The 72,089-nt window shown below is 33.5% G+C and overlaps 1 pseudogene; it reads left to right on the top strand.

The window, feature by feature from the left end:
• Positions 1 to 21,147: 21,147 nt before the first annotated feature.
• On the top strand, positions 21,148 to 69,314 carry LOC149560534 (pyruvate decarboxylase 1-like; annotated as a pseudogene).
• The last annotated feature ends 2,775 nt before the right edge of the window (positions 69,315 to 72,089 follow it).

The following is a 72,089-nucleotide window of genomic DNA, read 5'->3' as shown; positions in this document are numbered from 1 at the left end:
TTAACACAAAATTTAAGCACATACATTTCATTTTTTAATTCTTCTAACATTAAATATTTTGATATATCTCATTAATAAAATATATGAATATTCTATGTTAACTCAACAGCCAAGTTCTTATAGGTTCACAAACATCACTACTAGAAACACATACATAAGTTCCCATAAGTAAAAACCATCATAAACAAATGAACAAGATTTCATTATAAATAATTGAATCCATTATTACAATTAGATAGTGTAAAAATCACATAAGCATACCAAGGACAATCATCTTGATATACCCATTCTTCTTTATTGCAACTAAGCATGTGTACATATACATATTGCAAGGAGAAAGTAATCATTATATATCATGTTTTCATATACTTCTAAAAAATTTCTCCTCCAACATAATCTCTATACAAAATGGATACATAAGTATTATAGCATAGTCATGATACAAAAAGATGATGTTGCAACATCTAGTCACACACAAAAAAAGATGCAAAATTGGAATGTGTGAAGAAAGATCATCCAAGGCTCTTGAAAAACTCTAGAAAAATACTCAATGGATAAAAGACTTTCCACCCAACCATGGAACCTTACTGTGTCGTTCCCCTAAGCTAGGAGATAACACAAGGCCCCACACCAAGTTCAAACATAAGAAAGGGGATAAAATAGCTATTTTAACACTGATAAAGTTTATTGCTAATCAATATTGTATCAAAAATTCAAACTCATTAGGTATTGAATTAAACTTGATAAAAAAATGACAGAGAAGGAAAAATTTAAACATGAACAAGATCATAAATCATATGAAAATGACATATTGGAAATGATAAACTTATGCTTAAATAGTGATAAAGTTTATTGTTAATCAATATTCTATCAAAGTTTCGAACTGATTAGGTATTGAACTTATTGTCATACATGAAAAAACATATCATATATTAACCAATAATTTCATAAGTCTAATAATTTCATGCATCAAATAAATGTCATACATCAAATATAAAATATCATATATACATCAAATGTATATCGAATATGTCCATTGACATAAAATCCAACATATATGTGCGCTAATTCCTATACATGTACATGTCTATCAACTATATCTTCTCCTTCCCATGAGGGGAAGGAAATAAATCTCTAGAGGCCTTCGATCTTCATGTGAAGGGAGACGGTGATGATGATGGGGTCCTCCTCACATGCTCACTTGTCCTCTTTTTGAGGCTCTTCTCTAACTCCAGCTGATACAAACAAAGTAGAAATGAATGAATAATTATTATACATTGAAATAAAATATATGTACACACAAAATTAATTATTTTCTTACCACCATCATATAGTTTCTCTACAAGTCCACCTCGAATGCTCGAGGATGATCAGGTGTGACAAGACCCTACAAAAATTGAATCAATATAATCACTTATAAATAACATTAGAAATTTTGATATTAACTATTATAAACAACAACTAAAACCAAGAAAATTATTTCATACCTCAGTCAATGGATGTGAACTAGCCATAGCTGCAGCCACTCCATGATCAATGGACTATCGGAGATGAGGAGGAGTGTCTGATGTCATGAGCTGCATGTCATACAATACATGTTACATGTAACATGAAACATGAAACAAATATAATCAAATGAATTAAATTAACATGAAACAAATGTACCTCTATGAAGCTCGTATGATGTCTATGTTCCAAGTCTGTAGTAAATGTCGACGGTCCTATAGAGAACTGATGCATGTGCATAATTTTTTTTGTCAATCCTTAATATGATTACTTATAAATATATGTATTAATTTAAATGATTAAATCAATACATACCTCTGGACTCGTGGACGGGGCAAAAAATTGGGCTGAGGGATCGCTACTAGGCTTGCCAACACTTTGACCCTAAATTTTGAACAATGTCAATAGATGCTAATTAATCAATCATTCACTATACATATGATATGTGATCAAATTAGTAAATAATAATTGTAATTTACCTATGTCAATGCCAAATGTGTCACTTAGGAACTTATTAGTGATGAGCCCATCATCCGCACCATCTCCAGCATGAGTGCCAAATGTGTAAATGTGACCTTGGCACATTGAAGGCTCCCCCTCAACTAATGGATGAGCATCAGTGTTGAAGCACTAATGGTCCCTAGAGTGTTGGCCTCTACATGTTCCTTCACAACTGAAGGAATAGTCACATGCTCACACTGTGGCTTGACCACAGGTGCCCTAACCCCGACCTCTCAAATGATGACCCCCCACCTCTACCCTGGGAGTCTAATATATCAAAATAATTGAGGATCTCCCCAAGGACAAACTCACAATACAATTTCTTTAGAAAATACATCGAAACCTCATGATTGTTGCAAGGAGGGGCATCAAAAACCATCCACTATCTATCCCAAAAATTATTTCTAATAGCATCGTGTATGCACCAATGGATGGGAACCGTTTAGTACCCTATCTAATAGTATTTTGTTCACCAAGTTTTCTAAATAATGCACATATTCTACCTTTTGGTATATCTTTTTTTTAACATCTTGATATGACAATTTATTTGAACAAAATCTTTTTTGTTCATCCCTCTTAACCCGCCAAACATCTAATTGACCACTAATTGAAGCTATTTGGGTCTTAATGAATTTGAGGGACAATGCTAATTGAGCCCTCATTGGATTGGTTTGTCCAAATTCTTTCAACTGACCAATGAGTCCTTCCAATTCAATTTTTCCTCTTTCTATTTCATTTATTATATTTTCTTGTGTGCCAGGCGGAGGTCTTGCAATTAGTTCAGGCTATGGAATTTGTTGTTCTTCTTGGGGAGGGTTTTAGTTTTGATTTTCTTGAGGGTTTTGAGTTTCTTGGGGATTTTCCAATTGATTATTGACACTTCCTGATAAAAAATCAATTAATATCTAAATAAATAAATAAATCTAAAGAAAATTTGTAAAAACCCTACAAAACAATATATAAAATCTACAAAACAATATAAAAACCATATCAACAATGCAAAATGAAATTTATATCACATACAGCATGGGTGTGCTTATGATCTCAAATTTCATTGGTGATGAGGCATATTGGCAAGGCGGGTGGTCAAAAGCTTTGTTTTCTCCAATTCGCATATGTGCTGCTATTGGAGGAGGGTTAAAAATAGAGATAAAATAAATGGGTTGTGGGTATGCAGCCCATTTATAAAATTTTTCTTTTTTTAAAGTGTGTACATGCTATAGCTTGTACGCGCTATTCAAAAATGGAAAAAAAAAAAGGTTGTCACCTTTTTGGCACCACAACTCAGTGCATATCTAAGTGTATCATCTATCACTCTATCTCTAACTATAGCTAACTCCAAACATTTTGGCACCACCAAAAGGTTTGGACCAATCAATGCTCATTTATTAACATGTGCAAGAGCATCTGGGTCTCTAAATTTATCTAAGAACCTATCCTAACCCTACCCGACATGCCCAGGGATATTAGTGTAATCAACATCTCGATGTAGATAGAATTCTACAAACAATTATTTGCAGAAATATAAGGGGAACCCATCCTTTTGGGGCCACATGTGATGTGCAACCAACGAATGAGGATATATGAAAGGTACCACCAATGGATCAGTACACCTCATAGCAAGCTACCCTCTGACCTTTTTTAATGGTCAATAATATGGGAACATTCTCTTCACACTCTCCACTAACACCATCTCATCTAACTCCCTCCACCTCAAATCACCACTAAAATTGTGGGATAGAGCACTTTAAAATGTGTCAAAATTGACACTATCATAAGGGTTAAAACCCTCAACAATGTGCATCATATTGATCAACTCATCTCTAATCCTAGTCATCTTATCCCTATGTTGTAGGGTATGTGAAGCCTGTAAGCTCTAGTCAATAGCTTCAAGTGCGCTCTGTACACGTTGAATAGTCTCAGTGACAATGTCTGTCTATCCTAGGTACTAGTAGTGGATCTACATGATGAACCACTATAAGGATGACCATGTACAATGGCATCTCTAGATCACTACCCCTAGATGCTATAATCATGAAATATATAAACAAACAAAACAAGATAGCTAATAATAGATATATGCACATGCATATATACACATATATACAATCATTATTAAAAAACTAATTAAATCAAAACACACTAAACGAATGTTGTTAATCAAACCTACTATACAACATATAAAGAAATGTTAAATACATTACATTTGATTTTAATAATAGTTACAAATCAAATTTAGATAACAAGTTTAGGGATTATGGGGTTAGAGAGCGGTTTAGGGTTTAGAGAGATGGGGTTTAGGAGTTAGAGAGCAATTTATGGGTTTATAGAGATGGGGTTTAGGACTTGGAAGAGACATAGGGTTAAAATTTTATGGTTAAGGTCAATTTATCTAGATTTAAGTTTCAATATAGGAGTTAGAGTCTAATTTGGTTCAATGTGAGAGTTTTAGTTAGAGTTTCATTAGGCTTAGTGTTGTGGTTTAATTACATTCAATGCTAAGTTCTGCTCCTGCCAATAATTTACAAGGTTCAATGTTAAGGTTTCAATTAGAATTTAATTGGGTTCCCTGTAAGAGTCTGATTTAGTTCAATCTGATGGTTTTAGTTACCAGTTTCATTTGCTTCAATGATAGAGTTTTACTTATGCTAGAAAAACTTTTGTACTATTTTCTAATTTTTTTTTATTTTTATCAATTATTTCAAATAGTAGTTTCTAAACTTTGACAGAACAATTTCTAATGATTTCTAACAAAATAAAAATAAAAATATGTAAATTCTCTAATATCCTCTCTAAATAATTTTCTATATTTAATAAATTTATTCTATTGAATTCTCTAAACTTTCAAAAGTTTCTAACTATTCTAATATTTTCTAACTTTTTAACTTTTCTAATATTTTTCTATATAATTTTCTAGTATTTTCTTTAAATAATATTTTACAATTTATCTCATTTTTCTAATAATCTCTAGAATTTACTAAATCTCAATATTTTTTTCTAAGTTCTAACTTTTTTAACTTTTCTAATTATTTCTATATAATTTTCTAGTATTTTCTCTAAATAATATTTTACAATTTATCTCATTTTTCTAATAATGTCTAGAATTTACTAAATTTCAATATTTTTTCTAAGTTATCTAATATTACACTATTTTAAAATTAATATACTACTTAAAAATATAGATGTATAATAATAATAAATATTTGAAGTGTTTAAAAATGTTAACATTAAAAAAAACACATTAAAAACCATATTTTTACCTAAGGAAACATAAAATAAAACTTGAAACATATTAAAAATTTGGGAAAAGTTGTTGACATGCCTGATCCACCTGAATTACTCATGTAGCCCTTCTTGCTCTGCAATTCTAGGAAACCTATTTCATGCAAATGAGCGAAGGATTGGATTTTTTGTGCATTTTATAAAAATTTGGTTCTAGCTTGGTTGGAACCCTACAGAGGTGTACACACCATGTGGTGTCTACTCAATGCCACATGGATTTGGCCAGAAGGGTTCCCATCGAAAGGTGTCTAGTCAGATTCAGTCCCATCAGATCTATAAAGTTAGCCTGAAAGGTGAAATAGATCCATGCTTTCACCCATCATCTTTCAAAAAATTTATCAACAAATAAAATCCCCTTTAAATCAGAGAACAAACTAAACTATTGCAAGTATTTGTGTGTTTAACATTAACTGAAATTGTTATACCTGAAGATTGTTACTTGTTAGTAGTTTTTGTATATCTAGCACTTTATTCACTTCTCATTATTTATGAAATTCCATTCACAGTATCTTTTTTTTCTTATTCACCTCTATATTTTATGGAAGCTCTTTTATTCTCAAACATGCACACAAAGATGCACACTTTGATTTTATTTTTTTAAATTGCTTTTAGCAACATGTATAATTGCATGTCCATTTTTTTCACATGTCTTCATTTCAACAAAGCGAATACATAGACATTCACCTACAAACAAAGGAGTTTTAGTTGTAAATTGATCAAGAACTTTTCTAGTATTTCTTCCAACTACCAATTGTTCCAACTAACATAATTTTCCATAACAATTAATAACAAGAGATGCATTGTGTCAAAGTTCCTTGTTGAAGTTGACAATTGTAAAGTAGGATGAAGTAGAGAAAAAGGTAGAGGGGAGAGAGGAGAAGGAATTTTAAATCAAATGAATTGAACAATTTGTTTTTTAAAAACAAGTAACTGCTCTTTTGTAATTGGTGGATAGTCTTATTTTCAAAAGTTGATCGATACAATTTGTTTCATTATACACAAGTGAATGCACTCTACAATGATTATATTAATCTTAGACATATGATCAATTTACAAATTTTACATTATTCGATAAAGTTATAAGATTGGTTATTATTTTTAGACAAAATAAAGTAATGTGTAGTGATCTATCATTATAAAGGAAAATAAACAAAATACAACTCATTTGTCATATTACAAAAATATCAATCTATTGAATTACATCACTTTAAATTTATATAACATTTCATGCTACACTTTAATATGAATGACTTGACATCTATTAATGACATGAAAATATATTATTGCAATGAGACACTTAGAGAAAAAGAAAAGTAAGGATAATAAATAGTTAGGAAGGAAGGAAAGTAGAGATTATAGGAGCCAAAATAAAATAGAAAATAGGGGAAAATATTAAAAATCTAGCTTTCATGAATTTGAAAGAAAATAATGTTAGATTTATGTTATATAATTTGTTTATGTTTAAATAATTTTAAATTTATTTTGTTCAAGTCTGTTATAGATTATTATTATTATTTTATTTTTATTTATTTTTAATCAATTAACAGCCGAAGCCTTGTATTTATATTATATGAAATAAGAAATTAAAGATTGCTCCGTTCAAATGGACACTGGTAGGAAAGAATGGAGAAAGAAAACCTTCAGTCTAGCCTAGGACCATAGTTCTATAATATACATATTTAAAAGGGGAATTCCCCAATGAATATAAAACTTAACTCTTCAAATTATATGGTTTTTTATAGATTGTTATTCAAAAATATATAAAATGAATTAAATTAAAAAAAATTAATATAAAAATTAAAATGTATCTAAATTATTTTTAGTTAATTATTTATATTTTTATGTAATTTTTTATCATAATATTTTGAATTCGAAGATACACTAGATTTATTAATGATGTCATGGAAATTGAATATTAATTTATTTGTTACTATATTTTACAAACAGTTAAATATCAAGTTATCATTAATATATTTTACAAACAATTGGTCCTTGCCATTTATTGTCACAATAATGGAATATTTGAAGAGGTATATGCAAATCATAGATTCAACCTTTTTCCATTTCTTTTTAGCACTCATAACAATGAAATTTATTTATGATTATTCAATTTTGTGTGGGAGATTTTAAAAAGGTTAATGTTAAATCATTGTCTAAATTTAGAGATTGGTATCTCAATTTAATAGAGATTTTGAAGTTTTAAAACAATTTACAAATAATCAACTCATCAAATGCAATGTTGAATATAGTCTTTAATGAAGGCATTAATTTTGGTGAAGAATACACATATATTATGTGTCTTTTGATGCATATTTCCATTATGTTTTTGAATTAAAAAGAAACCAAAACAAGGGGTTTGGCCCTTAAAATAGACTAATTGGTCCACAACCAGCAAATTAACACTAAACAAAATTACTCCTACCACTTTTAACACAAAAAAATTGTTCAAAAGCACAAAGATAAAAGTATCAACAGGTAATAAACAACTATTGCCTGTACTAAAACTACTAAAACTAAGAAAGCATAAAAACAAAGGCACAACCGCCTTAAATCCAACAAAGTTTGACAACTAGCAAATTAAAAACATAAAGAGTTGGGAGGAAAAGGCCCTAAGGCTTCTTGGCATCCTTCCCCCTCAGGAGGATTTTCATCTAGTCTTTAGTAAGGAAGTCGAACAGTATTCTAGAGTTCTCATTGGTTAGATCAAAAACCTCCACTTTCTCCTCCTTCATATTCCCCCCACCAAAATTTGAAGTCTTCTATTTAATCCTTTGTTTAGGGTGGCCCATCTCCTTCGAATCTGAATCCTCCTCCTACAAGGCCCCAGATCTCAACTTCCTTTTTGCATTGAATTTTGCAATCCTCCCTGACCTCCTCCTACCACCTCTCCCCTTATCCTCAGAGTCCTCTAGTTCCTTCTCTTTGCCTTTTTTTGACTTCATCTTTTTACCATATTTCCATTATGTTAATGATGAAGAAGAATAAACTTTTGTATGAGAAAATTGATAAATATAGTTTATATTATATTTAATGTTCAAGCTTACACTTTCTATAAAAATTAACATTTTGACAATTCCACATGCCCACAATATAATATAAAAAATTGCAGCAATATGCCTGAAATGCATCTTTGAATATTCCACACATATCTTTGGATGTTTTTGCATGTTATTTGTTGAATTGGACAAGTGTTTGTCAAACAATATGCTATCTTGCATGCAAGAGACAGGTAGAATACAAGGAGAATATGTTGAGACAAATTCAGCTTTCCACTTCATTTGACTTTTAAGAATGCTATTTTGATCTTCTTTTTTATCATATAGGAAAATCTATCAAAACTTTCCAATTGCTTCACTCTATCTACATAAAATGATCTTCAGTCTAGATGCTTGGTTTTGTTTGGAAAATCTAAATTAACTATCATAGTCTATTTTTAAGATAAAAGTCTAAAATCATTAGGTTTTTATGATCAATATTACATAATAGATGCTCCTAAAAATTCCTTGATATGTGCTCCTGAGAAGTGCTTCCTTTTTATGTTGAAGATGGTTCAATCTTCTTGGATTCCTAGGAGTCTTTTGCAATTCTACATAAGCTTATTCAATATAGAAAATGTAGATGTTAATTGAAAATATTTATCTTTGACATAGTTGAAGATAAATGTTCCTCTCATAAAGATATTCTAATATGGAGAGATGGATTTTATTATCATAATGAGTATTTGATTAGAAAGAACTACATAGAGTTAAAGGGGCAATATAAAATCCAATTGGAAGATAACATTCTTCAGTCACATATTGCCATACTATCCAGGTTTATGCATAATGAAATAACATTAAAAATTACATAAATTGGAAAAAAAAATCTTACATATGATTGGTTAATGGATTTCCACTATTTGCATCTAACCAATTCCATAAGTTTCCTTACTACGTGAGGAACTAATAATAGTAATCCCAATGTTGATTTGAATAAAATTCTCCTAGTTGTCATTTATATAATTTTATCAAATTAATTCTTTGGCAGTTTTCAATGTAAACACATGATATTTCAAACCACCAACATATTCAAAACATCATTTTGAATGCTCTCCATAATAATGATGTTACTATTAATTATCCTATATCATGGATATATTTATCATAAGTAGTAAGTCATAGTTTGACTTCTAATAGGAGTCTCCAAAGAACTAGTGAGTGTTCACAATTCTAATTTGTTGTCAATTATTCACAGCCAGATGTAGAGTTTGTTTCTAGTTTTATAGGAGAGTAGTTGGTTGTATTTTGTGTATAAATATGCATTTCTTATGTTATTTTCAATGCATAAAACTAGTGAGCTCTTCATTTTCTCTATTTTATTCTTTGTAGTCTTGTTGTTCTATTTTCTAATTTGATATCAGAGCTTAAGAATGTTGTAATGCCCTATTGTGTTGTTTCTTCTTAGTGCATCCTATGTTGATAGTATTGTTAAAGCAGTTCATAAAGAAAGAGTTCTAATCCAACCTTCTAGAAGTGGAAAGTAGTTGTGAAGATGCCATGTTTGAGTTGATTTGGTCAAAAATTGCAATTGGTATATGTTCAGTAATTTGATTTGAGTTAAAAGATTGGTAAATTTTCATTATTTGTTTTTCCTTGGTTACTTCAAAAATGACAAGTTTATCTGATTCTTATCTAATTGAGTCAAATAAATTAGATGGTTTCAATTATGTTAATTGGAAGTTTAAGATGCATACTCTAATGGATGGATATAATGTGTGGACCATTGTAAATGGTTCTAAGGATAAGCCTACTACACTGCCAAATGTTGTTCGAGATTGGGAGAAAAGAGAAAGCAAAGCCAAGATTCTATTACGAATGTTTGTAAAAGACTCTACCATCCCTCATATAAGGGATATCATTATTTCCAGTGGTACTTGGAATGCCTTGAAAGGTTTGTATGAGATTACAAATATGAACATATTTTTGTTTTTGAAGAGCAAGTTACTTTCAATTAAAATGGAAGCAAATGAAAATGTTAGCAGTTATTTATCCAGGATAAAGGACTTAAGGGATAAATTGGTTGAAATTGGTGAATCAATTTCAAGTAGTGATTTAGTCATTGTTACTTTGAATGGAATGGTGCATGATTATCAAGTATTTATTACTAGTTTTGCTACAAGAGAAATTTGTCCTTTTGATAATTTGGCAGGTATCCTTCTACAAGAAGAAGAAAGGAAGAACCAATGTAAAGGAAAGAACTATTCTTGAATTAGTGCATTCAGATGTGTGTTGTCCTGTGATAACTCAATCACTTGGGAGAGCATCTTATTTTCTTATATTTTTTGATGATTGCACTAGATACACTTGGGTGTATTTCTTAAGGAATAAGAGTGAAGTTTTTGAATATTTCAAAGAATTCAAAACTATGGTAAAAAATAAACAGCTCACATTGTTAAGATTCTTAGACCAAATCAAGGGGGAAATATACGTCAAATTTTTTTTTCGAAATATTATAAAGATAATGGAAATATTAAGAATATGCAGTGGCCCATAGTCATGAACAAAATGGTGTAGTTGAAAGGAAAAATAGAACGATTGTTGAATGTGCTAGGAGTATGCTAAAAGAAAAGAATCTCCCTAATAATGTGTGGGATGAAGCAGTTAATATAGTTGTATATTTGCTAAATAGAAGACCTAACAAGTATCTTTCAAACAAAACTCATTATGAAGCTTTTCTTGGAATTAAGCCAATTGTTATTCATTTGCAAATTTTTGGAACACATATTGTCGTACTCCAAAAGAGAATAGAAGCAAACTTGATGCAAAAGTCATTCAAATGTATATTTTTTGGTCATTGTATTGATCACAAGGCCTACATGGTGTCAAATCCTACTGGTCATAAGGTATTTGCTAGTAGAGATGATGATCAAGATGAAGAAAAAGGTGGACAAAACCATTTCATTGAAACTACTTGAAGAAGACAATGAAATGATCAAAGTGGGAATGAGACAAGTCAAGCTCAGACCATTCCATCCAATAATGAAATAGTAAGAAGATCTACAAGGCACCAATCAGGTATAATGATTATGGGTTAATGATTCAAACACTAGTGCATTTTACCCTAAATCACGACCAAAAATTGCGACCAAGTTTTTTAAATGGGTTGGTTGGTCACGTTATAAAGCAATTTTTTCTTTTTTTTAATAACATGCCCATGTTGGTCGCAATTGCGACAAATTATTTTGTTGAAATTGCGACACACACTGCAGCATAAAACAAAAAAAAAGGGCAAAAATGTAACATTTCATTTGGTGCGAGGGAAGCTGCGAGTCCGATCTCCATCGAAACATTGCAACATTGGCGCAAGGGGCTGCAAGTCAGATCTTCATCCCACCACTTCCTTCACTTCCAACAACATTGGCGCGAGGGGCTGCGAGTCTAGTCTCCATCAAATTTTCAAGGGTTAACCACTTGCCAAGGTAAAATTGTTATAGTTAACAATCTAAATTGGAGAAGATTTTCTCTTGATAACATGTGCATTTAATGTGAAAAGCTTGAAGAATCCATTAATCATGTGTTCGTTTAATCCCCATTTTCTTGAAACCTCAAACAAGATTTACTCAAAAGCTTTGAAACTTATTGGGCTTGGCCCCAAAATGAATTTTTTTTGGCCAAGACATCTTACTATTAAAGATATTGGAAGCAACCTTTTTTCTATGATCCAGAAGAGCATCTCCCTTTTGACCTCGTGTTTCAGCAGACCGACCATAAGCTGTGACTAGTTCAAATGCTTCTGGTGGTGTCTTTACCTCTGCTGGTTCTGGGTCGACCATGGCGGGTGAAATAGCAGACCCCTATTATTCTAAGGGGTTTCGCAACCCTTGGTACTAAATTAGGATGGTGTTATTGGATACCTATCCATCAATTATGTTAGCAAATTTTTTTTAAATTGGAACCACAAAATCAGAATGCAACAAATGGAATTCAAAAACACAAAATCATGATAAACGCTCAAGACTTAATACAAGGGCATGTCTGCTATAGATTGACAGGTGCATTTGATTTAGCAATTTACTAAAATCCTCATTTTCAGCAAACAATAATCGCATTCCACGCTACCACATCTCTTTGAGGCATTTCTTCAAACACTTTGCACGCATTGTGCATGCTTCCACATTTCACATACATGTCCATTAGGGTAATCATCACAACAACATTAGATTGAAATCCACATCTAAGTAATTTGTTGTGGATCTGCAAACCATGTTTTAGAGAACCCATATAGGAACGTACAGGGAGAGTTGTGAGAAGGTGAAGTGATCATGCTGGACAATTGTTCTCTACATTTGGTAAAATAGGGTGAATGCCTCTTTAGGAAACCCATGTTTTCTATAAGTTGAAATTATAACATTCTAAGAGAATACGTCAGGTTCACCCATGAATTCAAAAATGTTTCAAGCATTCACTAAACTTCCACACTTTTCATACATGTTGATAATTAGATTTTGTAAAAATGTGTTTCTGGAAAATAAAGGTCCCTTGTCATTGATATGAGAATGGATTTTCTTACCCTCTACAAGTGCTTTCTTGTCAATGCAAGCCTATAATAGATGAATATATGTAGAAGAGTCTACACAAGTGTTATTTAGAGTAACCAAAATGTGTAACGCATCTTTCAAGCGACCCTCTTTGCACAATCTTTTGAGATGGGATGTAGATGACATTGTGAGTTAGTCAAAATCATGTGGGCAAAGAAACACTCACGGATTGTGATTTTTGTGGTTTTACTCAAGATGCTATGAAAGTACTTTTTTTCAACCCCTATTATGAAATTGATGGGGTCTAGTTCATTCCTCGACATAGAGGATGTGATTTCTCTCTTCAACTTCAGAGATATTTGCACTTAGCTTTAAAATGCTTGATTATTGTATGAGTCTCTACAACACCTTTAATTATCCATCTATTTTTTTAGATGGGTCCTAATTCTATAGCACCAAATGGGGATTATGGAATTTTCAATAACTTTGAACTCATCTTTATGCTTGCCTCTTATTGGTCAATTTATCTATTTCATCTAAGGGGAAAGACCCTTATAATATTTGGTTCATCAAAGCCAATTCAAGGATTTTGCAGTCTTTCCATGTAGTAAACATCCTACTATTTTTTCTAGAAATTTCTCCAACAATGGGAATATTATATACCTTGCTGACAGACATTATATTTCTATCATCAAAGTCTTATATAGATTTGACAAAGATAAAATTGTTGTCATTTTAGATTGATTTAGGTTTAATAGGAATATTCAAGTGTTCATGTAATGTCATTTAAAATATCCCTATCATTATTCATAGATAGAACTATTTGATGTAATAATCATGCATAATCATGCATGTTCTTTAGTATTGGATATAATAACCATCAGTTCAGAGTTTACCTTGCACAAATATTATGTTTCTAAGATTTTTATTAAGGTGGCCATATTAGATCTGATGATTTACCATATTGCAGCATAACTAATATTTGACCATGATAGTGAGTACATTACCCCATATATATATATATATATATATATATATATATATACCCCATTTGCCCTATTCGTCTTTTGTCTTATTCATACTACCAAATGTTGACTCTTTAATAAGATAAAATTGCAGATGTTTGTTAATTAATTTAGTGCCTTTGTAATATTAATTGCTCTTCCCTTATAATCAGATGATTCACTATCATTTTATCTCAAATGATATAATTCTCGAGTTATCTTCGAACATTATGTTCCTTTCTTGTTTTCTATGACATCCTTGAGTAATTGCATGCAATGCATCCCATATGGAGCCACATAAAGTGTACTTTCCAAAACTGGATTTCTTTCATATGTCATGGACATTCTTGTTCCAGTATGAATATGACTTAGTGCAAACCAAACAGTCCAAAGTTCTCAGTTGCTGTAGAGAACGTACATTCCACCCTCATAGAGTTGTCATATAATTTGAAGTAATTTTTTATTAGTGCTCAAGGATAATGGGAAAAATAATAGTTATTATTTGTAGCTATTTGTATGTCATTTTTATTTAATATTGGAAATATGATTTCCTAATAAGGATAATTATATATTTTATAAAGAAGAAATTGGTGCAGTCAACTACCCAATAGATCACATGCAAAATATGAAATTCTAGGAGAGCCACCCACATTATTTTACATAATAGGATGAGGTGCATTGTGATATTGATGATTTTATTATTATTAAAATTTATAATATTGATGATTTTATTCTTTTACAATCTTGCCACTATTCTACTTCATAATGTGATCGAGCTAAATATAATAAAATTTGGGTGTCAGTGCCAAAATAGAATTTCCTTAAACAATTTTGATACATTTTCACTGCAAGCCCAAACTGTCCTTGTGCAAAGTAAACATGTGCTAGATTTACCCACACATCAGGCGTCTGAACAAAGATGTTTCCTGCTACAGCTTCTTGAACCTATGTGAAAATTTCCTTTGCAATATCAAAATGACCCCTTTCGGCTAGCACAATACCTGCCCCATTTGCAACATAGACATTTCCAGGTCTCTGAGCCAACACTTTACAATACAGTTCCCTAGCCTTATCAAGATGTATTCCCTCTGCATCTGGATCCTTCTTCTCATTGCGTGAAGCTGCAAAATAATTCTAGTTTCCAAGAGAAATGTTAGCATAAGAATCCTTACCATTTGATACATTTTGTGCAGTTTTAATTGTATCTTTTGCTTTAAGCCAGTCATCTATTTTCAGTTCCAGGTTGCCAAGCATTGTAATCGCATTTACTGAGGTTTTATCCACCTTAAGTGCCTCCCCAATCAATTCTAGGCTTAGTTGGATCTCATTTCGAGCCTAGGCCATGGTTGCAAGTCATAGATATGCATCCACATAATCAGGAAACTTGAACAATATTAGCCTGTACAAAAGATTTGCTTTTTCAGTGTCATGTAGCTGTTAAAATAACCTGGCAAGATTAAATAGTATGGTATATGAAATATTTTACATATTCAACAATGGATGATCTATATTCCAAGAGTTTTTTGTAGTCGAAATAGAAGTTTGAAAATTGTTGAAAATCTAGTATAAGTTTATGTTGAAAATGGTTCTAATCTTTTAAATTGAATTCACCAAATAAAGTTATTTGAGAAGATGTTTTGTAGTCAATATAGAAGTTTGAAACATAGAAAATGTTATTTGTTTTTTATTTGTTTCACAGAAATATTTTGAAGTCAACAAAAGGAAAATCAAGTGATGAAATCTTGTTCCTCTTATGTTCAATGATATAGTTATATTATCTTTTATTTTTTTATTGAATATATATCTTAAAATTATTTTAAATAAATCTTAGGTTTAAATTTATTCAATATTTGATTTATTTTTCAAAAATAAGAAAGTGTAACCCACTTGAAGATTTTTGTGACATATGACTTCTAAATGATCCATGAGAATTTAACTTATATCTTGAAAATATTCCAGATTGATTTGATTTACATCATTACATATATACATATATGTTTCTAGAGATATTTAGTTTATTTAAATATGTTGTTGCTTCTGATCTATCTACTGTATAGGTAAAATACTAAAGGTTCACCACACAAAGAGTCTTTTTGATGAAATGATGTATTCACCAAATAAGAAGTATTACAAATGTAGGATGGAATGAATTATTTATTATATCATCCCCAAAATATCTCAATAGGAGACAAGAGGCAGCTGAATCATGAGCTTTCCATTGAGTTTGAAGATATTTTAGAAAAAAAATATGTACTTTTGGAGAATGGTTAACACTATAAAAGACAAGTTATCTAAATAGATTATTGAATTTTTTGTTAGAAAATATCAACTAGGATAAGATTATAAATCAAGGATAACAACATGATTTGGTATCCTATTTCCAAGATAAAATAGGCTACAAAGAAAGAAAAGTGGTTCACTCATAATATTCTAAAATGCTAATTTGGGTATAAATTGTGTCTTCTTGTCTTTATGGGTTTCATTTGGCTGGTCATTAGTTGAAAAACTAGGAATATATAAAGATCAATTAAATAGGGATAATCATTTATAGTTTTTGTATGAACACATTTAGACTATTTTAAATTAAATATATTGATTTTCCTTTGCATTGAGTTACTATAATAATTTTGTTTGCTTCAAATCCATATAGTACATTAAATAAAATGTCTCATTATTTCTATATTCACCACTACTTATAGGTGAAAAAAGAACATTCAAGCATTCAAGGACTATTGTGATATTTTTTATGCAAGCTTACAATTCCAATAGACTTTCAAACAACCAGAATGCTTCATCCCATGTATGAAAGTTTTCATTTATAAAATAGTTATTCTATGGTATATGAAATATTTTATATATTCAACAATGAACGATCTATCGTTCTCTTGTAACATTTAGCAAATAGTTTGAATACTTGACTTTCTATAATATTTTGTTACTTGTATGCACATTTTTGGGGAGCCAAATGACAAAGATGAGCTTGAAATATTTGAATACATTCCTTTTCATACGAGTGATTATGAACATATGTCAAGATAGATTGAAATATACATATATATTTTTATTGCACACTTATGTAGTGCACACATTTAGATATGTGTAGTTACTTTTAAACATGTTAATCTAGTGTAACTTATAAAATGTCTAATATAAGTCTAGGTTGAAAAAGGTTATCATTTTTTAATGGAATTTGTCAAATAAAGTTATTTCAGCAGGTGTTTTTTAGTCAACATAGAATTTTGAAACATAGAAAATGTTACTTATTATTTTATTTGCTTCATAGAAAGATCATGAAGTCAACAAAAGGAAAATTAGGTGATAAAATTGTGTTCCTAGGTAGGGCCACAATAATGGTTCCCACTTTCCATAATGAAGAAATCAGATGGAAAGTGGGGAAGCTAAATTTTAGGGGCTTCAAATGAAGCCAAATCTTTGAATGAAGGTCCCAAGGGGCTTCACTCGAAGCCTCCATGCCGATATTGATGTGGGGGCTTTGAATGAATCTTAGGGCTTCATTCGAATCTGACATGCAGACCTCGTTCATACTCCTAATAACTGATCGAAAAAGCTTTTAAATCCAACATTTTTTCTTTTTTGTCCCATGGTTTCATGTATGAGTTGGTGGACTAGGGTGCTAAGAGGGAAGTCAGTAACATCATACCTTGCATCAGCATCTCTGTCTATGATGCAGGAGCACCTATTCATTGGATTTCTCATGGATAAATTCATATTTTAAATTATATTTAAATAGTATTTAAAAAGAAACTCAATTTAAATAGTGTTGTCACTTTATCCCACCGCAACTCAAGTGAAACACCTTCTTCTTCTAGTCGATGGAAGAATTCCATATCCTTTATACACACAGGAAAAACTTCAGAATTGATATTGGGGCTTTTATTGATGAATTCAACCCAAACGCCATTTCCTAATGCCTCCATGAAAGTTTGCTAAGCCAACTCTAGTTCATCACACTCAAAATTAAGAACCCCAATGTTGTTTAACAATTCAATGGGTACATCTTCTCTACTCTTCTTCAGAAGAGACTTTGCTATGTTAAGAGAATCTAAGGCTGCACTATGTGAGTTTCCTTTCTTAGAATTTCCAAAGCCTTCTCTCGCTGCCCTTGTTGAGCATATATATGGCCTACAACTTTCAAGCTCTCACAGTTCTCAAGGTGAACCTCCAGAACCTTTTCAAAATTTGAGAGAGAACTCTTAAGATCTCCCAATTTCATTTAACCCCATCTTCAAGCTCTCACATACTTGCTCCACTTGGTATAGCACCCCATAAAGGTCATCTATTCACTTTCAACTTGGATAGCCTACAATATGGTCTTTGTATACAATTCATTTTTTGTCGTTTCATTATATGGTTTGAACAAGTGTGGAAAAAAATTAGATTTTTATTATGAATTTTCTGTTCACCAATCTATGTTAAACTAATTAGCAAGGTCACTTTCCTAATACTTTATGAACTGGATGCTATTCGCAAGGTCAATTTCCTAATACTCACTATAGTACTTGCTATTCAATTGAGATGGACACGGCTCATTAGTTTGTTTGTATTCTCTTTGGATTTTGTTAAAGAAGACAGCTGAATGCTATATGATGAACTAAAATTTATGTGGTGTCAATAGGCTTGTGCATCTCTTGAGCCAAATTACCAACCCCAGTGACATTTGTTGTTGTTCAAAAGTGGAACCATACTAGACTATTTGCAAACAACCATGCAGATAGGCATTCTATAGATAGACTTGGGAACATCTTGCCAAGTCTTCAGTACATAATAAAGCAACTGAATTTCATAAATTATTTTTTTGATAGTTGATTTGTTTAAATATTTCCCATCAAAAATTACTTAGTACATCTCATCTTTTTTCTACACAGAAGCTTGTAGTTCTGAAGAATCTGATAGCGAAGAATTTGAAGAAGATATTGGAGCAAAGGTATATTTGGTGTTCTTTTTTAAGTGAAAATGTGATTGGAAATTTTGTATATTGTCATATTTCACTTGCAAAAAGGTCAAATTGTAAATAGAGGTGAAGTTGTATGGATTTAAGTTTCTTCTTCATTATTTATAATGCTCTCGATTCCTCCTTTGTAGCTGTAAAAATACTTGTTTATTTTCACCTTTCCAGATACCCTTTACCAGGTTCTTCAAGATTCCAAAATATCTTGGGCTGACCCCACTCCAGCATGTCCTAACTCCTACTTGGTTTAGAGACCTAACTCCTTTTTATATGTGTCTTCCTCTTACTACTCCATCTGCAGGTTGCAAAAAAATCGTCCTTCTTCCACCAACGAGTCATTCCATTCAAGAAAGACCATGTATGACGATATCAACGCACAAAAAAATAGGGAGACAATTACTAGACTGTAGTCTAACTTGAAAAGAAAAGGTGATGGAAAATGTTATTGTCCTTGCAAAATGTGTAAGGTCTTAAAGACTCGAAGATATCTAATCACAACAGCTGAGCAACATTGTAGGCAACATGGTCACATTGAAGGGGGAAACAAGTATCACCCATTGGTATGTATTTTAATAGTTTATAAATTACATAAGACAAGATTTGATGATGACATCATGGTCATGATTAATATAAGTTCATCATTTTCATTTAGGTCAACATCCCTGAGTTTCATGTTATGGACCATGACAATTCGGAGAATGCAAATTTCCAAACGAGGGAACATGGAGGTGTGAATATTGAAGTAGAAGGTAATGATACCATGGAAGAAGATTAGGATGATAAAGATTATGATGATCAAAATGATCACAATGATCAAGATGATAATGATAGTGATGATGATGGTGATGATGATGTAGAGTTTGATGTACCTTTACTTGAGAAGGCACACCAATCCCTATATGAAGGCTCCAAAACAACTCTTCTTGCCATTGTATTGCTATTGGTGAACTTGAAGGTTATGAATGGTTTATCCAATGTAGAAATGAAACATATGTTAAGGTATGCCATCTTCTTTCATTATTTTACTCGTAGTTCCCTTACAATTAACATTGGGTTCGTGTAGCAATTAATATTCTTTAAATTAAGAAATTATATTTTTGGTCGTAGGTTGATAGGTGAGTGTTTGTTACCACCATCAAACATTCTACCTCGCTCGTATCGAGAATTATCTATGCATGAGGGCAATGAAGTTTTTGTTTGTGCAATAAAATCAATAAGTGTAGGCGAAGAACTGCTAATCGATTACCATTTAAATTGCATTGATACAAACAAAGTTACTATCATGAGGGCTGTAAGTACTCTTTACCATTTTGTTAATAAGTTTTTTTTTTTGCTTTCTATTGCTTTCAGTTAGCTGAATTTTTTATGTTTAATCTTTGTGACAGGACGATATGGATCCAACAGATGATAGAGGTCACTAGGATGCTACTCCCACCCCTTCTTCAGCGAGGGTAAACCTTTTTGAAATTGTACAAATTAGATAGTTGAAAAATGTCATATTATTATGTTATTTTATTTACAATGTAAGTACTATTTACCATTTTGTTAATAAGTTATTTTTTGTTGTCTATTGCTTTCAGTTAGCTGAATTTTTTATGTTTAATCTTTATAACAGGATGATATGGATCTGACAGATGATAGAGGTCACCAGGATGCTACTCCCACCCCTTCTTCAGTGAGGGTAAACCTTTTTGAAATTGTACAAATTAGATAGTTGAAAAATGTTATATTATTACGTTATTTTATTTACAGTTTTTTAGTTTTTATGATAGTTTTACTAATATTTCTCTCACAATTTGATGTTTAGGATAAGGGTAAAGCAGTATCAGTAAGTGTCAAGCCACTAGCTACACCTTCTGATGAGGATATTGCTGAAACTCCCAATTTCATAAAAATGTTGAAGAAAAAATTTTAAAAAATTAATTTAGAAGCAGTGAAAATTTTGGATGAGGCAAATATGGAATCTGAGGAGATGATGAAGAGGCTATCAGATTTTAGAGCGCAAGCTCATCGTTATGAAGTAAGCTCCAATGAATATTTAGTTATAAGAAAAGATTAATAAAGATTTGTATTTTATAATCTTTTATGTTGTGAAGTAAAATATGTAATATTGGCAAAAATACTTTATTGATTCAATTTTTTTAAAGAGTTGTAAGAAACTTTAACTACTAAATTCTTGTTATACAAGAATTTTTGGGAATTGATCCACAACTTGGTCAAGGACAAGGCGGTGAGGCCGGTAGTAGTAGAGCTCTGACTGCCACTGGTAAAATAATCTTTTAGTTGACAAGTTAGAAGGAATTTTTTATTTCAAACATTCAAAACTTCTTAACTCTTACTTTTATTATTTCAAAATGTCTTTGCTAACAATGTATTGTTCAAGTCATCCAGTACAAGAGACTCCTAAGAGGTTGACGGATGCCCATACGAGATTGTCGACTGCAATGTCAACAACAAGGGGACGTCTAGCTGGTAAATCCTTATTTTGCTATATTTGGTTTTGTGTTAATTATGAGTTGATAATATGTTCTTTAATCTTGGGTTCATCACATAGTGTATTGTTTTTTTGTGGTAGGAGATGCACCGTCTGGTACTCTGCCAAATGCGGATCATAGTGCATGTATTAGTGATAATTCACCGTCATTTCTTGGAGCTACCCATATTTCTAGCATGGGAGCTATGTAGAAATCGTTGTTGATTGACGATGATGAATCAATGCCTTTGAAATGTCCTAAGATCCCAAGTATGATCAGTGACAACATCAATTAAGAATGACAAAAAATGAAGGTCATGGCAAGTTATATGTATTATGCACTATATTTTTTTTTCAAGGTATACTGATTAATATAGTCATAGTACATTTTTTAGTTTTAGAACATCAGCAATAGAACCCTAGTAGAGTTTGACTCGTTTTAGACATTTTAAAAAAATTTCCAAACTTTTTTTTGGTCAATTTTGGTTAAGTTGATCCTCCAACCCTGAAATAGATCACTAAAAAGATGAAATGTATCTCATTTTATGTATTTTTTATTCACTATAAAAATCATTCTTCACATGATTCATTTTAATGGTTCTTACTATTAATTATCCCATGACATTTTTTGTAGGAAGCGATACATTTTATAGGAGGCTTTATGACCTCACGCTGCGAAGATTCGAGCCCACCATACGTAAAAGGTGGAACATCATAACTGAACTAATTTTATCCCACTATTTTTTTTCATATCATTAATTGGTGCAACATTTTTCCTTTCATTTAGGTCTTTTCTTATACTAGCTATATCTAACAATTTTGTTTTTTTTCTTAAAAGGTGGAACTACCAAGATCAAAAATTTAAAGATGAGCTCATCAAAGATATAAAGCATGAGTTTGGTAGTAATATTTTTTATCATAAGAAATTGTTACAAAAAGCTTCCAGACATCTTAAGGTTGTGAGGGGACACATATAGAAAGAGCCTCGTCCTAAACCCGAAGTACGAGCATCCTCCCTTTGTTTCAGTGAGCGACTGGAATGAGTTCATTTTGGATGTAAAGGAGAAAATGGAACGTCCAAAAGAAATTACACTAGCAAATCCAGAAGAAAGTACACCAGAAAATCCAAAAAGGTATACAATAGTATTAACTACTAGTACATTAATGAGAAAATTTAGGGTTCAACTTCAGTATCAACAATTTCAACTAGCTCAATTTAATCTATCTATTGACGAAAGGTATGTAATTCATATGCTGACACAATTGCTTATAAATCTCAATCTCAATCTGGGCATAAATCTTTCATAAGATATAACTAAAACAACTGCTTATAAATCCTAAATTCTTATGCTGACAGAATTGCTTATAAATCTCAATCTCAATGCTGACACAACTGTATATATCTCAATCTGGGCATAAACCCTACATAAGATATAAATAGTGCACTTATAACTTCACATATAGCTATATTATGTCTTTAAAATATAGTAATGCTCAACTACATGTACCATAGTTGTATGTGTTAGCAGTATAGGTGATAAATGATATTCAGTAATTGTAATGACAAGTACAATTTTTTTGAAAAACTTTGCAAGAATTTTACTAATGGTCAGTCTCCTAAAAGTAATAAGCATCACGTTCGATGCCAGAAACACAAGTTAATGACAACAATCACGTTCCTATCTTTGAGGACTAACAACAACACTTGTAGATTTATATTTATTGGTATTGTGGAGAGATGATCCAACCTACACTAGGTAAGACAAACTGTTTGAGACTTCATTTGGATGACATTATGTATGTTACCTATAGACCATGGCTAGGCATAGAGCCATATATGACACTGGATGTGAATTATCAATGATATATAACTTCACATATAGCTATATTATGTCTTGAAAATATAGTAATGCTCAACTACATGTACCATAGTTGTATGTTTTAGCAGTATAGGTGATAAATGATATTCAGTAATTGTAATATATAATGATATATAATAATTGTAATATAATATAGTAATCATACCTGAGACCTATAGTTAGAGAGAGATGAGACCTGTCATCATACCTCTCAGGCTGCTCATTATTATGTAGTATATGAAAATGCAGTACCTCTAGCTCAACATGTCTCAAGGTTCTTTGATTATGCTTGAGCTTCTGATGGTGTAGTGCCTCCTGCATGTGCAGATGTTACTCCTCCTCCTCCTCCTGGTGATGAGGGGGAAGGTTGTAGTTAGGTCCATGTTATCTTTTGTTACTTTTTGTATCTTTATATTGATCATGAGATTCATTTTATATTTGATGTATCATTTTGAGACTTGAGATATTGATAGTGCTCTGATTAGCACTTAGTTTTGATCTTTTGATTGTATCACCCCTCCGACATGTCAATGATATATATATGATACTGGATGTGAATTTTCCACTCTAAGAAAGCATTAGAATTATTGATTGCAGTTTGCCCAGTAAGATAATGGTGAGCTTCTATTTACCTAAATGTCTCTATTTGGAAACTGACACTCAACTTCTGGAACATTTTGCAAAAGTGAAATCGAACAGGAAAATCACCTGTTCTGATGATGAAGATTTTGCTAATGTCAAAGTTCTACAATGCTTTCCTTATTTGGAGGAGTTGTGCATGCATTCTCCATTATTGGTCGTGTCCCCTACAAGTGTAAGTATTTATGTTATTTTAATCTGCATGAAAGCATTTGTTTGCTTGCATTTAAAATTAGGAATTTTTTTTTTGGAAAACTCTAACCCAAATTTCATTCTTATAAATAATGCCGATAATTTTTGCTATTTCTTTCCACTCTATGAAATTTACTGTTTCTTAAACTCTTATACCTTATTTATAGGATCAAAATAATGTGGCATTATTAAAGCGAATGGTTTAAACATGATCACATACTAATTTTCTTAATTTTTATAGTAAAAGTGTTAAAGTTGACTTTTTATTTTTTTCTATCCTTAATTCTTCTTTTACTGTGTGACTTTTAAGAATAGTTGAAGCTTATCTAAACAGTTTTCTATCCAAGTGTTAGCTTTTAAATCGTTTGTTGTGGATGTAGACTATACGAAACATCCTCCAAACTATAATGTAACATTTTTTATCTTCTCAAACATTCTGAATGGTGCTCCACTACTAGAAGCAATCAAAATTAACATAGATTAAGACAAGTCTTAAGTCACGAGTCTTCTACTGGAAAAATGCTAGGTAGTTCCTGTTAGTTGCTAGTTATCTTAGCAAATCAATGGGGATTTTGTTTCAGTTACAACCACCATTTATAAAATCAGTTCCATGCAATGTGGAGGCTAAAGAAGCACTTGATGCACAAAGGTGATGTCTTTTAAATTGAAAACAAAAAAATACTTACTTTTCAGCTACGGGTAAAAAGGAATGCTACTAAAACAATCTGAAATCTGACATTTTCCCTCAAGTTTATACCTATTGCAACCTTGGGGATAAAAACACTTTGAGTGTGGAACATAGGGATAAAAATTTAATCTATAAAATCTACTAGCTATTTCAACTTTTACCTTATCGTTTACTTTGTGTGACAATGGATAATATAGACTGTCAAAATTGATGTGTAATTTTATGGAGAGGCATGTCAGAATATGGATAAATACTTAGCATGAACTCCATGCATAAATAGCATGATTACACATGTCAATTAAAGGTATGATGCTATAATTTCTTCCCTTTTTTCATATTTTTGGTGGAACATGCTACTTTATGCTAAAACCTTCATACCATATAATAATCCACTATTTAGTACTGATCTTTATATCTATATCATCTAACATATTTCAAACTTTTCATAGGTTGCAGGACACATCAAAGGCAACAAAGGTGAGGCTAGAAAAGGTTGGGCAGCGCAGACTTGGCTCTAGGGGATATTCGAAAATCAAAGCACGCGTTGTAAGTAGCAATAAATGAATTGCAAAGAAAAATGATTTATAAAATGCAAATAATTTTTTTAATTAATAAAAAAATGCAGGGCACTAATTTTAATCTGGAGGCCATAGAAGAACACACAAAAATTGCCTTCAAGCAAGGCTATGCAGTGGTGGCTGAATGCCTACGGCAAACTTCCATTCCCCCAACCGAACAGTTTCCTGCATCATGTGCACAGGTAAATAAGCCAACATATATATTAGAAATTGAATACTTGAGCAAAAATTTATTTGATAATAATCTGCATGACATTGCAATGCAGCCTATTAATCATGACATAGATCAAGCGCAGCATCATGAAGCCCCTAATGTGCATTGTATTATCAATGTAGGTGCTCATTTGTTATTTAAAACTAATTATATAATTATTAATACAATTTAACATCTTTAATTGAACTTGGTGTAACCTTTTTGTGTTGAGGATATAGACTCATGTCGTGTTGAACAAGTGCCGGAGGATGTTCAGACTGATCAGCAGGTAGATCATGTCGCACATTCAAGTAAAGAAAATCTATGTTTTGTTCTTTTAAATTAATTTATTGATTTATAGTTCTTTTACTTAAATAAAAAATCATAATTCACTAATATAAAATGGTGTGAATTTAACTCATGGAGTACTTGTTATTGCAGCGGACCCCCCTTTGGTGCAACGACCTCATGATGTTCCTGAATGGATGAGGAGGAGACATGTGTTAGAACTAGTACAGGAGGGGGATGACGAGGACATTGATATTCCTCTTAGAAATTTTATGAAAAAAAGAAACGGCAAGAGAGCAAAAAAGAAATGATTATTCATGAATGACTTACTCTTGAATATTGTTAATGAATATTATTCATTAATGTTGGGTTTTAATGAATTATTTAGGAATGACTTACTCTTGAATGTTGTGTGTTAATGAATTATTCACGAATGTTGTGTGTTTATGAATTTTATGTGTTGATGAATGTTATCATGTGATTATAATGATTGAATGCTATATTTCATAAATGGATGAATTGAATGTTATTAAATGTTAATGGGGATGACAAGGACATTAATATTCCTCTTAGAAATTTTATGAAAAAAAGATACGGCAAGAAAGGAAAAAAGATATGATTATTCATGAATGACTTGCTCTTGAATATTGTTAATGAATATTGTGTTAATGAATATTATTCATTAATATTGGGTGTTAATGAATATTGTGTTAATGAATTATTCATGAATGACTTACTTTTGAATTAGTCATGAATGTTGTGTAATTATGAATTTTATGTGTTAATGAATGTTATCATGTGACTATAATGATTGAATGTTATATTTCAGAAATGGATGAATTGAATGTTATTAAATGTTAATAGGGAATTTAGAGTGATGTTGAGGGCGGGGGGGGGGGGGGAGAGGGGCCAAATGAGCTTCGACCTTCACGTGGTTGGCCCTATTAAGTAGAGAATATTTAACTATTCTCGAAACCAAGTGAAGCTCAAACTTTAAAGATAAGCTTATAGTTAATAGTGACAACCAATTAGCAAGTCGAAATGAAGTTCTTCGTTACAGGTACCTTTTTAGTTTTTAAAGCACAATATCATGTTTTAATATTGTATAGTTTTTTTTCTTAATTTAAAGTATTCTTTTACTATAACAACATAATTTATGACCATTTAGTAACTATTCTAACATCGCTTTATGACAAATCTTGTTTTGGTAAAGATGGTGATACGTGGTGATGTCTATTCCTTGGGAGATTAGATTGCACAGGTCTGTATCTCAACATCAACATGGAAAATGGTGTGAAATTGCACTTTCCTTAGTCATGGTTGCATACCTACTGCACTCTTTCATTTGAAAAATGAATAGAAATACCATATCTAGTAGCTTCTCTATGTTGTATTCATTTATTGGTAATGATTCAATGTCATGCCATTTGATGGTAGCTTCTAGAGTTTCATTTAGTTGTAAAGTGTGTCTTGTCTTTTCAAGTTTGTATACTCTATTTGGTAGTTTGGTATTAATTGATGATGTCTGGGATCTTCTACCTTCATTGTAGTCTTCATCAACATCCAACTTGTTGTTTGGTATTTTCCATGTTATCCTCTATTTCCATGGTCTTCAGCATGGTTGTGTATTTTATCTATCTAGTTCAAAGACTCTTTGTGCCTAAGGTGGAAGCCATTTAGAACTAACAGTTGGAGAGATCGTGTTTCCCCTTGTAAAACTAGAAAATGTCATGAGTTTAAAGTCAAGAAGGAAGAAGTCGTAACATTTTGAGTAGCAAAATATGCTTAAAATTACATATTTAGTTGATTCTTTGGTGAAGTTTCTTATTTCAATTCAATTGATTTTGGTTGTCAACCAAATTCCTAAATCCAATGTATATTTTATTTCAGTGCTACATTTTCGTAGGGATCTAAGTAAAATGACAATTGACTATTATTTATATTTGAGAATTTGTGTTGTGCCTTACTATGATCCTCTGATAATAGAGGACAAATCAATTTGAATTTGTTTTTCATGTCCCATGTTTGATGCTTCTTCTTGTGTAACTAACCACTTTTGATGTCGGTTATGAACTCTGATGCTAGTATGATATTACACTGACATTTATTATAGAGTAGATATAATAATTATCTCTGAATATATTGTAAGGGTCTCTAAACATGAGTAAAGCAGTATTACATAATGTAGATCTGAACTCAAAATTCATGATGTTTTCCACTCTGGAGAAAGAGGGGAACTTAATATACTCGTAACACACCCCATCAGAAGAGATCCATTGGATGGTTTTTGTTGGGGTTTGACTCTCTTGGTGTAGTGCTAAGCTAGGCTTCTAGGTGCTAGGATATTTGCTCTTGTTCGTGGTTCTAGACCCGCTGAATGCTCTAGATAATTGTCTGTCAAATTTTGGTTGAAGGAGCTATGCTTGGGCTGTCAAGTCTTATGCAAAGTTTGTCCTATTTTGTGGTGATAATATGAACTTTTATCAGTGCAAAAGTATGGTCTATAAATTCTTAGAGCCTCTAGTGCCTCTAAGATTTACACTGTTGGGTGGCTAATTCTTTGAAGTCCCTAATGTTTGGTGACATTGAGCTATACCTATGTGAGTTATGTTTGGGTTTTCCTTCCTCATCTTCATTTCACTTTTGTGAGTTGTTTTTCCCGAGGCCATTGGAAATTCCCTTTGCTATTTCCTAAAATTGGATGGATCTAGTACAATTTTGGGCTATTCTATGTTTGTATTCTAGTTGAAATAGAGATCTCTCCACTTCAATCATGATTGATGAGAGGCCATGGGTGAAGCATTGAATATGATGGTTTTCCATTTTGTTGTAGAGATTGCATCTCTATAGGATACATGCCTAATGATTGCCATTTTGTGTTGGATAGGTGTTGTCACTTGATGGAGGGCCATGGAAAATGACCATTTTCAATTAGAGCTTCTAATTCTGTTTTAGATTTTCTTTTTGAGGACTTGTTTTCTAATGAAGAAGAAACTTTTTTTGATTATATTGATGCTTCTCATGCTGTTGGTTTGAGCTAGACTTCTATCGCTTCCATTCTTGTCACAATTTTGGATGTTAGACCATATTTTAGGTGTGATGCCTGCTAGCCTTGTGGCCTATGTTGTTGAAGGTACTGCTCCCACTTCTATTTTGAAAAAAATTCTACTGATAATGTTGACTCTTAAATAATCACTCTTGGGCCTTGTTGACAGGTTGTAGTGGGGTTTCCTTTTTTGCAATCCTAACAATAGCGTTGCTTAGACTTTTTTCCAAGTGCATAGGAAAAGGTTTATTTTGTTGTGTTGTTGATGCCCTATGTTTATGCTTTCATCCCTTGTTTGTGTAAAGGTTAACAACCCCTTGTTTTGGTTGTTATAGAAAAACAACATATCAATATCATCCTTTCAGATTGAACAATACTAGACGAGTAATGATACTATCTTGAAAAATACAAGAAGCCAAGACTACAATATACACTCGTTTGATGAAGCAAATAAAATCCTTCCAACAATAATTAGTCAGAACTATCAAAGTGAATTTTTAGGATTGTATAAACACAATTGGAAAATGGATCAAGAAGATTTCATGTCTTTCTCGTGTGTGGCAACCTTGGTTATTATGTGTAAAATTGGCCTCATTCTTTTAACAATTATTTTCATGTTATCCATAGAATTATTTTTTATCATTTAAGTTTCTTGTTCTTGCAAGATGAACTATGAGATGCAGTGTTACTGGTGTTTGCAAATAAGTAGGATATTCCCAATGCAATGAATGCTGCAGAGATCATGATAAACTTGGGTTGCATTCTCTTAGGCAGCGACACTTGTGAGTATTACATTCTTTATAATTTTCAGTATTAAAAATTCTAGATACTAATCATCTATTATGTTGCACTATTTCTACTTTGCATATAGTTTATCATCACTCTAGTAAATGAGAAAAAAATTGGAATGTTTAGTGTTGCTTGTGAAATAGATTGTATCATGTCCTAAGGTATATACAAAGCATATGTGATTGTTTGTTAGAAATAAATCCTTTTATTTTAGTTCTTATGGCTTTTGTTTTATTTTGCAAATTTGAAAGATTACAGTCGAATAGGGTTCAAGAATTTTATATTACAAAAATGTCTTATTTCTTTATTGATACAGATAGATTGAGGTAAAAATTCAGTTTTGATGCATACTCATATGTAGGATGCAAACTTATTTTGATGTGACATTATTGGTGTTCTCTTTCACATTTTACTATCAATTTAATATCCAATTTAATGACCCAAAACAACTGAGAAATTTTGTGAAGGTCTGATCATGTCATTTCTGTAGTGCTTATTGAGAGTAAGCCAATTTATATCAGCATTAGCTATAATCTCCCTGGCATTCCACACCATATGTTTTGTGACGAGCCTATTCCATTATGGCTCACTCCCAAGTGGGCTTTTTTCTTCCTTTTAGGTAAATTAGTTTCTTCTACATGGACTTTTTGTTTTGATTCTACTTTTTTTAGCATCGTTATTTAGAATCTCACTCTTTGATCCATCATCATAATCTAAGAACATAAAAATATGTAAAATGTATTTTTGTAGTTGCAGATTGCAAGTTTTTTTTCATATTATATATTTTGTATGCTCAGAAAATGGATCATAGTATTCATGATCTAAACCATTGATATTAAAAAATACAAAATACATACACAATCAAAATCGAAAAGCCATACATAATATTCAAATAGACTATGGAAACTTGATTAGTTTGGAATTAGGTTTAATTTTTGTACTTGTACAATGTCCTACATGTCTAAGTATTAAATGTGTGAGTTGTTCATGTTGTGGATCTCGGCCTCTTGTTTCCGACTGAAAATTTTCTTTTGAGGGGTGATCAAGAATTTTTAGTCTATGGCCTCCTGTCTTTTTTGTATTTTCAAGATCTTAATGTCTGTAGGTTTACTTTGGTTTGGTTGATCAGCATTTTCATTTGCAGAATCAATGAAACACATTTGAGGGTTTTTTCATTCTTATTATTTTAAATGTTGTCAGATTAGTTTTCTCATTATACTATATTCAACTCTTCCTTAGTTGATCTAGTGTATATCTTTTAGCATGCAAGGTTCACCACACACACTATTTCCAATACTTTGTTTGACAGAAGTAAGGTTTAAAGTAAAATTCAAGACATTGGGTCAATGTGTAAACTATATTCCCTTTTCATTGTTTCTTAATGTGTGTGTACCCTTTGCAAAATGAATTTAGAAGTGTGCTTTTTGTTTTGTTTCACCATGACATGTTCTTATAGTTTTCCAATGTTTGAAAGGTCTTGGTGGGTCACAAAATCCATTAATTAAATTAAAAGCAAGGTTTGTATGTCATGAAACTCTTGCATTGCTCATTGCATTTGAAGTCACTTGTAACTTGTTTTTTTAATAGTTTTTTTGGCTAGCATGAACTATAGGCTAAGCAATCCAAGAAGTTTGGAAGTAGTTGTGGAAACAACTATAGAGTTCCTAAATGCAACAGTTAAGCAAGTGTTGGTTAGGGGTCCAAAGCTGAGGGTTGTTAAGGCAAAAGATGCATTTACGAAATTGAAAAATGCTTCAGGTTATGTTGTGGCCGCAATGCCATTGACTAAGGGTAAATTTTCAGAAACTCTTCCACATTTCATAAGAACTTACTGGGGTGTAGTCAATACTGCATTTTGTGCTGAAATAGTTGAGTCTGTAGATGCTTACTTATTTGCAGGGCCCATTTTTAATGAATATAGCTCAATGGGATATTCATTACTCTTGAAGAAGGAGAAAGCTATAATTGTGTAGCCTAATCTGGTAACTATCACAAATGGACCTACTTTTGGGTGTATATTAATGAAAGACTTCTTAGAAGCTATCGCAAAGAAGTTGAAGCACAATACAATGGCCTTCGATAATTATTAGCATATATTTGTGCCTCACGATGTTCCCTTGAAAGGTGCTCCAAACGAGGCTCTTAGAGTCAAATTGTTATTCAAACACATCCAGGTAAAATTATTGAGAATCACTACATATCATAAAATGACTTATGGTTCAGTCAGTACTTCAATCCTTGGTTTTGTTGTTGTTCCTATAGATTAATGAGTAAACACTTCTTATTTGTAGGCCATGCTATCAAATGAGACAGTTGTCATTGCAGAAACTGGTGACTCTTGGTTCAACTTCCAGAAGCTTAAACTCCTAGAGAAATGCAGGTAATGCAAAATCTCTTGCAAAAGTTTATATAATTAAATTTCTGACTCATTTATTTTGATGATGGATCATAGTGTATGATTTAAAATGTTGATCTAACCAAGAAACTATTGAACAACAAAATTTTGAACAACAAAGTTCATAAAATTATAATACATGATTTGTCTAACTGACTAGCTTGTTACCTGTAAGTCACAAATTTGCGCTGAAATAGTTCCTACAATTTATTGAAATTATTTATGCCCCTATTTGGAATTGGTTATCAGGTTTAGTTTGAAGAATCAGTAATTTGTGACATTATTTTTCTTAAGTCTTGTGACAAAGTTAAATGATTCATTCTAATGTTGATTTTGTAGGTATGAGTTTCAGATGCAGTATGGATCAATTGGTTGGTCTGTTGGAGCTACACTGGGATATGCTCAAGCATTGTACAAGATGAGTTTAAGGCCCAATCCCATCACCTTGAGATTATCGTAAGGCTTGTATTCCATCTTCGTTGATATTCCCCAAAACCATTTGTATCTCTACTAGCATACTTCCTTCATTGCAATAGTCTTTGAATATCCATTCTTGCTATTACAATCAATGCTAGCAAAGCTTTAACACACAAATCCACTCAGAGTTTCAAAAGAGAACTAAGGTTAGATTGAAGGATGTGGAATTTCTTTCTCTCTCCAGACCATGTGGCAACAATTTTAGCAATTTTGTAGTACCACCTAGAATACTTAAATGATGCCCTAATTCTTTGTCATTGCTTATTCCACAAAGTGCCCGTAACGCAGAACTTTGTATAACATAGTGCCCCTCATAACCAGTCTATGTTGCACTACTATTAACTACGTACATAATTCCTCCCTACTACCCTCAACCCTTAAGAATACTTGGATTTCTCAATGGTTGCATAGTACTTGCACTTAAATCAGTTTTATTAAGTTATTGACTGCACATCTTTTCTTGTGTTTTTCTACAAACACAATATTTTAGAATAATTTCTAAATCCATTTGCAATCCCTGAATGATACATGATGTCCAAGTTTCAGCTATTTAATTGCAATTATTGAGTTTCTAAATGATCCATGTAATTCATCATTTTATAAAAGGTTCAGTTAGTTTACTAAATCTTTCTTTCTAGTTGCAAAAAAATGCAATAACTATATGCAAGAATAATGAACTGAAAAGTGATCCAAACTAAACTAAATCAAATATCAACACACCTAACAAGACAAATGACACACATTAGCACTAAATTTTTCATCCAATAAAACAATAAAATAAACACAATTGCTATTAAAATCTTGTACTACCTTTTTATGTTTATTTCTTACCTATCTGCAACTCCACAATCGATATTGACAGTCTCTTGACCTCATCGTGCAATTGAATTACTTTAGTTTTATTGATGCAGCTGAACTACGAGTGCCTTTTGTGTTGTTGACAAATCGTAAGCTTTCAACTTTTGTGAAACCATTATGGATGCAAATGAACAACTGGTGAGGTGTCAATTTTAAGGCAATTTTTTGTTTCTATAATGTATAGTTCAATTGCTAGAAATATTTCATCTAGATTGTTAGTTGATATATTGTTAAATTTTCATGTCATTTTCTACTTTGGTTTGGTAGTTCTCCTTGCATTTGTAAATCGTAAATCTTGTTGCAGTCTTTAGCCTAATGACAGTTTGGTATTACATCCAAGGCGATAACATAGTTGACTTAAAACTTTGCATTAAAGAAAACATCAAAGGATAATATTTGAATTGTGGATATTTGTAAATTATGTTGGTTTTAGACATAGTTATAGTTATATATGTGCTCTTATGATGATGTGATTGGGACTGTAAGTTTTTTTTGTCACGTTTATCTATTTGAAAAATAGATGAAATTATTGGCTTTCATTCATGATAAATAATTCTTTCCTAATTTTATTCTTCCCTGCAGGAACCAAAATTTAGAGGTGTTGTGCCAATTATTCCAAAGGCTTTGCTCTCATAGGAGCCTTTTAAACTGCACAAAATTTGAGTTGTAAAGCATAATTTCTCGGTGGAGACTTAGGATATCGTGCACATTTCTTCCTCCTTCCCATTGTTTTGTATGAAATAAATCATGTGACAAACGAAATAATGGTGTGGAGGTAGAAATGTGCACGATACCCTGACTCTCATGCACTGAGCAATTATGCTATAGAATCAAGTTTTGTGCAGTTTAGAAGGCTCCTATGAGAGAAAAGCTTTTGCAATAAATGGGATAGCTCGTCAAAATTTCTACATGTCTTCGTCTCAATTTCAACACAAATGCAATATTTCGATCGAAATTTTGATGCAAAACTGGTTCGCTTTGGCGTCGCGAGTATGGCACCAACGAAAAAATGTAAAGCGCTTTCGTTGCAATTTCGATGAAAATGCAATATTTTGGTCAAAATTTTGATGCAAAACTGGTCCACTTTGGCGTCATGTGTATGCCACCGGAGGAGAAATGTGAATTGGATTCGTCGCAATTTTGATGCACCAATATGAAGGTTTACATCAAAATTTTGACAAGCACCACTGGCAAATGAGGTAATATCACTTCAGCTTGGACGAGGGAAAGCGACAAAATTCGTGTCAGTAAGTCGACCTTTATGTAGTCAAAATTTTGACATGAAATGTATGTGGCAAAAAATTGACCAAAAAAGACCGACGACAAGCTTGGTCGCCTTATCGACCTACTCTTGTCGAAATTTCAACCTTTTTGCATCAAAATTCAAGCCTAAATTTACTAGTGAAATAATGAGTGTAGATGAACCTAAAAATTTTGAAGAAGCCAAGAATCATAAAGAATGAATGAATGCAATGTATGAAGAATATGTTTCAATTATGAATAATGAAACTTTGGAACTAACTAAATTACTAGCAAATAAAATTCTTATTGGTTGTAAATGGTTATTTAAAACAAAGTTTAATGTTGATGGAACTATTGATAAATTCAAAGCTAGATTAGTTGCAAAAGGGTACTCACAAAAGGAAGGAATTGATATGAAGATACTTTTGCACCACTAGCTAAAATGAATACTATTAAACTAATGATTGCACTTTCCACTAAATTTGATTGGGTTCTTCATCAAATGGATGTTAAATCAGCATTTTTAAATGGTGATTTAAGAGAGGAAATTTATATTGTTCAAGTTGAAGGTTTTGTAAAATAGTGAAAAGAGCATTTGTTATGTAAGTTGAAAAAGGCATTATATGGTCTCAAACAAGCACCGAGATCATGGTATGAGAAAATTGATAAATTCTTCTTTTAATAAGGATATATCAAAAGTAAAAATGATCCATATTTGTACATAAAGAATGATGAACATGGGCATATTGTTTTGATTTCTTTGTATGTGGATGACTTAATCATAATAGGAATTCTTATAGAGTTGATTGATGCAATCAAGGTAGCTCTGTCATAAAAAATTGAAATGATCTTTGGAGAAATGCATTATTGCTTAGGAATTGCGGTGTGGAAGAAAAATGGCAGGGCTTTGATTGGTCAAAGTAAGTATGAAAAGAAGTTAATCCAAAAGTTTAATATGAAAGAGTGTAAAGCAACATGTACTCCATTGGAATAAAATTTCAAGTTCTCTTGTGATAGTGAGACTTCAAAAGTCAATGGGACATTGTATGAGTAAATGGTGGGAAGTCTAAACTATTTGACCACTACAAGACATGATATTTCATTTTTTTTCAGAATACTTAGACAATTCATGGCTAACCCTCTTGAGGTTCATTGGAATGTAGCAAAAAGAGTCCTTCAATACCTACAAGGTAGCATATCTTTTGGCATTGAATATACTAACCATTTGAATGTTGAGTTGAAAGGTTACTCTAATTTTGATTAGGTAGCAAATCCAAATGATCATAAAGCAACAATTGGTTATGCATTCAAGATAGGATCAGGTGTTGTTTCTTGGACCAACACGAAGCAACCAACTATTTCTCTTTTATCTTCTGAAGCTTAGTACAAAGCATTGTGCAATGCTACCTATGAAGCAATTTGGCTAAGGAGAATTCTTGAAGATATGGGACAAAAGCAAGATGGAACTACTCCAATCAAATATTACAATCAAAGTACAATCAAGTTGGACAATAATCCAATTTAGCATGCAAGATCAAAGCATAGTGAATGTAGTGCATCTTGAGTTTATAGTTTGTACCTTATTATATTTTGATTTGAGAGATACTTGTACTCAAGTTATTTTTACATTTGAGATGACCTAATGGTTAGGTGTTATACTTTTCTTTCCAATATCATAGATGTTAGATTACTATGTTGTTCAGTTGATCATAGTTGCATGATGATGCCTTTTTGAGATAACAGTATGTTTTATGATGATATCTAGTTATTTGGTATTTGGACATGTCCTTTGATTACATTTGTACGTTGGATTTGATGCTATGTTTATTTACTTTATTCTTGCTTTGTCATGCTTTATGCAAAAGTGAGTGATGTAAATGAATTATTTTAGTATAATTAAATAAATGGTTAAATTAGGAGATTTAATGCATTTATTGCTTCGAATATGTTATTATATGCAAGTGTGCTTGATCATGTTGTTTAGTGTGCATAATTTATATCCTTGGTAGTGGCACATGGAGTTAGTGATTCAGTTGTTCATATTTATCCAATGTTGTCCCTGTGTGGTCGATGTATCCTATTTAATTGTTTAAATGAAATGTTCTGGTGATTTAATAAATCTAGACTCATTTGTATTATGTGATTAGACCCATGAGTGTGTCTGTGCATTTAGAGGTTTGCATTTGTGATATGAATATCAGGATTTAACTGTGTGATTTTTGAGTCAAACTCGATGACCCATGTTTCATGAGTAGTGATTCAACATGAATCCATCTCTCATGAGAATAAATGGAACACTTAGCACTCATTGGATCTAGGTGATGCTCACAGGGGTGAAGCACCGGGACTTCCCGGGAGGTCACCCATCCCAGTACTACTCCAGCCTGAGCGCGCTTAACTACAAAGTTTCCTCCATAGTTAAACCCAAAGCTTGCAACCCCATTTGCAAATGGGGTTGCAAGCTTTGGGTTTAACTATGGAGGAAACTTTGTAGTTAAGCGCGCTCAGGCTGGAGTAGTACTGGGATGGGTGACCTCCCGGGAAGTCCCGGTGCTTCACCCCTGTGAGCATCACCTAGATCCAATGAGTGCTAAGTGTTCCATTTATTCTCATGAGAGATGGATTCATGTTGAATCACTACTCATGAAACATGGGTCATCGAGTTTGACTCAAAAATCACACAGTTAAATCCTGATATTCATATCACAATTTGACTAGCTGTGGAAATTATCTCCTACTTATCAAGGTTTGCATTTGTCGTGAAATTTATTTAAAAATTATGTGGTTTTGGTTTAAGGGAATTTCAGGCTTTATTTTATTTTATTTTATTCGTAACAACTTTGTTGTAGATCAATTTCAATTACTTGGAATAGTTTATTTTTGTTTGGGTTGACTTAGGATTTAACTAGGTTACCTAGTTATTTACCCTAATCCATTATTCACTCAAAAAGTGAATAAGTATCCAAAAAGGAATTTTATTCCTTCTCACTTTCTAAAATAAGAAAATTGAAAGCAATTTCCAAATCCTCTTTTGTAGGATTGATTTTTTGTTCACTATAGGAGCTACATGCATGGGATCGCTACAAGATCACTCTCATTGGATTGAGCTTGGGGAGACCTTGGTTTGTCATAATTTTTGACAACTTCTACAGGATTTTTATTGTATTGTTCAAATTCTCATTTTGACCCTTTTGGCTGTCAGGTAGCGCTTTCCTTTTTATCATTTCAGCTATGTTTCTGCTTCCATTTTTGGTAAATGTACATTAGGAGGTTGAGAACTAGTGTTCTCCTCCATTTTTGATTGCTAGTTCTACCTGGTTGGTCAGGTATGAACATTTCCCTAATTTTCAAGATGAGGGTTTGGAGTTTTGCACATTATGTTGGTCATTTTTGCATACAGTGTTTGGACCTGAGTTTTATTGGATTGTTATGGCTCATTCATCCTTGGGTTGAATGGGTTTTATTTTTATTCAGTTTCCTCAACATTGGGTTTTTGAATTTTTGCCTCGATTTTTGTGTCATCCACTTTTCTTGGGTTTTCTTGGCATGGTGTTGGTTGTAGATTTGGATTATCTATAGGATGTCAATCCAACCACTTTTTCACTTTTATGTTGCATTAGCATGCATGTCGCATTGGTAATCCCAAGTTTGTATTCAGTCGAGTGTTATTTTTCTTGTGTTCTCATCCAAACCTATTTTTATGATCCTCATGATGTTGGTGCACCCATACATGAGCACATACACATGCATTTTTTGGGTTCTTGTGAGGCCCAAACTCCTGGTTGTATTCAGTGGAGTTATGTTCATTGGGATATGCATTGCCTATGGGCACTCATCGGTAGGTTAGGGTAGCACCATGGAGGGGTTTCTCTCGCAACCTTGGAAACTATTTCCAAGTTGGCATGAAGAAGATTCTAAATAAGTGATAACTTAATAAATTGCTAAGTAATAAATCTAAGATACTAAAAGATATGTCAACACCCAGTTTAGTTCAAGGACATAGTGTGAGAGCCTCCCCAGGGAGTTGAGTCCTCATGATACTAGCTTGGGCTACCTAATGTTAAGTGACTTGCCCTCCAGTGATTCCCTACACAGTTGACCCATAGAGTGTCTGACCAGAACCTATTTGTACTTGCATTCTCTCATGTTCTTGGTGCATGAGTGTTAGCCATGGATGTTTTCTTTATGACTGTTTGTGATTGGATCTTTATCTCCATTAGCACGGTGAGAGTGGACCTATGAGTTTCACATGGTTGAGAGGCATCGCTACCTATACCACTATTGGGGACCGATGTATAAAGATGATCTATTTTCCAATGTGACTGATGCTTGATGATCTATTTTCCAATGTGACTGATGCTTGATGTTTCACTCGGTATTTCAAGTTTCCTGAGTATGTTTCCTTGTGATTTATGCTTTAATTGGAATGCTTGGATATCATGTTTAGATGATGTTAGTTTATTTGATGCATTCCTTTATTTTTTGTTAGCATATGGTTAGATGATATGATTCACTATTATTTGGAGTATCTATTTTGTTATTGGATTAGCGTGTTAGATCTTTGGTTCTTATGATGTTATTACATTGTAGTAGTAACACCCTCATAAGATAGCTCTAACTATCTAGTTGGTAGTTTGGGATGTTATTCAAGGGGGATGGGTAGGGCCTTTGAGGTATCATGATGCTATTATGGTTGGGAGAAACTTTTTATGAGTTTTTGTTGTATTGGTGATTGGATGTTTATGTTTCCTTCAGATGATGTTGGGTTTATGTACCATGTATGTACATTGTGATGTTGCTTTCTGCATGTTCTTTCATATGTTCTTAATGGATTAGATGGATAGATGTTTTCTCCTTCCTATTGAATGGTGTCTTGTCTTTTATGCTCTTGAGTGATCATTCCTCAATTTACGTGGATTTGGTACTCCCTGGTATGAAGGTTTCATATTTTTATTCTTTTTCCTAAACTTTTTGGTCATGTTGTCAGTTGTTTTCTTGCATGGGAAGGATAGTTCCTCATGTGAGAATGTACTTCCTTGCATGAGCATGTACTTATTTGTATAGAGAAACAAAGCCTTGTGTGAAGCAATGTGAATCCTCATGTGAAGTAATGCACTTCCTCATGTGAAGCAATGCAAATTCTAATATCCCTTGTCCAAACTGACTAATTTTAGCTCAAGGAATATTGTCAAAAACTTGTATGTTGCTTCTCCGTGCTAAGTAATTTAGAATGTTTGCAAATGATCTTACAATGCACTAATATGCAAGTGCAGTTCTTATGGTATTTTCAATGGAAACTAGATATGAAATGCATACCTACAACCAACTGACATTTTGACAAACAATTGACAAACAACTATTATGTTGATCATATATGTTGTTAGATAGACATTTTGTCAAACAAATGGTATGCAAAATGTATCTCCTTTATTGAATTCATTCTCATAGGCTTACAATAATGACTATGGTAATGCCAAATTTTGATTTTGAACAATCACAACAAAATCATATACTTAAAAATTACAATTCTAACTACTAATAGTTGCAAGAGGAACCTGACAATAGTAATGCCCGAGAATGGAAATGAATCATACATAAATACTGTAACGCAGCATCATGCATGCATATTGTAGTAGCCAAAATGTATTTTCTAATTTATGCACAAATAGAACTCCAAAATGAAGCTCTCCCAAATTCCAAATTTAGTGGATATTTCACCACCTCAAATGGCTACAAAATTGAAAAGTTGACGTTCTCCAATGGCTGATTGAAATCAAAAACCTTAGTTTCTTCTCCTGAGCTTATATCAAATGCAATTCACAATAATCAGATAAACAATGAAGCTCTCGCCTCTATTTATTCTTTTCCTTGACCCTTCTAGAAAGAAATAAAATATTATTTAATTGCATTCTTTAGAAGCTTCCCCCTTTCCAATACAATAATTAGTTGTATTTCAAGAAAATGCAGTCTCTAGAAGCTTCTCCCTTGCAATACAATAATAAATTGTGCTTCTAGAAAATTAAATTAATTAAATATAAATCCACCTTTTTATTTTTAATTTATTGAATGACTTTATAAGAAATTAATTTAATCAATTTCTCCTTATTTCTCCACTTAGCCTTCGAAGACTGTAAAGGCTAAGAACTCCACTAAGATGCTAAAACGATGGGGACATTATAGTTTTCCCTCCCTAAAATTGCTTGTCCTCAAGAAAATTCAAGTCTGGATGCTACAAAATCTCCTCATTCTCCCATATCGCATCCTCTACTAGAAGGTCCTTCCATTTCACCAAATACTCCCTTATAGTGTGCCACCTCAAGTTCCTTTCCCTAAAATCAATGATAGCCTTTAGCACCAATACCAATTTTCCCTCATCATCCAAGGGTGGAAGCACTGTAGAAGGAACAGTATGATGTCTTAGCACCTTCTTGATGCATGACACATGAAAAACATTGTGCACCTTGCTCTTCACTAGAAAATATAACTCATAAGCCACCTTTCCTACTTTCTTGATAATCCTAAATGGACCATGGTATCGTGTTTAAGTTTCTCAACACCACTCTTCTTGATAGTGGATTGATTGTAAGGCTACAACATAAGATACACCATATCTCCAACCTTGAAAGTCCACTCAATCCTCTTCTAGTCTACATACTACTTCTATTGATTCTATGCCTTGGTTATATTATCCTTTAGAGTCTGAACAATGTCTTGACTCTCGTATAACAAATCACTTGCACTAGGCACTCTACTGTCACTCAAAAGAAAATCCATAAAATTGGGTGCCTCATACTCATACAAGGCCATAAAGGGTTACATCTGAATAGACATGTGATAAGTCGTATTGTAGCAATACTCAGAAAGATAAATCCACCTTACACATGCCTTCTATTGCCCTGCTATATAATTTTTGAGATATCCCTCCACCCATTTATTCACTATCTTTGTCTGACCATCTGTCTGAGGGTGGTAGTTAGTACTCGGAGTGAGCTCTATTGGATACAACCTGAATAGCTCCTATTAAAAATGATTCATAAACCTATTGTCTTTGTTACTCACAATGCTCCAAGGTAAGCCATGTAATCTGAATATCTCCTTGAAGAACAACTCTACCATGTATGTAGCAGTGTATGTTGTAGTGATCGAAAAGAAGTGTGAAAACTTCATAAGGCAATCCACAACCACATATATATAGTCTCTACCTTAGACTCTAGGAAGTCCTATGATGAAGTCCATAGATAAACACTCCTACTTCCTACCAGGAATTAGAAGTGGCTGAAGTAAATTGGCTAGATAGGAGTGTTCTTGCTTATTCTGTTGGTAGGTGGGACACTCTCTAACATACTAAAGTACCTCTAATGTGAGCCCTTTCCATGTGAAGCACTCTCTAATCTATCAGTATGTCTTATAGAAATTAGGATGCCCTACCATAGGTGAATCATGAAAAGATTTCAAAACCATTCTCCTCACTGTTGAGCCTAGAACCAAAAATATTTACCCTTTATACATGATGAGCTCATTCACAAGGGTGTATCTACTATCTTGAATAGCTCCATCTATGAATCTGACTATTCACACATCCTTTGCATACTCTACAAGGATCAAGTATCTCCAATCCTCCATATACCTATCAACAAGCTCAAATGGAGCCTATGTGATAAAGCATCAACAACTATATTCTATGTCCCCTTAAAATATGTAATATCAAAGTCATAGGACTGTAATTTGCTCACCCACTTTTACTACTTATCATTGAGATCTCACTGCCATAAAAAGTGTTCTAGGCTATCATGGTTGGTTTTGATGCAAAATTTTCTACCTAGCAAATATTGCCTTAATTTAGCCAAAGCATGCATAATGGCTAACATCTCCTTATCATATATGTTGAAGCTCTACTCTGGCCCTCTTAATTTCCTACTCTCATAAGCAATAGGGTGCTTCTCATACATAAGCACCACTCCAATACCCTCTCTAAAAACATCATAGTGTAGCTTAAAAGGTTTACTAAAATCTAGTAATGCTAACACTGGACAAGAAGTCATCAACTCCTTAAATTTCTCAAAACACTCCTATGCCTCAGGAGTCCACAAGAAAGCTCCCTTTCTCATCAAATCTATGAAGGGTGTTGCATGCCTAGAATATCCATCCACAAACTTCTTGTAGAAACCACATAATCCCAGAAAACCCCTCAACTATGTAATGTTCACTAGTGAAGGCTACTCCACAATGGTACAAACCTTTTTAGGATCCATGTGTATGCCTTCTGCACTGACAATGTAACCCAAATACAACAACTCTATCATACCCAAATCACATTTTGACCCGTTTGCATACTAGGACTCTCTACCCAATATATCCAATGCCATGTCAAAGAGAACCAATTAAGTGCTCCCCCCAAGATCTACTATACACCAAGATATCATCAAAGAAGACAAGTACAAATTTCCTCAATTGGGGATGGAAAACCCTATTCATTGTTGCCTGAAAAGTAGCAAGTACATTAGTTAGCCCAAATGGCATAACTACAAACTCAAAATGGCCACAATGACATCTAAAGGTTGTCTTCTTGATGTCTTACTCTCTAACTCTGATATGGTGATAACTTGATCTCAAATCTATTTTTGAGAAGAAGCAAGCTCCATGAAGCTAATCTATCAACTCATCAATCCTGGGAATGGGGTACCTATTTTTAATTGTCTTCCTATTAAGCACCCTATAATCAATGCACATCCTCAATGTCCCATCCTTCTTATTCACCAACACCATTGAAGACATGAAAGGAGACTTACTTGGTCTAATATGGCCCATAGCAGGTAACTCCTTTATGGTTTCTTCAATTTCATCCTTCAACCTCTTTGGATGCCTATAAGGTGTAATCATGATGGACTTAGCCCCCTCCTCTAACTCAATTATGTGCTCAATACCCTTCTCTGGGGGTCTACCTAGTGGAATGTCACTAAACACCTTAGAGTGTTTAACTCTAAGCTTTTGAATATAATAAGGATATTCAGTCTTTTGTTCTCCCTCCTATGATGGTAGTAACATGGACTCTGTTTCCCACTCTACCTGATCATGTTAAATCAATCTAGGCATCCTCCAAAAAGAGGCCATTTTAAAATCACTATCCCTAATTGTGTTAAGAATTTGTGTCTTCTCATTCACTTTAAACCTAATCTCCATCTCCTTGAGATTAAGAGTGAACTCACCAACATCATGCAACCAACTCATACCAAGGACTATATATGTATCTCCCATAGGTACAACATAGAAATCTTCCTTAAAGGAATAATTATTAGCTTCCAATGGGATTCTAGTGATCTTACAATCATAATTGAGGACATAGCCATCAGCTACTCTCACTCTAATTCCCCCAAACTCCTTTGTTTGTATACCATGCTTCTCCACCAACCCAGCATCAATGAAATTATGAGTGGCACTAGTATCAACCAAAGTTATAACTCATTGTCCAACATGTACTCTCATTCGAAATGATCCTTCTTGTTTAATACTAGTGAGATGAGCTTTCCTAGGTTTCCCATCTCCTTCCCCATCTTTGGACTCCATTTTACACAAGTTTTCAGCCTTGTCTTCTATTTTTTCTCCATCCATTTCCTCTATATCAGACTGCTCGTTTGAATTATCTGATTTTGATTCCTCATAGTATGCCCACATAACTCTGTTAGCTTTTCCCTTTGGTCTAAGAGGATAGTCATGGTTTGCATCATAGGGTCCCTTATAGTAGAAACATAATTTTTTCTTCCTCAAATCATTTAATGTTTCCCTGTCAAAAGGTGTTGGATTTTTAGAATCACCAGTCCTTTCTAGTTTTTTATAAAATGGTTTGTTATCCTTAGAAGATGCTCCTTTAGACTAAAATTTATTTTTTGGGACTACATGTTCCATACTTCTTGCCTTTTTCATAGTTTCCTGTAAAGAGATGGTATCAAATGCCTTTATCCAACCTCTCAATGGTTTGGATAGGCCTTCAATGAAAAGAACTATCAATCTACACTCTAAAATGCTTGGTATCATGACTACCAGCCATTGAAATTCACCGATGAAATACTCCAAGTTCCCTATTTTTTTTAGTTGTGCTAAGTCCTAAAAGTGAATCTCTAGATCTTTCTTGTCAAATCTTTCAACCAACCTATCCAGGAAGTCCTGGTATTCTATCACCTGATTATGCTAAAGTGTTACCATACCATGGTACCACCAATCATGTACTACTCCCTCCAAATGCAAAGTGGCATATTTGATAGCTTTAATATCTATTATTAGCCTTAGTGCCAAGAATGTGTCAAGCTTATGAATCCAAGCTTGAGCTGTCATCTTACCACTCCCATCAAATGTAAGCATAATAAGCTTGTTTGTAACCCTCTTCATCTCACTATTTTAACCCCTAGGCCTCCTATCCTGTCTGGGTGATCTATAATGTTCTTTCCTTTGATTTACAAAGCGTTCAAAGGTCATCCTCTCCCAAACTTGAGGAACTAATAATTCCCATTCATCATTTGCATCCATAAGGATATCTAAAAATCTCTCATCCTCAACTTCCTCCATTGGTTCTTATACTAATTCCTCCCTAACAAAGCTAGGACATGTGGGCCTTTTTGCTATTCTATAAAGATTTCTATGAGTTCTAGGTGATCCCACTACACTCCTATTATCCCCTTGTTCCTAATTCCATTTTTCCTATGGGTTCATGCGCTCAACCATGGTGGTGAGTTCTTGCAAAGCCTGTGCCATTCACTCTTGTCCTATAACCATTTCTTTGAAAAATTCCCTTGTTTCCTAATCCTCATTCCTATTGTCTCTTGGTGGGCTATGCTCTTTCCTATCACTCATGGTGTCTAGCTACCTATGAAAATCTTGTTCCCTATCAACAAAGCTTTCCTGATAGTGAAAAATATGTGAGAGCCAGCCCTAGGAGGCTTCTGATTGTTAAACCCTCAGGATGGAAGGATTTAGCTCTAATACCAATATAATATCCCTTCCCCATACTGATTGATTTTAGCTCAAGGAATATTGTCAAACACTTGTATGCTTCTTCTCCATGCTAATAAATTTAGAATTTTTGCAAATGATATTAAGATGCCTCTTACAATGAACTAATATGCAAGTGTAGTTCCTTTGGTATTTTCAATGAAAACTAGATATGAAATGCATACCTACAGCCAACTGACACTTTGACAAACAATTGACATGCAACTATTATGCTGATCATATATGCTATTAGATGGAAATTTTGTTAAACAAATGGTATGCAACATGTATCTCCTTTATTGAATTCATTCTCATGGGCTTACAATAATGACTATGGTAATGCCAAAATCTGATTCTAAATTATCATAGCAAAATCATATGCTTCAAAAGTACAATGCTAACTACTAATAATTGCAAGAGGAACCTAATAATAGTGATGCCCTAGAATGGAAATGAATCAAACCTAAATATTGTAGTGTGGCATCATGAATGCATACTATAGCAGCCAAAATGTATTTTCCAATTTAAGCACAAATAGAATTAAAGAATGAAGCTCTCCTGAATGCCAAATTCAATGGATATTTCACCACCTCAAATGGCTACAACACTAAAGAGTTGATATTCTCTAATGGCTGACTGAAATCATAAACCTTAGTTTATTCACCCAAGTTTATATGAAATACAATTCACAATAATCGGATAATTAACAATGAAGCTCTCACCTCTATTTATTCTTTTCCTTCACCCTTCTAGAAGGAAACAAAATATTATTTAATTGCATTCTATAGAAGCTTCCCCCCTTTCCAATACAATAGTTAGTTGTATTTCTAGAAAATGCACTCTCTAGAAGCTTCTCCCTTGCAATACAATAGCTAATTGTGCTTCTAGAAAATTAAATTAATTAAATATAAAGTCACCCTTTTATTTTAATTTATTTAATGACTTTATAAGAAATTAATTTAATCAATTTCTCGTTATTTCTCCACTTAGCCTTCGAAGAATGTAAAGGCTAAGAACTCCACTAAGATGCTAAAAAGATGGTAACATTACACGAATCCTCGCACAAAGTAATATGCTTTCTCATGCACAACAATGTAATTCCTCATGTGAGACTGAAGATTAGTGCAATTATAAGTTGGCACATGTTTAGTTCCTTATACTCAAGATATATTTTAATATATACAACAATTCATTTGAGATAGATTTTAGACCTCTACAAGCTAAAATAAAGATTTTAGAAAATTTTAGGGCTTTAGAATTTTAGACTTAGCCAAATTTTAGGGCTTCAAGATTTCAGACAGCCAAATTTTAGGAGTCAGTAAGTTTCCTTCAGTATGATGTCTAGTAGATAAGTGGTGATTACTTTGCACTCTCAATCTGTGTTTGACTGTTATTGGTCTCTGTCATTTCTTGTTTATGTTTGGTTTTATGCTTTGGGATCTTTGGAAATGTTTTCTAAGACTTCTATTGGTGTAGGTAAACTTGTGAGTGTAGTCGTGTTTTCTATTCTAATAACTTTGTTTAGATTTTTAATTCTTGCACTTGGTTACCTTATGTCATTGTTAAGAAACTTTATAAAAAAATTATTCAATGCATGTTTTATCCTTGTTCCAAGGATCTCCTGGTGGGGTATTACATCTAGTATCAGAGCCCATATTGCAACATTGGGATCTTTGTGTTATGCTTCCACTATGTTTTTGTTATGTATTCTTATTTAAATATCTTGTTGTGGTTCATTATTGTGACTCTTATGATTATTACATATGAATTTGACCCTTATCTTATTGCTTCCTTAGTGATGCCTCCTACACATAGACCTAGTGGTCGGGGTAACAACTGATGGAATGTCAATGAAGAAGAACACCATGAGAAGTAATGTCAGGTTGGTGGGGAAGAATAGGTAACAATGACCATGGTGGCATTGGGGCATTGATGTCCTTGCTACAAGAGATTATTTCTCAGTTGGGACCTCATGTAGAGGAACTCCAACATGACCGTGGTTAGGAAGAGGGATCTCACCATGGAGATTCCCATATGTTAGACCATAGAGAGAAAGAGGAGCTTGAATGTGAACATTCTCACTCACCACCTTATGGTAGAGGACACCATCAAAGAGGTTGAGACCATGATGGAGAGGATTCTATCCACATGGACATGATAAAATCCCTTCAACAGTCTAAACAGACATCCTACGATGGTAAGGGAGTTGGCCTCAGTGCTGAGACTTGGTTACTTGACATGGAATGTTTATTTTCCATGTACCTATATGCAACCAACTTAAAAGCCCATTGTGAGATCATAAAATTGAGAGACCATATGTCCATTTGGTGGAACATTGAGTGATAGAAGCTCCTAATTAGTATAGTAGATCTCACCTAGGAGATCTTTAAGGAGAGGTTCATAGAGAGGTTCCTATCCCCTTAGTTCAGGAAGGCTTGTGCCGATGAGTTCCATCGGATTAAATAAGGGAACATGTCATTAGATCAATATGAGATTAGATTATTTGAGCTTAGGTAGTGCTCATGTTATAACCATGATGAGATACTCCTTACTCAACATATTTTATGATGCCTTAAAGACTCCATCATTGGAGATGTTCAGATGCGTCAACCTAGGACACTTGATTTTTCTAATGAGAAAGAAAGAATTGTGGAGAGCAATGTGGTTAAAGGGTTCAGTGGAAAATTAGGTTCTTAGAACCACAATACACAAACTTTAGGGAAGGATGCACAGGTTCCTCAATCCTCTGGAAAGGACCAAACCCAATCAGCACCCTCACAAGGCGGTCATGGTCACAAGAAGCAATAAAATCATCATTGGTGGTCTAAGGGTGGACAAAATTTAGGTGCCTTAGGGAAGAAAGGGGATGACTAGATCTGTTCCAGTAGTCCCAGTAAAATCATCCCTCTTAGAGTAGTCAACAGAACTCTAGCAAGGAAAGTGCACCATATTCTAGTGTTACCTATGGTTGATGTGGACCTAGTTCCATCTTTGCAAGAGAATGTTATTCTTGTGGCCAGCTTAGCCATAAATCAATGTAATTTCCTACTAAGACTTCTTCAAGACCTAGTAGAGGTGCAACCAGATCAGAGCCTACCATGGGAGATGCAAGTAGGAACCATCAAGTTTTTGTGGCGGTTGATAACCATCAAACTGAGCACCAAGGTACTATAGTTGAGGCTACAAGTACATTACATGGTATTTCATCTTCTGTATTATTTGACTTAGGTGCTTCAAATTCTTTTATTTCATCATCTCTTGTTTAGCGATGTGGGCTAGTGGTGGTACATCAGGTCAATAGGTAGCAAGTTGGGTTAGCAACAGGATCCAAAGCGGATGTGGACTCCTTGGTTAGTGGACATGAATTGAACTTGGGTACCTTCACCACCACAATGGATCTTTGCATCCTACCTCTAGGATCATATGAAATTGTGTTGGGCATGGATTGGTTAGCCACCAATTAGGTGAATATAGATTGTCAACATAAGTTAGTTCTTTGTGTTGATAACACGGGTGGGTAGGTCAAATTTGTAGGGGTCCAAAGACTAGTCTCACTTCGGATGATCTCAGCTAATAAAATGAAGTGGAGTGTATGGAAGGGATGTCAAATTTTTGTATTCTCTATAAGTGATTTTGAGGAGGCTGAGAGATGTATAGTGACACTTTATGACCACCCACTCCTTCTTGAGTATGTAAACATGTTTCCTAATGAGATACCTGGTATGCCACCTTAGCATGACATTGATTTTCAAGATTTGATCTGATACCTAGAGCAAAGCTGATTTCACGAGCTCCTTATCACATGACTACTCAAGAGTTGAGTGAACTTAGATTGCACTAGGAGTAATTATTTTGCAAGGGCCATATTCATCCTAGTGTATCCCTGTGGGGTGTACCAATCATCTTTATGAAGAATAAATATGGATCTTTGAGTTTATGAATTGATTACCGATAGTTAAATAAGGTGAAGGTGAAGAACCAATACCCTTTACTGAGGATAGATGACTTGTTAAATTAGATGATTGACCTTAAGTCAAGATACCATCAGCTTCGTATTCATGAGGTCAATATTCGTTAGACAAATTTTTGTACATGTTATGGGCATTATAAGTTCACAGTTGTACCCTTTAGGTTAACCAATGTGCCATCAGTTTTCATGAGTCTAATAAATGGATTATTTCACATGTACCTTGATTAATGTGTCATTGTATTTTGGATGACATATTGATCTATTCTAAGACTATAGAGGAACATGAGATCCATTTACACCAAGTGTTGCAATGCTTGCGAGATCATCAATTGTATGGAAACTTGGGTAAATGTGGATTCTTCCAATCAGAGGTGAAGTATTTAGGGCACATCATCACTGGTGATGGTATTGTAGTGGATCTAGAGAAAATTTGAGCTATCATGCATTGGCCGATACTCACTAATGTTTCTAAGGTTCGTAGTTTAATGGGATTTGTGGGTTATTACCATTGATTCATCAAGGACTTTTCTTATGTGGCTCATCCCATCACTTCTCTTCAGTGGAAAGGGAAGAAGTATGTTTGGTCAGACCAATGTAAGGCAGTATTTGATGCTCTTAAGGATCATTTGACTAGTTCACTAGTCATTGTAGTGCCTAATCCTATAGCCAATTTTATGGTTTGTAAGGATGTTTCATTGGAAGGTGTGGGTGCAGTGTTGATACAAGAAGGTTGTGTAATTGCATATGAGTCTAGAAAGCTCAAGGACCATGAGCTTAACTACTCCACTCATGATTTGGAACTTACAGTTGTAGTGCATGCTCTTGTGCATTGGAGGCATTTCCTTTTAGGACATAGGTTTGAGTTGTATAGTGATCATTGTAGATTGTAGTATATAATTACTCAACCAAACTTAAATTCATTATAGCGTCATTGGACGAAGTTCCTATGTGAGTATGACTTTGATGTTCATGAAATTGAAGGGAAAGAAAATGTCATCATGAATGCCTTAACTAGGAGATGACATGAGATATCAATTTTGTCATTAGGAGTGGATTTGTGAGGTTGTATCTTAGAGGCCTTGCCTAGTGACACATGGTATGAGGAGGTGAGGGAAGAGATTGAGTTTGGATGTGCCCTTGAAGGGAGGTTTTTAGGTTATTTTCTTGAGTCTGATGGACTACTATGACACTTGGGGTGTATCTATGTATCAATGTCTAGAAAGCTTTATACCTTGATTTTTTTGGAAGCACATCATGCACCATGTTCTATGTTAGTTTGTGGTGATTGATTAGGGAAGTACTGTACATACTTCATCAATTCTTTGGGGTATTTTTGGGCTACTATTTTCCATTGGTTAATATTCATTGACTGGCTATTATTTATTCACCAATTTATGGCTGACATGTTGTAACTAATTTTAACCCTAAAGCAGCAAAAAATACTTGTATAAAAGGGCTTAGGGTTAGGGATTGTTTCATAAGGTGTGATACAAAAATTGGTTCTTGCATCAGTATTGAGCTATAAGGGATTATAGATCGTAATTGGGTTGTAATCATTGGATTGTAATAATATTGGACTTGTTATTTTATGGACGAAGCCCAGGGATTGGGTGAACCACGTTAAATCTTGGTGTCTTGTGTTCTTTTTTGTATGATCTATTATTTTCTGATATTGTTTATAGCTACATATAATTGTTATTTATGTCTAAGGTTTAATCCTAACAAGTGGTGTAAGAGAGGAGTTTTTTTTTAGTTATCCTTTGCAGGAAAGTCTCACGGTTGAGTGGGAGCAATGGAAGATGAGGGTAAGTTGAGGGTTGACAAGTTTAATGGGCAGAACTTTCAGTTATGGAAAATGCAATGGAGGAATATGTCTATCAGAATGATTTGTGGAAGTTGTTGGAAGGAAAAACTAAGAACAAGGGAACTATGACAAATGAGGACTAGGAGATTTTAGATAGAAAGGCACTTAGAAGAATTTGGTTATGCCTAGCACCATCAGTGACATTTAACATTACAAAAATGAAGACAATGAAAGAGTTGATGGAAACCCTAGCGAAATTGAATGAAAAGCCCTCCACTTCAAATAAGGTATTTCTCATGAAGCATTTATTTAATATGAAAATAGAAGAAGGTGGATCTATTGTAGATCATTTAAATGAATTTAATACTATTACTAGTCAGTTATCTTTTGTGGGTATTAATTTTGTTGAAGAAATTAGGGCTCTCTTGATTTTGTGTTCTTTTTTTGAAAGCTGGAATGGATTCGTAATGGTTGTGAGTAATTTTATTTCTAGATCTAATACTTTAAAATATGATGATGTGATCGATGTTATTTTGAGTGAGGAAACTCGTAGGAAATCCTCAGGTGGATCTACATTAGGAAGTGCTTTGAACACATAAATTAGAGGTAGAATGACTGTGAGAGGAAATAATTCTGAAAATCATGGGAAATCAAGAGGAAAGTCAAAGAGGGAGAGGTCTCAATCCAAAGGACCGAGAGATTGTTGGTACTATGGTAAAACAAGGAATAAGAAGAAAGATTGTTGGACTTGAAAGAACAATGAAGGAGATAAACTAGAAGGGAACAGGGAAGAAAATGTGGTAAGTAAAAAATCCAAAGAGGATGCTTTGCTTTTGTCTTTAGAAAATACTGATGATTTATGGGTTTTAGATTCTAGTGCTTCATTTTATACTACACCTCATAGAGCTTATTTCATTGATTATTTCCAAGGGGATTTTGGGATTGTTTATTTGGGGGATAATGAACCCTATCAGATTGTTGGAAAAGGAAAAGTTAAGATTAAGTTTTAGAATGGGAATCATTGGCTACCACATAAGGTAAGACATGTTCCAAGACTGAGTAAGAATTTAATTTTAGTAGCAAAACTCAGTGATAAGGGTTGTGTAGTTACTTTTAATGATAAAATTTGAAAGGTTTAAAAAGGTTCTGTTGTAGTAACAAAAGGTGTGAAAGTAGGCAACTTATGTCTTTGTACAAGTTATACTATTTATTCTACTTTGATTGTTTTAGAGAAAAAAGAATGTTTAGGAATAGTTGATGTAGTTGAGCAGGGAGAACAAATAGCTATTGTAGATTTGGATATAGCATTGTGGTACAAAAAACTTGGGCACATAAGTGAGAAAGGTATGAAAGTACTTCATTCAAAGCAAGTTTTACCAGGTCTAAAATGTGTTAATATGGATTTATGTGAAAGTTGTGTGTATGGAAAACAAAAGAGAGTGAGTTTTGTGAAGACTAGGAAGGAAAATAAAAGTGAGAAATAAGAGCTTGTGCATATAGATGTATGGAGACCAGCTCAAGTATCTTCCCTTGGTGGCTCTTATTATTATGTTACATTTATTGATGATGCAACTAGAAAAGTATGGGTTTATTTTCTTAGATAAAAATCTGATGTATTTCAAACTTTTAAGAAATGGGAATGCTTGGTTGAAATGAGATTGGTAAGAAATTAAAATGTCTCAAATCTGACAATGGTGGTGAGTATTGTAGTTATGAATTTGAAGATTATTGCTCCACTAATGGTATTCGTAAATTAAAAACTATTCCAAGGACTCCAGTAGAAAATGAAGTGGTTGAATGCATTAATAGGACTATAATGGAGCGTGCAACGAGCATGAGGTTACATGTTGGGTCTCCCTTACACATATGGGTGGAGACTATTAATACCATTGTATATTTGATTAATAGAGGTCCCTCTACTCCTTTGGGTTGTGGTATTTTAGAGGAAGCATGGACTGGTAAGAAGGTGAGTTATTCTTTCCTCAAAACCTTCGATTGTGAAGCATTTGCTCATATAAATTCTAAAAATAGAACTAAGCTAGAAGCTAAGTCAAAGAAAAGTGTATTTTTTGGATATGGCATTAATGAATTTGGTTATAGGCTTTGGGATTTTGAAAATAATAAAAATGTAAGAAGTAGGGATGTCATATTCAATGAGAAAGTATTGTACAAAGATCTGTTGCAGCAACATGAGAAGAAAGAAGATGACTATGTAGTGTTGGATGATACTCCAAAAGATGATGTTCCAAAAATTCCTCAAAATTTGCAACAACTATAACAAAAAATACTACACACCCCAATGAATGTCAGATGGTCAACAAGGCTAAGTAGACCTCTAGAGAGATTTTCTCCTTCCTTGTATTCTATTTTACTTACTAATGTTGGTGAACCTGAATGTTTTGATGAAGCTATGCAGGTGTATACAAAGCTTCAATGGGAGTCTACAATGAAAGATGAAATGGACTCTTTGCTAAAAAATAAGACATGATATTTATGCAAGTTGCCTATAGGTAAAAGGGCTTTACAAAATAAATGGGTTCACAGGTTTAAAGAAGAGGATGGAGGTAAGCAGATATTTAAAGCCAGGTTACTTATAAATAGATTTGCATAGAAAAAAGGCATTGATTTTGATGAGATATTTTCTCCTGTTGTTAAAATGACTTCTATTTGCATTGTTTTAAGTATTCTGGCTACTGAATATTTTCATTTAGAGTAGCTTGATGTTAAAATAGCCTTCCTTCATGGTGATCTAGATGAAGAGATATATATGGCTCTTCCATTGGGATTTGAGGTCAAAGTTGGATCTAATATGGATCACATGAAGGGGCTGAAAAACTAGTTAGCACATGCGTTTTCTATGAAGGATTTGGGGGCAGCAAAATAAATCCTTGGTATGAAGATTTACAGAGATAGGAAGAATAAGAAATTCACTTTATCTTAGGCTTATTATATTGAAAAGGTGTTGTAATGTTTCTCAATGGAGAATGCTAAAGTTGTTAGTATACCTTTACCTAGTCATTTGAAGTTGACTAAGGAGATGTGTCTAAAGACACAAGAAGAGGAGGATAAGATGTCCAAGGTACCCTATGCTTGAGCTGTAGGAAGCTTGATGTATGCTATGGTATGTACAAGGCCAGAGTGCACACATGTAGTGGGAGTCATTAGTAGGTATATGAGTCATCTAGAAATTGAGCATTGGAATGTAGTCAAATGGATTCTTAGATATTTGAGAGGAACATCCAGTAAGTTTTTACACTTTGGGGGATCTACAACTAATTTACAAGGATATGTTGACTTAGATTTGGTAGGGGATACTAATATCAGGTGGAGTACTATAGGTTATGTATTTACTATTGGTGAGGTAGCCATGAGCTAGGTTTCTAGGTTACAGAAGGTCAATGTTTTATCCACTACAGAGGCAAAGTATATTGCTACTATAGAGGTAGCCAAAGAGATGATATGGATTCAATTCTTCTTGGAAGAATTGGGACACTCTCAAAGGAATAATTATTTGTTTATAGATAGTCAAAGTGCCATTCATCTTGCAAAGAATTCAGCTCTACATTAAAAGACTAAGCACATACAGTTGCAATACCATTTCATTCAGTAAGTTTTGGATGATGGATAGTTAAAGCTAGACAAGATACATATAGATAAAAATCTAATAGATATGTTTACAAAGGTAGTAACAAGGGAGAATTTGAACTCCTCTTTATCTCTAGTTGGTCTTCTAAACTAAACTAAACAAAAGAACAACAGAGTCCAAGGTGGTTTGATCTAGTGGGAGCCCCATGTGGTAGCAGTATTGCTACAGGATCAATCTCTGAGTAGGAGATTGTTGCCTAGTATGGAATTTGATTAGTCCCCAAGTGGGAGATTGTTAATTTGTGGTGACTAATCAAGGAAGTACTGTACATACTACATATATTATTTGGGGTTCGAGGCATCACCCCAAAAAGAATTTGGGCTACTATTCGCCAATTAGCTATTATTTATTTGCTAATTTATGGTTAACATGTTGTAACTAATTTCAACCCTAAAGAAAAAAAACACTTGTATAAAAGATCTTAGGGTGAGGAATTTTTTCATAAAGTGTTATGCAAAAATTGGTTCTTTTGGTGGTAGTACGCTGTAAGGAATTACGGATTGTAATCAGATATAATCACTAGATCGTAATAATATTAGACTTGTTGTTTGGTGGACGTAGCCTAGGGATTAAGTGAACCACATTAAATCTTGGTGTCTTGTGTTATTTTTTGTATGATCTATCATTTTATGGTATTGTTTATATTTTCATATAATTGTTATTTCTGTTTGAGCTTTAATCCTAACATTCTGCACATCTCAACTTCAAGAAGATGCATGTCAATCTTAAATAGTTGTACTTTTGGGTAGGGATGACATGCGATGTTGATTTTTTGGCTTGATGTCTCAAGTGCCAGAGAGTGAAGGCAGAGCATCAGCATCCTGTGGGTCTTTTGCAACCAAATACCATTCCAAAGTGGAAATGGGATACCATATTTATTGATTTTATGACAAGATTTTCTATGTCATCATGATGACATGATTATACCATGGTGATAGTGGACAAGTTTTCTAAGGTACCACACTTTTCACCCATGAGGACATCCTACACAACTTCTTTTGTAGTGCATGTTTTCTTGGAAGACATTATTTTATTGCATGGGATCCCTTGTTGGATTATATCGGATAGAGATCTAGTATTTACTTCAGCATTGTGGATGTCTCTCCAGCATGTTTTGGGTGTGCAGCTCAATTTTAGTTTAGCTTACCACCTAGAGATCGATGGTTAGATAGAGAGAGTGAACCAAGTTCTAGAAGACATGTTTCACATGTATGTGATAGACCAGCAGATGAAGTGGGAGAACTATTTATACCTTGTTGAGTTCTCATATAACAATTGGTATCATAGTTCTCTTCTTTTCAGACCTTATACGGTACACCATGTTGTACCCCTTTGAGTTGGGATTGTTTGGAGGATTGAGTACTTCTAGGTCTAGATATTCTTCAGGATATGGAGCAATAAGTTATTTGTGTTAAAGAGCATTTGGTTACTGCTCAGGATAGGTAGAAGAAGTATGAAAATGCCCATAGGTTGGATTGTCACTTTTCTATTGTTGGAAAGGTGTTTTTGAGAGTGTGTATGAGGAAGAACCCCATCCATTATGGGAAAGGCTTTAAGTTGGCACAACATTTTTTTTGACCATTTGAGATCCTCAAGAGGATCAGTCATGTTGTTTATCGATTAGTATTGTCACCTAGCCTATCAAGCATCTATGATGTTTTCCATGTTTCTACTTTGAGGCAGTATATTCCTGATGTCACCCATGATCTTGAGTGGGATGCTTTGTAGCTGGAGGACAGGCATATTTCTTTGGAGCCCATTCATATCCTTTAGCATCGAAAACTAACTTTGAGAGGTTGGGACATATAGAAGGTAAGGGTCCAGTGGGACTCAAGAAATGAGATTTCTTCTACTTGGGAAGATGCTATATGATTGAGATATTTGTACCCCTATCTTTTTGTAGGCTTCCAGGAGTAAGCTTTTGCCTAGTGGGGGAGGATGTAGTGCCTCTCATGTTTACAATCTATACCTTGTTATATTTTGATCCAAGAGATACTTGTATTCATGTTATTTTTATATTTGAGATGACCTAATAGTCAAGTGTTATACTTTGCTTTCCAGTATCATAGATGTTAGATTACTATGTTGTTCAATTGATCATAGTTGTACGATGATGCCTTTTTGAGATAATAGTATGTTTTATGATGATATCTGGTTATCCAGTATTTAGACATATCATTTGATTATGTTTGTGTGTTGGATTTGATGCTATGTTCATTTACTTCATTCTTGCTTTGTAATGCTTTAACTGAAAGTGAGTGATGTAAATGGATTATTTTAGTATAGTTAAATAAATGGTTAAATTAGGTGATTTAATGCATTTATTGCTTCGGCTATGTTATTATATGCAATTGTACTTGATCATATTGTTCAATGTGTAGGATTTATATCACTGGTAATGGCACATGGATTTAGTGATTCAGTTGTTCATATTTATCCAATGTCATCCATGTATGGTCGATGTATCATGTTTAATTGTTTAAATTAAACCTTCTAGTTATTTAATAAATCCAAACTCATTTGCATTATGTGATTAGACCCTTGAGTGTGTCTATGCATTTAAAGGTTTGCATTTATCGAGAAAGTTATTAAGAAATCCTATGATTTTGGTTTAAGGGAATTTTGGGCTTTATTTAATTTAATTTAATTCTTGATAGCTTTGTCGTAGATGAATTCCAATTACTTGGAATAGCATGTTTTTGTTTGGGTTGATACAGAATTTAACTAGGTGACCTGGTTATTTACCCTAATCCATTATTCACTCAAAAAGTGAATAAATATCCAAAAATAAATTTTATTCCTCACTTCTCAGTTTCTAAAATAAGAAAATTGAGAGCAATTTCTAGATTCTCTTCTATAGGATTGCGATTTTGTTTGATGTAGGAGCTACGAGCATGGGATCATCACGAGATCAATCACATTGGGTCCAGCTCAAGGAGACCTTGGTTTCCCATGATTTTAGGCAACTTCTGTGGGATTTTTATTTTATTGCTCACACTACAACATTTGGGGTCAAATTTCAGTCGTAATTAGCGATGGTGGTGTAATTTGTGTTTATTTTCATATTATTATTTTTTGTAATTATCCTCGATGAAATTGCAATACCGATGTTGGAATCATAATTGTGATACCCCATGACTATAAACAAAACAAAAATACAACATAAATCATTCCTCATTTGTTTTGATTATCAAGAGCTATGTAGGAAAGAGGGTTGAGAGCTCCAAACAAGAGTGGAGAGTTGTGAATGTTTTCGTGCCCTTCATTGCTATGATCTCTACATTTCATTATCATACCCTTGGTCTGTGATTTTTTTTTTGTGAGCTTTGCAGTTCATTGTCATGCCCTTTCTTTGTGATTTGGTTGTTGTGATCTCTACATTTTATTATCATACCCTTGCTCTACGATTTAGTTGGCATGTCGTTGTCTTGCCCTTGCTCTGCAATTTTTTTTCCCATGTCATGCCCTTGCTATGTGATTTCATTGCCATGTCATTCCCTTTCTCTGCAATTTTGTTGTCATGCCCTAGCTCTACCATTTTTTGCAAGGGCTATGTAAATTTTCATTTATTTTCCTTCTAAATAGGTATGTCTTTATATTTCCTTCTAAACATGTATATTTAGAGATCCTTTTAAAGGTGCTTATTACACCTTAGCACAATGAAAAAATTGATCCAGTTGCATACATATTCTAGAATCCAAATAAAAAAACAATAAAACTCACTCAACCCATGCTAAGTGACTAAACTCATGATCCTACACAAAAATAATGCAGACCAGGAAAAAAGGTTAGAGTTCGCAAGAAATTGTACAAAAACACATCATAGTAGATATTTTTAGAAAGAAACAAGCCATAACCTAGTAAATTGGGTCTAGTTATTGATTAGATGGGTTGATTACAAATTCCTGTAGAACTATCATCAGATTAGGCACAATAAATGATCAATCAGTTGTTCCCATCTGGCAGGATCAAATACAAATTTCCATGGTATTTTTGCAAGCCACATTATAGTATGGTATTTCTACAAGCCACATTTTGTATGAATATTACTCATGAAACCAATCAATTCCAAAAAAAATTCTCTTGAGGCCTCTTTCCCAATTGTTTATGTGCTTGTCTATGCTTCCATATTGTGCATATTTTGTGATCATTGTATTCCAAATAATTGGTCATCCACTTTTTAGCCACCTCATGGGATGACCTCTCTGTTGACACATCACAACAAATGATTCATGCCTACCTTCACTATGGTGCCTCTGCAAGCTTTATCCATTCCATGTGAGCATGATGTCCTCTAGTTCCAACATGATGCCTACCAATGTTTTACTTTTGAATGAAATTTTGGACAATATTTTAAACAAATATCATGGTAACATTCTATCAAATAGTTCACGTGCCTTGTCTAGACTACCTGATTGATGAGTTGTCACTAAGAAGTGTTGTTGGATAAGAAGCTTCACATTTATTTTTGTTCCTCACATATCATTTTGTGGATACTAGGTTCTCATCTAGTTTCTATAATCACCCTTGCATATGGATTATTTTTGAAGCTGATTTGTATTTTTTAATGCTCAATATTTCATGGCTCGATGTGAACCTTTAGTTTAGAAACCCAATTTCTGAGATGGTGATTTAGAGACTCCAAATCTCCTTCACTAAACATTTTGGAAATATTCTATATGGGATGTCATCAAAGAGGACAAGTCACAAAAGTTTTGAAAGCTATCCAATAATTGTATAGGAACATTCTTTGACCACAGGCTAGAAATTGAAATATTTTTTCAAATGGTTCGTATGCATTGTGATTCTTGTTAAATTCTTGTCCAGAGAAACTTTTATAGATTTGAAACACCAAGTTTACAACAAGCATGAAACACCAATTCCTCTCGAGCTGGGAATATGATTTTTTGTTCTCTTGAGCATCACCACTGTAGATATCAAAGACTTCTCATCTTCAAAACAACATGGAATAAGGTGACACCAAGTAGCATGTATTAAACCCAATTCTAACTTAGAGTGCCTTGAAGTAAATTGTGATGAATCTCCACTGAATACATTAGATCAAACACTTGGAATCCCTCTTTATCAAATTTTAATTTATCAAGCATTTGGTATATTTGCGATTTCTCTCATATGGAAAATAAGGCATGCAGAGCAAGATCAAGTGGTATGAGTTGGAAATGGGGCATTGATCATGGCATAATTCTTAAGGCTCTAAATCTCTAACACCAAATGGTCATACATATGGAGGTATAGAATAGAGAGACACCATATGTCTTCCCATGTTGTGGCTCTGAATCATTTAGAGGTGATATATCATAGGCCAGATAATGAAGCTTGGATTAGATTATCACTTATATTCCTCAAAACTTTGAACTCACCAAACAATAAGCTTCAACTTCATTTGTTTATGATTACTGAATAAAATGAATCATGCACATGATCCCTTACCTAGTAGAAAATTCAAATCATTGAGAGGTACATGTTGTTGGTTGGGGCACCAAAATCAAGGTCAAAATGGTTTGAGATGGCTCATCTTTGAATACTCCTAGGAATTTGTAGCAGCTATTCTCATTGCTGGAAGAATAACTTCACTGAAGAGTTGAGTGTAAGGAGTTGAAGAAGAAAATTTTGCTTCTGTGTAAATGCCATAATTATGAGGCTCCCATTATATCCTCAATGTTGTCTAGATGTTGTTTTGTCATGTAATCTCTTTCGAAAGCCACTTCTTCTCCTTTTCTTTCTAAAATTGCTCCTCCTTCACTCTCGTGCCTTAAATTTGGATTATCAAAATTTTAAAAATTTGCCTCTTCCTTATCTGGAATCAACTTCACATGTGTTGCAACTCTAGCATGGGTGTTTGATCATCAATAGCTTTCATTTCAGCATTCATGTTTTCAAGATTGGTCAACACCCTCACCTATAGACCTCTCATGTCAAGAAATTTTTGTACCATTTCAACAACATTTTCTTTCTTATGAGCTAACAGTTCTTCAAGAGCATTTTCATCTAAAACATTAATTTTTTTGAACAATTGTAAACTCTTAGAAAGTGCATTGTTGTTTTAATAATGTTTTCATGTATGTCAAAATAATAACTAACATTACCATTGGATCATATAATAATGAAGTAATCAACCCATTTAATCAGCAACTAGACCAATTTAACTGGTGTTTCCAATGTCATAGTACCTACTACAACACTTTTCTAGATTCTATCTAGTGGCTTCCATAATATCCTCTATGTTGTCTAGTTGTTTATGTCATGCAGTCTCTTTCTAAAGCTGATCCTTCTCCTTCTCTTTCTAAATTCATTCCTTCTCCTTCTTTCTCATGCCTTAAATTTTGATTATCAAACTTTTGAATATCTGCCACTATCTTATCAAAATCAATTTCACCGTTCAAGTTTTCAAGATTGGTCAACACCCTCACTTGATGACCTCTTGTGTCAAGAAATTTATGTATTGTTTCAACAACATTTTCTTGTAAAACATTAATTTTGTTGAACAATTGTAAACTCTTAGGAAGTTCATTATTGTTTTCATATATATATGTATGTATGTATGTATGTATGTATGTATGTATGTAAGTATATGTGTATATATGTATATATACATACATACACACACACATATCTTTGTGTCTATGTATGTATGTATATATACAGAGAGATCTTGTGGATTGTGGATTATGGATTATAAACAAAAAAGAAAAGAAAAAAATGGCATTGATCATTCCCCATGTGTTTTGATTGATTATGAAGAGTTGTGCATGAAAGAGGGTGGGGAGCTCTGAATGTTGGTGGAGATCAATGGTGATCTAGGATTTCATTGTCATGTCCTTGTAATCTCTGCATCTCATTAGCATGCCCTTGTAATCTTTGTATATGTAGGTATGTAGGTATGTATGTATGTACATATATATACATATGTATATGTATATATATGTGTATATGTGTGTATGTATGTATATAAATAGAGAGATCTTGGCACAACAGAAATATAATAAAACTCACTCAACAAGTAGCATGACCACATATGCAATGGAAATTTCTATTGGTAAGTATATTCCTCTTTTTCTCTCTCATTTTTCATGTGTTTATTTCACTTGAACTATTATTTCTTGGGGGAATTTCGCAATAATAGATTCATTTTATGTAGAAGGTGATGAGAACATTCCTGGATGTACCCGTGTGATGAATTGCTCATGAGCAATGAAGATGGACTTCCCTTGAGAGTAGCAGGAGGCAATGAGGACATTCCAAGTACTTTAAAGATTGATCTCATGACATTCTAGGTAACTTACCATTCTTATACACATATGGATGTTTAGGTAATCAACCTTACATTTAATAAAAGGAATATGTGCTTTTAAACAAGATTTTGTTACATTGATTATTGTCATAAGCTTTTAAACATAACTATATAAGGAATGAGTTAAAACGTATATAGGTTAACCTTACATTAACTATAAACCACAACACAAAGGTTGCACTAGGGTATTACAAAATTGTAATTATAGAAAACCACCTAATTCACCCAAGTGGGTGTATGATGGCGAAGAGTTGTATTAGGTGAGTAAAGCTCACCAGTGGTTATAAGAATACAACTACATCAAAAAAAATTGAAACTAGAACTACATATTCGTTAGAGTGAGTTGTTCAAGGATCTTGATCCTGTGGATACAGGATTTCGATAGCATGGTAGGCAGAGTATGCCTCCAGTTTGCAGACGCCTTAGACATAGTTAGGTAGCACTTAACTATTTCAAGATATTATATGTAAACTCACGAGGCTCATTCCCTTGCAAAAGCCTCTACCACAATGACATTACCTCTAAACCATGCAAAAGATGTATTATTGTATGTGTATGTATGTATGTATGTATAAACAAATAGAAATCTATTTCAAAATACAACAAAAAATAAATCTTACAATTACCAAATTCTAGTATATAACCCACCATACCAGATTATGAATCAATGGTAAAATAAAATATAAAACCTTTTACTTCTTATTAACATTTCTACTGAAATAGAAAAATAAATCTGATACCATGTACATACTAAATTGTGCAAAATAATATCTCAAGGAGCTTCTAGGCTCATGCAAACATTTTCTAACTTTCTATATTTTTTGACTTCACAATCATATTGATTATTGTCTTCCTCGTGCTTTTTACCTCTAAATGCATATATCTTATAAATGTCAGCATTTATGCTCATATTTTTCTCACCTCCTGTCAAGGTTTTGGGAATCTCTCTCATCAAATTTAGTCTTACAAACATTCTCGCCACTCTCTTCTTCATATATTCTTGTGCCATGATGAGAAGTTCAAGGTTTGTGATCCACATGCCTATAGTCTATACTAGAATGCCACCTATTGCCCTCAGCTTCTCTACCCTAATTACTTCTTTCTCTCATTGTCTCAACCCTTCTAAGCTTTGTATCATCTTGACTTTTTACAAAGGTATGATCCTTACCAGTTCTACGATCAAAAAAAATCTTTTCCATATCTTTGTTCTTGTATTTTCCCTCTCCATCATATATAATATTATCGTGTTCAGTACCTCCATAAATCACATTCCTCTGATTAGAACCTTTTGTAGAATTTATATTATATTTCTTTGAATTAATTCTCATATGTCCATAGTTTTTATTCTCACTATTGTGGTCATGATCATATCTTCTCTTTTTTTCCCTTTTTTCTAGTACCCTCTCAAATGATTCACTGTTTGAATCTCTTTCCTTAGGGACTTCAATCATAGGATTTTATGCCTTTTTCATTACAATTCATTGGTCTAGTTTATGATTAGTTGGGTTGATTACAAATTCCTATAGAAGTGTCATTAGATTAGGTACAATAAAACAAACAATCAGTTTTTCCCAACTAGCAAGATCAAATATAGTTTTTCAAGGTGATAAAATTGCATATGCAAATGCATCACTTGAGTATCAGCCATGAAGTGCATTCCCCAATTTATAAAAAATGATTCAATATAAAGCATTCATACGCTGGCCCAACAATGGAATCCAAGGATGTAACCGTGCATGTATTGGCACACTCTCCCTACAAGGATCCCAAATATTTACTATTGTTGTTAATTTGGGCATCACGGTATGATCCAAAATGTTATGGAAACTCATCCCATGGACCTCCATAAAGTTTATTTCAAAACTCAATGAAATTTTAATATACTTGAAATCTACTAGAAAGTATACAAAATCATATTTAGAAAGAGTTTTAGGGTCCCTTAGTTCCCAAGCATTTGTAGCAGTTATTCTCACTACTTGAAGAATAACTTCAGTGAAGAGTTGAGTGTAAGGAGTTGAAGAAGCAAGTTATGCTTCTACATTTATATATGTATGTATATATACATATGTACATGTATGTATGTATGTATACATACTACCCATTAAGTTTGAATTATTTGTGTGCAATATTTTGAGGTAGGTCACTTACCACAGGTTGAGTGATTTTATTATTTGGATTCTGGAATATGTATAAAATTGGATCATTTTTTCTATTGTGCTAAGATGTAATAAGAACCTTAAAAGGATCTCTCTCTCTCTCTCTCTCTCTCTCTCTCTCTCCCTCTCTCTCTCTCTCTCTCTCTCTCTCTCTATATATATATATATATATATATATATATATATATATATATATATATACAGTGAAACTCATTGGCATCCCTTATATTTCCAAACACAAATTTCTTATCTACATCAATATATACATCAACCATCTTATTTACTTTTGAATTCAGTAACTTCAAATTTTGCAATCGTAAAAGGAAAAAAAATACGGAATGTGTGACATTAGAGAGAGTCCTTTCCTAACAAATATATTTCTAAAATTCAATTTTGGTTATGAACATTATCAGGAAACTGCAATCATCTAGTCTCTCCCAAAAGATAAAAATAACAGGAAAACTAGTTATAGGGTTAAGAGTGTTGTAGTCTCCTGATAATATTCATAACCAAAGTTGAATTTTAGAAATAGATTTGTTAGGAAAGCACTCTCTCCAACACCACAAATTCCATATTTTTTCTATGAAGATGTCATCACAATTCTAATGACTAGTTGTTGGTCCTATGGCATTGCTGCCACAAATCCGTTGCTATTGCGACAGGTAGATTTGATAGCTAGCTATCAAACCCACAACATTGTTGTCTCATAAATGTTGCATGTGCGATGACGTCTTTGATGTATAGCCATCATGATTGTGATGGTGTATTACCCCATCTGGCTTCAATTTATGACAACTTTAGGCATCACAATTGCAATGGACGCCCTTGCCATCACAAGTTACAAAGGAAAAAGTATGATGCCTGTCTGACAAGAGCCAATTCCTATTGGTGTCGCTTGGGTGATGAGTGATTATCGTAATTGCGATAGCCTGCCATCATAATTCAGACCCAAATGTAGTAGTGTCAGATTCTCATTTTGACCCTTTTGGTTGTCGAGTAAGGCTCTCCTATTTTGTCATTTCAAATCTATTTCTTCTTCCATTTGTGGTAGCTATATGTTAGGAGGTTGAGAACTAGTGTTCCCCTCCATTTCTGATTGCTAGTTTTGCCCAATCGGTCAAGTATGAACATTTTCCTTATTTTGGGATGAGGGTTTGGGGTTTCGCACCGTTATGATGGACATTTTTGCATACAGTGTTCAAACCCAATTTTTATTGGATTTTTGTGGCTCATTCATCCTTTGGTTGCATAGGTTTAATTTATGTTGATTTTCATCAATGTTGGATTTTTGAAGTTTTCGCCTCAATTTGTGTGTCACCCAATTTTCTTAGGTTTTCTTGGCATGATGTTGGTTGTGGATTTGGATTATCCATAGGATGTCAATCTGACCACTTTTTTAATTTTATGTTGCATTGGGATGTGTGTCACATTCATACTCCCAAGCTTGTATTTGATCGAGTGTTATTTTGCATGTGTTCTCATCCATCCCTTGTTTTATGATCTTTTTGATGTTGGTGCACCCCCACACAAGCACGTGTGCATGCACTTTTCAGGTTCTTGTGAGGCATAAACTCTCGGTTTTATTCGGTGGAGTTATGTTCATTGGGGTTGGGTTGGGAATATGCATTGCCTACGAGCACTCATCATGTGATGAGCATGGGTAGGGTAGTGTTTGCATCATGGAGGGGCTTCTCTTGTAACCTTAGTGACTAGTTCTTAGGTTGGCATGAAGAAGATTCTATTAAGTGATAACTAAATAAATTATTGAATAATAAATCTAAGACAATAAAAGATATGTGAGCACCCAGTTTAGTCTGAGGACACTGTGTGAGAGCCTCCCTGGGGAGTTGAGTCTACATGATACTAGCTTAGGCTACCTGATGTTAAGAAACTTACCCTCCAGCGAGTCCCTACATAGTTGACCCATAGAGTGTCTGACTAGGACCTATTTGTACTTGTATTGTCTCATGCTCTTGGTTGCAGTCCTCTTTATTTTCTGGCATGAGTGTTAGTCATGGACGTTTTCATTATGAGTATTTGTGGTTGGATCTTTATCTCCATTAGCACAGTGGGAGTGAACCTAGGGGTTTCACATGGTTGGGAGGCATAGCTAACTATACCAGTACTAGGGACCGGTGTACAAAGATGGTCTATTTTCTAGTGTGACTGATGCTTGATGTTTCACTGGGCATTTCGAGGTTCAAGAGTATGTTTCCTTGTGATTTATGCTTGAATTAGAATGCTTGGATATCATGTTTAGATTATTTTATTTTATTTGATGCATTCCTTTACTTTTTGTCAGCATATGGTTAGATGATGTGATTCACTATTAGTTGGAGTATCTATTGCATTATTGGATTAACACGATAGATCTTTGGTTCTTATGATGTTATTACGTTGTAGTAGTAATACCCTCATAAAACAGCTTTGACTACCTAGTTGGCAATTTGGGTTGTTATGCACGAGGGATGGCTAGGGCCTTTGAGGTCTCATGATGATATTATGGCTGGGAGGAACTGTGCACGATTTTTAGTTGTATTGGTGCATGGATGTCTATGTTTCTTTCATATGATGTTGGGTTTATGTACCATGTATGTACATTGTGATGTTTTTTTTTGCATGGTCTTTCATATGTTGTTAATGGATTAGATGGATAAATGTTTTCTCCTTCCTATTGAATGGCATCTTATCTTTTATTCTCTCGAGTGATCATTCATCGATTTATGTTGATCTGGTACTCCCCAGTGTGGAGATTTCATGTTTTTATTCTTTTTCCTGAACTTTTTGGTCATGTTGTTGGCTTTTTTTTCGCATGGGATGGATAGTTCCATAGGTGAGAATGTACTTCCTTGTGTGGGCATGTACTTCTTCGCGCAGAGAAACAAAGCAATGAAAATTGTCACTCAAAGTAATGTAGTTCCTTGCTTGAAGTGATGTGCTTTCTCACACGTAGCAACGTAATTCCTCACGTGAGACTGGAGACCAGTGCAAGTGTAAGTTGGCATATATTTAATTCCTTACACTTAAGATATATTTTAATATATGTGACGATTCATTTGAGATAGGTTCTAGACCTCTACGAGCTAAATAAAGATTATAGGAAATTTTAGGGCTTCAGAAATTCAGACAACCGAATTTCAGGGCTTTAGGATTTTAGACTTGGCCAAATTTTAGAGGTCAATAATTATCTTTTTAACATGATGTCCAATAGATGAGTGGTGCTTAATTTGCACCCTCGTCCTATGTTTGACCATTGTTGGTCTCTATTGTTTCTTGTTTATGTTTGGTTTTGTGCTTGGGGATCTTTGGAAATGTTTTGTAAGACTTTTGCTTGTGTAGGTAAACTTGTGAGTGTAATTGTGTTTCCTATTCTTATCACTTTGTTCAGATGTTTAGTTCTTGCACTTGGTTACCTTGTGTCGTTGTTAAGGAACTTTGTAAAAAATAAAATATTCAATGCATGTTTTATCCTTGTTCGAAGGATCTCTAGGTAGGGCATTACATTGAAACTCAACATCATTTTGTAAGAAAGAAAGTTTAGTCTCAAGAAATTGAGTTGCAATACTACCAACACAATGATAATATGGTTGATTTCTTCGCTAAGCCATTGGGGAAAATAAAGTTTGTAAAATGTAGAGATATGTTAGGAGTGCATCTTAATTTCCTTGTTGATTAGGGGGGAGTGTTGGAATAAATCAACAAGTAGTGAGTCATAGTTTGAATTCTAATAGAAGTCTGTAAAGAACTAGGGATTTGTTCACTGTTCTAGTTTGTTGTCAACAATTCTAGTTTGTTGTCAATAAGGCTTAGTTTGTTGTCAATTAGTCACAGCCAGATGTAGATTTTATTTCTAGTTTTATAGGAGAGTAGTTGGTTTTAGTTTGTGTATAAATATGCATTGCTTATGTTGTTTTCAATAGACAAAATCAATAAGCTCTTCATTTGCTTTGTTTTATGCTTTCTATTCTTCTTGTTCTATTTTCTAATTAACATAAGCATTTTCATATATTCGGAGTCATCAACTTTGTTTATAATAAATAAATATTTTTAAAATCATCAATTTTTGTAGGTGTCAAGATAAGAAACATCATCTTTCTAGTCGAACTTCAATTTCAAGATAAAATATAAAACCAATACACACATTGTTCTCAACAAGCCATGTATGAAACACCAGTTAAAACCAAAGAAACCACGATATTAATGTAGTCCATCTTAGAAAAGACAAAAATACTTTTTCTTACACCCTAATGTGTCATAATCGTGTCATAGTCTCAGATGTTAACATTGACACCTTGTCTCAATTTAGAACATAGATTGAGATTGGAAAATATATCATTGCCATGTATAATTACTGTTGGAAGAACACAACCATTGCACCAATTGTAAATTTTAAGTTGTCATTCAAGCCTATTTGCCAATGGGAATACCACTGGAATAGGCAACTAAGTATCCTTATTTTCTATTTGGGTGCAACAATGTTGAATTGTGAATAGGTAAAATAGGAACAAGTATTCCAATTTTCCCCAAAAATTGACATAAGCAATTCCACCTAAATAAATAGAATAGAAATACTTATTCCTATTCTGTTTATTACTTTGTTAGAAAATATAAAATTTTGGGTTTGCGCCCTCAAGTTTATATTTGCCCTCAATTTTTGTTTGTTACTCATTCTCATCTCGTGTTTGTTCTTTCAGCAGGCCAAGGAAATTTACTTTCATCCTCCATTTTTACTATGCATGGAGTAGTGTGTTCCAATCGATTGCAAGGTTTCATTTTTCTATTTGGGTGTAGGGTTCATCCTTATTCTTCATTTTTCTTTTTTAGTATTCTGTGTCTGAATACGCTTGTGTTTAGGGTTGTGTTTCACCGTATTGTCAGGAAGTTTCTACAAAATTTGAAGGAATTTGAAGGGCAAAGAGGAACAGAATCCACAACAGGAGTGGGATAGTTGGCAGGATTGTTTTCATCTGGTCAAGACAATGGCGAATTCAAGGTCAAATTTGGAGATATGTCGGTTTTGTCATAATGGTAGAAGATTTTGTTGTTTATCCGGCAAATCAATCATTTTCTTTTAAATCTATTTCAAACGCTTTAGACGGTAACCTGTTCCCTTCCTCCGTATTTTTCATCTCCTACAATATTGGAGATTTAACCTTGGTTTTTATCACAGTCCAACTACTCCCTGTAGTTTTTGATCCATTTGACAAAATGAATACCATTTTGAACTAGATCAAGAATGGAAAATTGTTAGAGCTCGATAACATTGCATTCAATGAGATATTGATTACAAAATATTGTGCGGCTACTTAAATAGTTTGTCAAAATTGTTAAGAAAGGTGGTGTAATAGATAAAGCATCATTTCGTGAGACATGCTCACAGGACACCGCTCTTCTTCATTCTAATTTTTGTATCATTGCAAAAGATAAACTATGGTTCTTTTGAATAAATTCAAATAGCAGTCTGTACAATAACTGTTATGTTCTGATCAAGATTTAAAAGATAATATGCATGATTCTCTGTGGCTTCTGCAGGCTGAATGAGCTCATGCTTGTGCAATTTCACCTCCAACTTAGTCATTGATTTTGTACTCATGTTTTATAATGTGCCTTAATTCTTGCACGCCCTGAAATATTATGAATTAGAGACCCAATATAATTACCCAAATCTTTTCTCTTTTTTCAAGTAGGTTTTAGTAAATATTATCCCCTGTTTTAGGGCATTGAATGGTGTTAATAATGACGGAGAAATCGAGCTGGGCAGCCTCCACATTTTTCTGCTAATGACAATCTAACCTTTTCTGCTCTATTTCTCTCCATATATGCTTTTAGATTCTCCAAAAGCCAGCTTTTACTGTCAATTAATTCAAATAAATAGTCAGACTCCCAATAATGGACATATGCCAACAGAACTTTTGATATTAAACAAGAAATACAAAGAACAACTGCAGAAATTGATATCCAATAACAATTCAGAAACATTTCGATGATATGGTCAAATATTGTTTTTAAAAAAATTGTAATCAAGTCAATTATGTGTGAGTCAAAAATCAGATTTAATAATCATAAATAGATCAGAAAAAATTTATTGGTGAAGTATGTCGTGAAGTGAAAACAATCCTTAGAACTAGATTATATAGTGACGCCTGTACAAAAGTAGTTAATGGGTGCAATGTAGAGTTACCTAAATTATTAGGTCAAAAAAAAAACAGGCGGAAGGGCATGACTGAAAAGTGATCAAACAGGGACTCTAGATTTGATCTGAACTCTTTTCCCTCCAAGTTCTCTTCATTTCTGCATGAATAGGCACACTTGATTATTGGCATCTGAACCTTCTTCATTCACATTGCTCTTCTCTACAAAATTAGACAGTTTTCCATACAAATTATCCTCCTTATTCTCTAGTGGGTCATCAATGATCTCCTGTCATGCTGGACCATCAGAATGAGACATGGGAAAATCCACTTGCTCTTAATAGGCAGGGTCATCCTTCATTGTCGCCAGAGTTTTTCCGTTTCTTCATCAACTTCTTTGATCGCATATGCTAAAAATAAATACACAATCAAAACTAAGAGTTCACGAATTGAATGATACTTGTCTTTGCTTTCGTTTTGTGCCTGAAAATTTACACTAATAAAAATTAAAAACTTCCTTTTAACATTTTCATAAGCAGCAGAGAATTATTTGAATGAGCTTAAATGCAAAGGATTCAATATTGAAACTGATTTCAAGAGTGTTTCAAGGGTGCTAAAAAGATTTGTTACATGTTTTGGTGGTGAAAATGCCCAATAGTTTGTCTCCAACTACAAATGTGGGTGCATTCCTTCAAAAAAATCTGCTTGAGGATGTTTATTGAGACCCTGTCCTATCGAAAATAGATGTATAATTATATGATCAACTTTAAACCTAAAACACGTGACGATTCATTACACCTATACTTTACCTTGGTGCAGATGGTTGTACCACTTCTTTCCTGACTAGTTGTAACATTCATGTCTGATGATTATTAAATGTTGTAAGTTTTATGTTTTTATGTTTTTATGTGGGAATGTCAAACAATAACTCCAATATGTGGTTATATGATGCAGCGCAAGGCAAGAGAATCCTCAAAGGAGATGTCCTAGCCCCCAGCTATACAACCATGCAGCGGAAACACAATAACAAGAAGCAATAACACAAGATCTGATACTAAATCACAATGATATATTCATAAAATATAACTGATTACATGCAATGTGTCGGGTTGTAAGGCCTTCCCGGTTACGGCCAAGTACAAAGCAAGTAATAGTTCTACAAGATCCAATCCCAAACCCTAGCTAGTCCAGATCCACACTATGGTAGAAACCTCCAAAGAAGATCTCAACTTGTGCTCGCAAGCCCACCAAGCAATCTCTTTATTTTCCAACCCGCAGCTACTAGCCCTTCTCAAAATTCACTCTCCCAAGCTGCTCCTCTTCTCCACAACGGATGAATAATTACAATCCTACTGTAAATTGCCTGACATTCGGCATTCTATCCACAAACTCAGGAAAAACTTGCTCTCCAGCTACTTCCACACCCTCACTCCTCTTCTGAGTGAATGAATAATTACTAAAGACTTCCACACAACCCCTACTTATACCAATCTAAGCCACAAGTCGGCTTAGAACACAAATTAAATACAAATACATAAATTAAATGCCAAAGTCGGCCTCCTACAGCAATTAAATTCCCAAAATTGATGTTT

Source organism: Cupressus sempervirens, chromosome 4 (genome assembly GCF_028749045.1).
Source record: "Cupressus sempervirens isolate cs-2001-9-10 chromosome 4, ASM2874904v1, whole genome shotgun sequence".
NCBI classification, from domain to species: Eukaryota; Viridiplantae; Streptophyta; class Pinopsida; order Cupressales; family Cupressaceae; genus Cupressus; species Cupressus sempervirens.
Note: the sequence above shows the minus strand (reverse complement) of the source record. Positions and strands in the feature narration are given on the sequence as shown.